At 34.3% G+C, this 60,948-nt stretch overlaps 1 pseudogene; it reads right to left on the reverse strand.

Moving 5' to 3' along the window:
• Positions 1–8,683: 8,683 nt before the first annotated feature.
• LOC128778386 (40S ribosomal protein S20-like) lies at positions 8,684–59,610 on the reverse strand (annotated as a pseudogene).
• Between the last annotated feature and the right edge of the window lie 1,338 nt (positions 59,611–60,948).

Below are 60,948 nucleotides of genomic sequence, written 5' to 3' on the forward strand. Positions count from 1 at the left end.
TTTGCCAGATTTATTATCCAGGATTGTCTTAAGGATCAGAGGCCATTCCCTTGAAATGTAATCTTTAAGGAAGACAGGCCCTCGGTCTCTGAGGGAGAGTAGGAGCCTGGCATCAGGGGGTGCCTTGCTCTAAATTTTAAAATGATCTCCTTTCATAAAGATATGAGAAAGTTTACTTTTCCTTTGTGTAGGCAAATTGGTAAATACAAATGGCCTATGTTCCCCCTCTTTCTCACCCTCTTTTCAGTTCTTAAAAACTCTCTCTTTGTTTCAGGAGAATTGAGTTTAAAAGGTAGCTGTCCTCTGTCCTCTCTCCTCTGTAGCAAGAGCCTCTACCTGTTTAACTTCATCAGTCTCTTGTTGCTTTGACACATGATAACGCTCTATTTGTGTTTACCATGCATACCACAGCATTCACCTTTGATGATTATCCTTTTTTGCTGAAAAATGACCCAAAAGCTGAGTAAAACATTAATATTGCTTGGTGAATCCTTTCTCAGCATATCTCCCTGAATACAATGTGATTCAGACAGCTCTCATTCTGCACACTGAAACTGAAAATCCTTCTCTTACTGCCACATTTTTCCTAGTAATATTTGTTCATTTTTTAATTATTAAATCCTCTCCTTGCCTAAAATGTTTCCAGAAGCAACAATAAAATATCATTAATTAAAAATGAAAAAAGTGATAAATTTGCACGATAAAATCTTGCAGTAATAGGAAATAGTATTAAAAAGGGAATAAAACCCTCTAGACTATATACCAGGGAAACTATTTCAAATAGGGTGATTTTTTCATAAAGATATTTTCATGCTTAATCACGAATATAAATTTCTTTTAAATAAATTGGAAATTTGGGAATATGTTGTGAATACTCTGTAACTTTTAGAACAATTTATGTTTCTATAATCAATGAAATGAAAATGTTCTAACATTTAATGTGAACACATATAGGTATTTTAAATAGACATATACACACACCCACACACTCAATTTCACTCTCTTAAAATTTATTTATCTATTTATAGTTATTTATTTTATTTTATTTTTATTTGCTTATATATATAATTTGTTGTCAAGTTAGCTAACATACAGTGCATATACAGTGTGCTCTTGATTTCGGGTCTAGAGTCCCATGATTCATCACTTACATACAACACCCACTGCTCATCCCAACAAATGCCCTTCTCAATGCCCATCACCCATTTCCCCCCCTCCCCAACCCTCCATCAACTCTCAGTTCTCTGTATTTAAGAGTCTCTTAGGGTTTATCTCCCTCTCTGTTTGAAACTATTTTTCCCCTTCCCTTCCCCCATGGTCTTCTGTTAAGTTTCTCAAGTTCCAAACACGTGAAAACATAAAATATCTGTCCTTCTCTGACTGACTTATTTCACTTAGCATAATACCCTCCAGTTCCATCCACGTTGTTGCAAATGGCAGGATTTCATTCTTTCTCATTGCCAAGTAGTATTCCATTGTGTATATAAACCACATCTTTGTCCGTTCATCAGTTGATGGACATTTCAGCTCTTTCCATAATTTGGCTATTGTTGAAAGTGCTGCTATAAACATTGGGGTACATGTGCCCCTATGAATCAGCACTCCTGTATTATTTCGGTAAATTCCTAGTAGTACTATTGCTGGGTCTTAGGGTAGTTTTATTTTTAATTTTTTGAGGAACCAACACACTTTTCCAGAGTGGCTGCACCAGTTTGCATTCCCACCAACAGTGCAAGAGTGTTCTCATTTCTCCACATTCTTACCAAAATCTATTGTTGCCTGAGTTGTTAATTTTAGCCACTTTGACTGGTGTGAAGTGGTATCTCTGTGGTTTTGATTTGTATTTCCATTTTGATGAGTGATGTTGACCATCTTTTCAAGTGTCTGTTTGCCATCTGGGTGTCTTCTTTAGAAAAGTGTCTATTTGTGTCTTCTGCCCATTTCTTCACTGGATTGTTTTTTGGTTGCTGAGTTTGGTAAGTTCTGTATAGATTTTGGGTACTAACCCTTTTTCTGATATGTCATTTGCAAGTATCTTCTTCCATTCCACTGGTTGCCTTTTAGTTTTGTTGATTGTTTCCTTCGCAGTCCAGAAGTTTTTTGTCTGGAGAGGTCCCAATATTTCAGTTTTGCTTTTATTTTCCTTGCCTCTGGAGATGTGTTAAGTAAGAAGTTGCTGCGGCTGAGGTCAAAGAGGTTGTTGCCTGCTTTATCCTGTAGGATTTTGATGGTTTCCTGTCTCACATTTAGTTCTTCCATCTATTTTGAGTTTATTTTTGTGCATGGTGTAAGAAAGTGATCTAGGTTCATTCTTCTGCATGTAGTCCAGTTCTCCCAGCACTATTTATTGAAGAGACTGTCTTTTTTCCATTGAATGCTCTTTCCTGGTTTGTCACAGACTAGTCGGCCATACATTTGTGGGTCCAACTCTGGGTTCTCTATTCTATTACATTGGTCTATGTATCTGTTCTTGTGCCAGTACCATACTGTTTTGATGATTACAGCCTTGTAGTAGAGGCTAAAGTCCGGGACTGTGATGCCTCCCACTTTGGTTTTCTTTTTCAACATAACTTTGGCTATTTTGGGTCTTTTTTGGTCATATATCACACATCTGATATTACTACTGAAATGAATGTCTCAGTTAAGAATTTAACAGCACTAATGGACATATTGTGTCTCTTCTATTTTCACCTATCCCCCAAACACACACCTCTTATGGACTCTCACTGCACAGATCAAAAGTGAGGGAATAGAGGAAGATTTGCCATGGGAATGGACATCAAAAGAAAGCCAGAATAGCAATATTTATATCAGACAAACTGGTTTTTAAACCAAAGACTGTAACAGGAAATGAATAAGGTCACTATATCATCATAAAGGAGACAATCTAACAAAAAGATCCAGCAATTATAAATATTTATGCATCCAACATGGAGGCACCCAAATATATAAAACAATAACAAATATTAAAATACTTAATGTTAATAATATAATAACAGTAGGGGACTGTAACAAAACAAATACATCAATGGACAAATAATCTAAATAGAAGATCAACAAGGAAACAATGGCTTTGAATGACACACTAGACCAGATGGACTGAACTGATATATTCAAAACATCAAAACTTTCCATCTGAAAGTAGCAGAATACACATTCTTTTCAAGTGCACATGGGACATTCTCCAAAATAGATCACATAGTAGAACACAAATCAGGCCTCAACAAGTACAAAAAGACTGAGATCATACATGCATATTTTCTGACCACAATTCTATGAACAACCACAAAAAAAATTTTGAAAGATCACAAATACATGGAGTTTAAATAACATGCTACTGAATGAGGAATGGGTCAACCAGGAAATAAAAGAAAAAAAATTTTAAAAAATACATGGAAACAAATGAAAATGAGACAATGATAATCCAAAACCTTTCAGATGCAGCAAAAGTGTGCCTAAGAGAGAAGTAAATAGCAATACAGATCTGCCACAAGAAGCAAGAAAAATTTCAAATAAATAACCTAATCTTACACCTAAATGAGCTAGGAAAAGAACAACAAACAAAGCCTAAAGACATAAGAAGGAAGGAAATAATAAAGATTAGAGCAGAAATAAATGATGTAGAAACAAGCAACAACAACAACAACAAAAACAGTAGAACAGATCAAAGAAACCACGAGGTGGTTCTTTGAAAATAATATTAAAATTGATAAACCTCTAGCCAGATCTATCAAAAAGAAATGAAAAAGGAAAAAAATAAATAAAATCACAAATAAGAGAGGATAAATATCAACAAACACCACAGTAGTACAAACAATTATAAGAGAAAACTATGAAAACTATGTGCCAACAAATTGGGCAACCTGGAAAAAAATGGATAAATTACCAGAAACTATATATATGTAAACTACTGAAAGTGAAATAGGTAGAAATAGAAAACTTAAACAGACCTAAAACCATCAAAGAAATTGAACCAATAATCAAAAATCACCCAACAAACAAAGGTCCAGGGTCAGATGACTTCACAGGAGAATTCTACCAAACATTTAACGAAAAGTTAATACCTATTCTTCTCAAACTATTCCAAAAAATGGAAATGGAAGAAAAGTGCCAAATTCATTCTATGAGGCCAGCATTACCCTGATACCAAAAAGCAGAAAAGGACTTCACTAAAAGGAACTATAGGCCAATATCCCTGATGAACTTGGATGCAGAAATTCTCAACAAAATACTACCAAATTGAATCTAAAACTACATTAAAAACATCATTCATCACAAGCAACTAGGATTTATTCTTGTGCTGCAAGGGTGGTTCAATATTCATAAATCAATCAACATGATCTAGCACATTAATAAAAGAAGAGAACAATATTATCCTCTCCATAAATGCAAAAAAAAAAAATTGACAAAATACAACATCCATTCATGATAAAAACTGTCAACGAAGTAGGGATAGAGAGAACATACCTCCAACATCATAAAAACCGTGTATGAAAAATCATATACGGTTAATATATCATTACCAATGATATCATTAATTGGTTAATATCATTACCAATAGGAACAAAACTGAGAAATTTTCCTCTATGGTCAGGAAAACAACAAGGCTGTACAGTCTCACCACTTTTATTCAACACACTACTCGAAGACCTAGATGCAGCAATCAGTCAAAACAAAGAAATAAAAGGCATACAGATTGGCAAGGAAGAAGTGAAACTTTCACTACTTGCAGGTGACATTACTCTATGTAGAAAACCTGGAAGACTCCACCAAAAAAAAAAAAATTGCTAGAACTGATACATGAATTCAGTAATGTCTCAGGATACAAAATCAGGATACAGAAATCTGTTGCATTTCTATACACCTATAATGAAGAAACAGAAAGATAAATCAAGGAATCAATCCCATTTGCAATTGCACAAGAAATCATAAGATATCTAGGAATAAACTAAGAGGTAGAAGATCTATACTCTGAAAACTATAGATTGCTGATAAAAGAAATTCAAGAGGACACAAATAAATGGAAAGACATTCCATGCTCATGCATTTGGAGAGCACATATTGTTAAAATGCCTATATTACCCTAAGTAATCTATGTATTTAATGCAATCTCTATAAAAATACCATCAGCATTTTTCAGACCTAGAAAAACAATCCTAAATTCGTATGAAACTACAGAAGACCCCTAGTAGACAAAGCCATCTTGTAAAAGAAAAGCAAACGGAGGGCACCGTAATTCCAGAATTCAAGTTCTATTACAAATATGTAGTGATCAAGGCAGTATGGTACTAGCACAAAAATAGACACACAGATGAATGGAACAGAATAGAAAACCCAGAAATAAACCCACAACTATATGATCAATTAATCTTCAACAAAACAGGAAATAATATCCAATGGAAAAAAAAGACAGTCTCTTCAACAAATGGTAGTGGGAAAACTGGAGTGACATGCAAAAGAAAGAAGCTGGACCACTTCCTTACACCATACATAAAAATAAACTCAAAATGGATGAAATCCCTAAATGTGAGATAGGAAACCATCAAAATCCTAGAAGAGAATACAGGCAGTAACCTCTTTGACATCAGTTATAGCAACTTCTAACAGGTATGTCTCCTGAGGCAAGGGAAACAAAAGCAAAATAAACTATTGGGACTTCATCAAAAGAAAAAATTTCTAGACATGAAGCAAACAATTAAGAAAACTAAAAGGCAACCTATGGAACAGGAGAAGATATTTCCATAGACATATCTGAGAAAGTGTTGGTATCCAAAGTTTATAGAGAACTTCTCAAATGCAATAACCAAAAAACAAATAATCGTAAATAAATGGGCAGAAGACATATTTATAGACATTTTTTCAAAGAAAACATACAGATGACCAATGGACACATGAAAAGATGCTCAGTGTCACTCATCATCAGGGAAATGCAAATCAAAACTACAGTGACATATTACCTCACACCAGTCAGAATGGCTAAAATTAACAACATAGTAAAAAACAGATGTTGAAGAGGATGTGAGAAAGGGAGCCCTCTTGCACTATTGGTGGGAAAACAAACTGATGCAGTAATCTGGAAAACAGTATGGAAGTTGCTCAAAAAGTTAAAAATAGAACTACCCTATGATTCAGCAATTGCATTACTAGGTATTTACCCAGAGAATCCAGAAATTCTAAATCGAAGGGATACATGCACCCTGATTTATAGCAGCATTATCAACAATAGCCAAGTTGTGGAAGGAGCTCAAATGTCCACTGACTGATGAATGGATAAAGAAGAGGTGGTGTGTGGGTGTGTGTATAAATATATACCACTTCTTTATCCATGTATCTATCTATATCCATCTGTCTATCTATAGATATAGGTATAGATAAATATAGATTAGATATAGATATAGATGATATAGACTAGATATAGAATGAAGTCTTGCCTGTGCATTGACATGGATAGAGCTAGAAAGTATTATGCTAAGCAAAATAAGTCAGAGAAAGAGAAATACCATATGATTTCACTCATGTGGAATTTAGGAAACAAAAGAGACGAACATGGGGGGAGAGAAGAGAGGAAAACCAAGAAACAGTCTTAACTGTAGAGAACAAACTGATGGTTACCGGAAGGGAGGTGGCAGGGGAATGGGTTAAATAGCTGATGGTCAAAAAGTAAGGACTTGTGATGAGCAGCGGTGATGATTGTATTTAAGTATGGAATCACTAAATTCTACATCTATAACAAAATTAAAACAAATAAACTCAGGAAAACTCCTAGTGGCAGAGAATATGATGATTGTGATATGTATAGTTATTTGTTTCTTTGTTTAAATCCAAAGAACAAAGAGAAGGCAGCAAAATTTTGTCAGATTTTTGTTTTGAAAAGATCTTTCGGCTACATATGAAGATCAGAATTATATGAGCTAAGATGTTAAAAGACCAGTTTTGGATGCTGTCACAGTAGTCCAAATGAGAAGTGATGTTTGTGAGTATGTTAGTAGTAAATACAGGGGAAAAAAAGGATGTGGGTTTGAGAAATATTTAGTAGATAACACTAACCGATGCAGCAGTGCATTGAATATAGGAGTGGCTTACAGGGAGAGGTGAAAGAATGACACCAAATTTGTGTATGTTTGTGGATTATGGTGCTATTTTCTGGAGTAGGAGACACTGCATAAGGGTCAGATTTGTTCACTTTCATGAGTTAGAAGATGTACTGAAACATATAAAAATTATCGAGAAGCATGTTACTATTGTACTGAGGAGTTCTAATTACTGCATTTTGTTCCATTGAATGTAAATGCTTCATTTTGTTTAGAATTTCTTCATTGCTGGACAGTTAAACTCTGTTCAACTTTTCATTAAAATAGATAATGCTACGATTGGACATCTTGGTGCCATTAGCTTGTTCCTTGTTTCAGATTATTTATTAGAATGAACATACTAGAAATAGAAGTCCTGGGTCAATGAGTACTAAAACTTATTTTGCACTTAGTGAATATTGCCAACTAATTTTCCAAAATACTGTAATTACTTATACTGCCCCTAGCAAAACATACATATACAAGCTTAATTTCAGCCGTGTACTCATGACAAGTTCAATAAACCACACATCCACTCCATCATGAAGTCTCTTTTAAAGAAGAAAATAAACCTCTCCACATCCCACATAAGGCTAGCCTTCTGAGATTTCTAAGTGTTTTATATTTCTTTTCTCAGATTGATTGAGAGTAATAGTGTCTCTGCTTTCAGAGAAAACTCTTTTGTCAGGATGGCCTCAACACTCTAGCACCTACTAAGCAATTAGACTAAAGCGAACAGACACAAAAATAATACTTTACTCAAAGTCTAGGTCATCATTTTACTTAATTATTAATCTTATTCAAAGCAATATTTCCCCTTTAAAAATGATGATTGATGAAACTAAACATTTAAATCAGGATAATTCATAAAGAATATTGTACATATAATATGTATGTATAAAATTGTATGTATCATATATGTGTGTGCATATAAGATTCTGTGTATTAGAATAACAGAAAATATGTGTGTGTGTGTAGGTGTATCTATATATGTATATATTTTCTCCTGATGTATCATACTGTACCACTCTCTAAAGGCAAATAGTGTTAATTAACATTTTTTTAACCTTTCAGATGTTATTTATTTATTTGTTTCTTTGTTTTTGGCTATACAATTTTATTAACACAAAGATATCATACTATGTCTACTATTTGGTGACCTGCCTTCTTTTCTTATTTCAAATAATGTTTGGTATATGATATTTACGTATCATTATATGTGCATATCATAAACTTCTTTTTTGTTTTCAAATGAATGCAAAATTTTCCCTTTGTCTAGATGTCCATAGTTTTTTTGTGTCAGTTTTTATCACTGGATATTTAGAGTGTTTCCATTTGTTTTTCTTTTTTTAAAAAAGTGACACCATGCCCATCTTTTTTTCATAGTCATTTACACACCTGTCTAAATACATTTAAGGATAGACTAATAAAAGTGAAATTGCTGAGTCTATATATATATATATATATATATATATATATATATATATATACATATATACACATTAAAATTTTGGTTATATATTTATATATAGCATTCTGGTAGGAAAGTTGTATCAACTAAATTCTCTATTTATTTATTTACAACTGATAATTGATTTATTAAAAAGGTTGATTTAAACATCTGTATTGGTGACTTCAGTGTTGACTCCTGGTTCAGTACTGATGGAAACAATCTGCTTAAGGTCTCAGAAGGACTGTGCGAATCAGTGCGTCGCATATGGATCCTCATTTGAGAAAGATCCCAGGTCTTAGAACCGTCACTACAGGGTTTTCTTGTAGTGATTCTCAGAGTCACCGTGGGCATCAGCCTGTCCTTTCACTTTGAGATGTTTTTCCTTTGTGCCTCTGATCAAGTCAGCACATACTCTTTCGAAAGGCTTTATGTTGCTGCTAGGTAGATTAATTCTCATTTGATGAATCGCCACCTATGGTTCCATGGGTGTCTTCCCGGAGTCTTGAAAAGCTGTTGCTGAGTGGTGGTTTCCTGATGAATTTGTTCTTCGCAGAAAGGGAACGGAGCTGAGTCAGGAACAGGAGCGGGTCATCTAGAACTCTGCTGTAGCTGCAACCGCAAGTTCCTCAGAGAGTTAAATTCTCATATTCAATAGTGAGTATACACAGTAGTATGCTGATGAATGCTTAACAAGTGGGTCTCTGGCTTAAAAAAACAAAAACAAAAACAAGCAAAAAAACCGAAACCACAAAACTATCTTTATTGATAGTGATTGACAAACTCCGCGACAAAAATTCTTCAGCCAACACCAGTTTCATACTAACTACCTGAACAATGTTACTGAAATTAGAGTTGTGCAGAAATGAACAAATCAGCTCTCCTGAGCTGGGAAACCTGTCTCTAGTACGCCACTCATTGTGCTTCCTCACAATCACTTAACTATGGTGCTATCCAACATTTAAGCGTTTTCCATTTTATAGATTAGCAGAGGTACTTGTTTTTAGTAAGTGAATAGTTTTTCATAAGTTAATTGGGCGTTTTCGTGTTAGCTGTATGTCCATGTTCTCTGCTTCATTTCCATAGGGTTGTTCATCTTTCTGTAATTAATTTGAACCACTTATTTCTGTAAAAGGAAAGCATTCCTTTTTTTTTGTTAAGTTGCTAATATTTGTCTTAGTTGTCATTTATCTTTTAACTTTCATTATGATTTTTCATTTATGTGCTGCAGAGCTTTTAATTTTTATGAAGTCAGATGTATTATCTTTTAGGCGTTCAGATTTGTAATAATTAGAAATTAATACATGGATAAATTAATGAATGTATTTGGAGGTCAGTTTTCTTACCTGTCAAGTATAAATTGATGGCTATATTTCTTCCCACTTCAAACAGTATATAATCCTTTAAAACACTTCTATTTTGGTATCTTTAACCTAACCTGGGTTATTTCTCTGAGAATCAAGTCTTACAGAGAAAATTTTCACTCAGCAAAATAATCCACCATTCACTAGTAATTTACTTGAGAACAAACCTTCATTTGTATCTTATTCCTATTTCTTGCCAAATGTGTGGAAATTTCCTAACCAAATGACTAGGTTCTTTCTTAAAGTGAGAGCAGGACCCATCTTGTAGTTTTTTGTGGGGAGTGGGGGGGAATGTCTTCTAGTGGGAGATGGGTTATTCCTTGTGGATATTGTTTCTCATGTTCAGTAAGAATTTCTACTTATGAAATCTGACTGCATAATCCTTATATAGTATATTCTGTAACTTTCCCCTTAACTTTCCTACACTTTTTTTTTAAAGGACAAGTGAAAGACAAGGAGAGATATAAACACAAGCAACTTTCAAATTGTGATTTCTTATCAGTTGTAGATGAGCTGTTTTAAGTAATATAGGTATAATACCAGTGATGTTTTTTTGTTTATCTTCAAATTCATCCTCCATTTTTCTACCATGATATCAGGTTCAAAGGACCTTAGATGCAAGATACTGGACTAGATTACACCACATAAATAAGATACAGCCATACCAGAAAAATAGTGTGAATGTGTGTGTGTGTGTGTGTGTGTGTGTGTGTATGATTTAGCTGCAATCTCTTCTTAACTCAGAAACTGGTTGTATTTAATATGCTGCTCATAATTATATATATACATATATATACACAAATATACATATATATACAAATATACATATATATGTATGTGTATATATGCATATACGTACATATAATATACGTATGTATATATGCATATATACACACATATACATATGTATATATATGCACATATATACATATGTATATATGTGCATATATATACATATATATAATTATAAATATATTTAGTTATTTAAAAATATGATTGTTAGGATATCTGAAAACTTTATAAGTTTCTATTTAACACATTAAGAATCTAAAAGAAAAAAAATATTAAAAGGAATGGTAAGGAACATAATGGGTATCCAGGGAAATTAAGGAGCAATGGTTGGAAGAGGTCTTCCCTCTTATCTCTTCTGTTACTATCCTCAGTGTTGCTGCTCGAGGTTATCAAGGACTGCAGTTAGAGAAAATGAATGAAGAGATTTATTAACAATAAGAGATGGAGAAATACAAGTCAAGTCCTTTGCATATTCATTTTATCTCAAAGCTCTGAACTGGTAGCAGGTAGCTGCAGTATACCAGAATAGTGATATATTTCTTTCTTTTTTCTTTTTTCCTCCTCCTGTCTCTCTTCTCTCTCTCTGCTCTTCTTTTAGCACATCAGATCCACATTCTAATTAACTGGCATTATAGCAGGGTGGGAAGGAAGAATGAGACTAGTGTATATGTGATGGGTGTAGAGTGAGAAACTGATTCTGACAGGGCGAGGAATTGTAGTAATTAGGAAAAAGCTGAGCGACAAATCGAGATTCTGCAAAACAGAAGGGGGACAAGAGAAATTGCTCTTCCTCTGACGTACATGAAAGCAAGTGTTTCCAACTGCTTTTTAAAGTTTTTTTTAACAACAGTTTTAGATGTATAGTACAACTGAAAGGAAGGTACAGAGGTTTCTCATATTCCTCCTGCCCCTACACATGCATATCTTTCCTCATTATCAGCGTCCCCTATGAGAGTGATACCTTTGTTACAATTGATGAACGGACACTGACCCATCATAATCCCAAGTCCAAAGTTTACATTAGAGTTCGCACCTGGTATTGTGCATGCTGTAGGTACACTCGAATGTACAATGACTTGTGTCCCTCACTAAAGTGTCATACAGTGTATTTTCACTGCCCTGAAAATCCTCCGTGCTCTACCGATTCATCCTCCCTACCTCAGTCCCTAGAAACCAGTGATCTTATTACTGCTTCCATAGTTTTGCCTTTTTGAGAATGTCATATAATTGGAATCATACAGTTTGTAGCCTTTTTAGGTTGGCTTTTCATTTAGTTATGTACATTTAAGTTTCCTCCACGTCTTTGCATGGCTTGATAGCTCGTTTCTTCTTAGTGCTAAGTAAAAATTCATTTTCTGATGCACCGCAGTTTATTTATCCTTTCACATATTGAAGGACATCTTGGTTGCTTCCAGGTTTTGGCAATCATGAATAAAGATGCTGTAAACATCCACATGCAGGCTTTTGTGTGGATATAAGTTTCCAACTACTTTGGGTAAATTCCAAGGGGTGTAATTGCTGGATCATTTGGTAAGAGCATGTTTCGTTTAGTAAGAAACCACCAAACTGTTCTCTAAAGTGTCATGCTATTTTGCATTCCCACCAGCAATGAATGAGAGCTCTTGTTGCTCCGCATCCTGGCCAGCTTTTGGTGTTGTCAGTTTGCTGGATTTGGGCCATTTAATAGCTATGTAGCCAAAGACTTTTACATGTTCCAAAAAATCTGACTAAGACTTCTTAATGGCATTGATAAAACAAGTGTGTACTTTGTACTTTTACTTTAAACCAAACACGTGGGGTTTTTGTTGTTATTGTTGTTTTGGTTTTTTTGGTCCACAATATCAGTATGTTACTGAATGGAGTAAATTTATAAAAGTTAGAATCTTAAAAGCTTTAAATCCAACTTTTATTGTTTCTTAACAAATTCAGGAATCTCCTCTAAAAAATTCTTTAAAAAATCTTGTTTAGTGTTTTTGTTATTTATCTTTGAGAGACAGAAAGAGACAGAGTGTGATTAGGGAAGGCAAGAGAGAGGAGACACAGAATCTGAAGCAGGCTTCAGGATCTGAGCTGTCAGCACAGAGCCCGAGACAGGGCTTGAACTCACGAACCACGACCTGAGCCAAAGTCAGACCCTTAACTCACCGGGCCACCCAGGCGCCCCTCCTCTAAAAAAAATCTTAAAAGTCAGTTGTGCAGACACTGATAGCCTAAGTTTATCCATGAGATACCCTCTCTGTAGGGGTCTTTCTCTCAGTAGCAACAAGGAAGACAATAAAGCAAGTGTTTGAGCATAAAGGCTCTAGATAGATTGTTTTGCTTCTGCTAGCAGGATCTTAGGCAAGCATTGGACATACTTCATATCTCAGACTCCCACTCCTGAAATGAACAAAATAATAGAGTATTTTAATAGGGTATTTTCTGAACCAGATAATCCATGTGAAGTGATTGGGATATGCTGATACCTACCTAAGTCTTAGTAAATTTCAGTTATCGTTGTTAACTATGTATAGAAAATGTAATTTATTGAACTTTCGCTTGAAGTGGAACATTTAAAATGTTTCCACTTGAGACACACCTGGGTAGCTCAGTGGTTAAGCAGCTGTCTCATGATTTGGTTTAGGTCACAATCTCATGGTTGGTGAGTTGAGACCCACATCAGCCTCTGTGCTGACAGTGTGAGGCTGCTTGGGATTCTGTCGCTCATTATCTCTCTGATGCTCCTGTTCTCTCTCTCTCTCTCAAAATAAATAAACTTAAAAATAAAAATAAAACATAAAATGTTTCCACTTGATGTCCAACTAATTCCCCTTAAGATTGTCCTGCTTTGTTAACAAAGAAAGGAAAGGAAATCTGTGTAGTAGATCATGATTATATCACTACCTTTTTCTTTTATCCCTGTCCCAAATTTAAATAACAAAGTGTCCTCCTTATTCATTACCAATAGCTACACCCTTGATTTATATGCATGTATATCAAAGTAGAAGTTGCTTCCAACCTGTTCCCCAGTACTGGAATATCTTGGGGCCATTTGTGAAATGTAATGAATACAGAAGTCAATGCAATAATATCATGCCCAAAGTTAAACCTACAGTGCAAAATCAAGTTCCTCCCACTTCTTGCCTCCTAGTCTGTTGTCTTCCCATCATTATAACAAATACCACTTAAAAAATAAGGAAGAACTGGGGCGCCTGAGTGGCTCAGTCAGTTAAGCGTCCAACTTCAGCTCAGGTCATGATCTCACAGTCCATGAGTTCGAGCCCCGTGTTGGGCTCTGTGCTGACAGCTCAGAGCCTGGAGCCCACTTCAGATTCTGTGTCTCCCTCTCTCTCTGCGCCCCTCCTCTTCCCACACGCTGTATCTCTGTCTCTCTCAAAAATAAAAACATATTTTTTTTTAAATAGGGGGAACTATTATGAAGAAAAATCATCAGGAATAAAATATCCATGATTTTCAAGATAGTACAATCTCATTTTGTTGATTTTTAGTCTTTCTTATGTTCCTCATAGTTTCTCATTCCATGGTCTCCAATAATAGTTCATACTAGTTGATAAAGCAGCATTTAAAATGTCACACCAGTGGCTCAGAGCACTGCACACAGCTGGTGCCAGGGACAATGCTAGGAGGTAGAGATCGCCATACAAACAGCCAATCAACATCAATACATAATATTTATGGTGATTGAGATATTGGTCAATCATAAACAGCAAATATGGGAAAAACAGCTTTAATGCTAACTGTGCCAAGTATCTATGGGTGTCTTCATTGTGATATGAAGAACCCAGAAGAGAGTGAGGCATTTCCAAGTGCCTTTCATCTCCTCTAGCAGGAACAACAGCTTATCTTAGTTACTGACATAACTGATGACTACATTTGGCAAAAATATAATCATATATCATTATGATCATTTTCTCATTGGCCACATATTACTAACTGTATAGTTCTTAGCTCTTCTTGGAAATTCTTCATGTAAACTACAGAGGAAATATGTAGAAAAATCCTTTCAATGTATTCACTTGTCATTAACCGCTAAGTTTTAGTTTAAAATTACAAATACAAAAATTGCAGCTTTCTGGTTTTTTTTTTAATTTTTTTTAATGTTTATTTATTTTTGAGACAGAGAGAGACAGAGCATGAACGGGGGAGGGGCAGAGAGAGAGGGAGACACAGAATCGGAAGCATGCTCCAGGCTCTGAGCCATCAGCCCAGAGCCCGACGCGGGGCTCAAACTCATGGACTGTGAGATCGTGACCTGAGCTGAAGTCGGACACTTAACCGACTGAGCCACCCCGGCGCCCCTGCAGCTTTCTGTTTTTAAAAGTAAGCAGATCCAAACTTTGTCTAGTGAATCAGAAGACCTCTAAGAGTGAACAACTGATGTTTTGTTAAAGTTGTAAAGAATCTGACATGGTAAATAATTGAAATACTTGAATTTTTTCTTAGGAATTATCAGAGCTACATATTTATTAGACTTTTGTACTATATGTATGTACATATATATAGATGAACATATAGTCAGTAAAACCTAAGATTGTGAGGAACTCGTTCTGTGAGTGTTCCAAATACAAGCAAACATTTCTAATAAATTTTAACTTGATAAATGAGTGATGTCTTGCCATATGAGTAGTATGTGATGCCAACAATCGCATGATCACAATTGAGCCAATGGTTCTTGAAATTCACTTTAATATACAAGCGCTTTGGATTACAAGCACATTTCTGCAAAGAATTACGCTCACAAACCAAGGTTTTACTATATATGTTCTTATCCTTCTTTCTTTGTAGCAGAATTTAAGGGCTCAACTTTGTGACTTTACTTCTCTAAAGGAGACACCTTTCAATCTATCCTTTGAATTTCTTCTTCTTCCAGAAGTTACTGTGGTTTGTAATGATGATTGCCCAAACCTTTCCTTGGTTGCCCTCAAAGATAGACATAAAGGATCCATTCATGTTAAGCACTTTGCTGTTTTTTTCAGTGTAAAAATTAATGGATGTTCTAATAAACAACAGTAAAAGTACAAACATCATAAATAACAATGTCAAAATAATGAAAGAATACTACCACATAACCTGATCACTTAAGAACAAGTTTATGTATACTTTCTTCTTTTTCTTCTGTAATAGAGGGTTTTAAATTTGAGTTCTGTGCCTACCATAACAATGTTCCCTCAGAACTTTGACATCAAAGAACATAACTGACTGAAGCCAACAGTGCTGGGCTTCATCTACCTAAGACTCCCCTGCCCGCCACAAACACATTTCCTTCCTTCCCTCTCTTTCACCAGGTCAGTGCTACTTGCAGTGGGATAGCTTTCCCGGCACCACCTCCCTCTTGCCCTTTTAATTTGATCACATAGGCATTTTCCCTAATACATCTTTTAGTGTTTTCTTTTGTTTCCATATTGAAGTCTGCTTGTCAGAAGACCTGAATTTACATAAGCCTCATGAGAATTTATTCTCATTCCATCATTCCATCGCGCGCGCGCACACACACACACACACACACACACACACACACACACTATGCTCATTTAGATAAATGTGTGGAAAGAGTAAAAATGAAAAACCTACTAATATGTTTTCATGGAAATAAGTAATATTTAACCCAAAATAGTCTCAGAAATAGAGATACTGGTTATACATTTATATTAAATATTCTAGTAAATGTTTGTTGAGTTTTTGAGATCATGAATATCTTGGCAAGTTGTATTTTGAAAAGGTTTATTAACATGTAGTTGATAATTTCATAGCAATCTTTATAAAACCTGAATGCACATAACAAGAGACATAAAACAACTTGTCCTTGTCTTTAGGAAATGTGCACAAAGTTCTTAAGTTAAGAGGAGAAGATTAAAAGTGCCCCTAGAAATTGCAGGTTCCACTATCGTGGGTTCTATCTTTGTTCTGTCACTCCTGCTACCTTAACTAATCCACACTATTTTTTCAAATAAACTTTGGTTTCTTATCTGAGCCATGAACTGTTTGGAAACAGGAAGAGAAGCGAAAGTTGAAAAACCACAGTAAAGTGATATCCTATCAGGAAGGTTTAAAACCACTCTACCTTCTGTTTCAATTACCAGTGACAAGCTAGGCATAAAACATGTCATAGAAAATGTCACTTGCTGGATTAATTTGTCTCACCTCTGTTGAAAAACAACAATCCATATCAGGATTCTTATATTTGTTGCTTAGACAAAATACAAATCCAGTTGTTCTAGTCCAAGCATATTTATAATCCTCAAATAAAAATGTTAATGGACAAGAAGTTATGGCAGTTTCTGTGAAGTTAAGAAAAAAAGAAAAGGAGCAATTTGTGTAATGATCCAATCACTTTAGACCATGATAAATAAATCATAATATTTTCTATGAAACTCTAGGCTTCTAAAATGTATAGAAATTCCCCTCAGATTATGGAAAATGCAGCAATGGTGGCTTAGCAAGTAATTGCAAACAGAAGAACTAGAATGAAGAGTTGGAAAAATCCAGAATTTGAGATGTATATCTGGAGGATTAATCCAAATTTCATTGGAGTGGAGTGAGAGTTCATGAAGAGTGTTTTTTTGAAATAATATTGAAAAACTACAGCTAAGTATGGCTGACAGGATATATTGAATGTCACAATAAAGAGTGTTTCCCATTCAGGAGGAGGTATATACTAATGATGCCCAAAGAAGGGGACATTCTCACGGAATTCACTATTGTTGAATGTTTCTGATAGGTCAAGGGGAAAAAGACTGATGAGAGAGATTAGATTCAGTGATTAACAATACCATTTATTATTTACCCACATCAATAATTTTAGCAAGTACTTCACCTTCATTCACCTCATTTAACGGTCATAATAACCATATGAGTTGAATACTCTCATATACGTTTTGGTGGTGAAAAAAAGCAACTTAGTGAGATCAAGCAACATTTTTAGTCCTTGGTTAAATAGGAGGATCTGGATTCAAATACACATCTTTAGGACTGCAAAGCCCATTTCTTAACCACTGCATTGTTCCACAGAATTTGTGACTCTTCACATAATTTTCATAAGTTAATTAAGTAGTTAAGAAGTGGGTAAGTAGTCAACAAATAAAGCAACCAGGTAAGAACTTTTGAGAGGGTTTGGGGTTAATACGGAAAAGCCTGAGAGCTTGAGAGAGTAACCGGATCAACGGTGTCAATTGTTGTTTACAGAGTGGTATGCATCTCTCAGGTCTCCAGCCTTAGTAGTTTTGGGCACTTTGCCCATTTAAGGTGTGATCCCAAACCCCCTGCCAGTGTGCCTTTACTTTATCTTTGTTCCTTAACCAGGGCATCCTCATCTTTTATCAGAAATGGAAGGATGGGGTTTTATATGTTCCTTATTATACAATTTCAGGTAATGCAATTTGGGGCAAGGTGCATTACTTTTCTTCCTTTTAAAGAGTATCACAGTGAAGTAGGGTTGGAGTTTTTTTTTGTTTTTTTTTTTGGGGGGGGGGGTACATGTTGCTTTTGAATAGAATCCTAAGATCTACTGTCAAACGCAGATTTTTAGCAACTAAGAAGCAATAAAACTGAAAGGAAACATCTTCTGAAGCAAACTCATGAGAAAGAGGCAGAATTTGAGGAAGAAACTGGAGATTACAGGGGAGAATGTCCAGTGGGGATGTTAAGACAAAGGCCAAAAATGTGGGAACTAAAACCCATAATCTGTCATTGTTTCCTGTGAGTAGTAAGTGCTTACACTAAGCCAGGTGTTGTAGGCACAGAATAGGTAAATTGGCAGCACTGATACACTTTGGGGCTGCCTCACTCATCGAGCTCTCCTAAAGCCCAGCAAAGAGAGAACCTCCAACAACCAGTAAAGGAAGATTCAGGAAGGACTGGAGCCATTATTGCTTTCATCGTTGCTCTTGCTTCTCTGCCAAAGAATCCAGAACATAAAGCTATAAAACATATTTTGAAAAACAACCATTTTTTTTTCAAACTTAATAGGGTAGAAGAGAGATGCATTAGGTAAGGAAATATGAGGTTATTTTAAAAAAACTTTACATCTTAAAACAAGAAAACTATTTTTACCGAATAGTCCAGTGCCCTTGCCCTGATAAGAGTTTTCCTTCAAGTGATGACTGACAGACCTGGATGTTGTCTGTGGCTTTGCCAATTCAATACATAATAAGAGAGAGCTGGCTGCTGTCTGTGGCTTTGCCACCTTCAATATGTAGCTTCCAAGGTTGTCATACTCCTCTGCCTGAAACTGCAAAAGGGAAGAGCATGAATGATGATGCACAAAAGATTTTTATGGGTATGGCCGAAAAGTGCTTTGTTTTACTCTTACAGTCTTTTGGCTAATATGGCACACATAAGTGCAAAGGAGGCCGGGAAGTATGGCCAAAATGAAGGGAATGAATTTGGTGATCACCTGTCAGTCTTTACCACAAAGGGGGGGGGGGGGTGGAATTGTTGTAAGGTTGTAAGTAGTAGTTTCTAATCTTTATTTTAAGCAAAAACTGTTTTTTTGAATTAATAGAAGATATTAATTCAGCTTTTTTTTTTTTGCAAAAGAAAAAAAAACAAATTACAAGTTGTTATGGAGTATATCAAGCCAAACTATTCTGCACATTGATTTGAAAGTTTTTCTTAGTTCTTGATTTTTTGCATTTCTAAAGTTTATTAAGATTTTGAATCGACGTAGGCAAGAGCAGGGAAATAGAAACTAACCTCTCCCTCTGTCACTGCAGCAATCTAGAGAAGGCTAAGGTAGAAGTCAGGTTCAGCACGTCACCATTGAGGGAGATAAACTGGCCCCTGCCATCTGACAGCAGGAGAATGGACAATAAGGCAAGAGAGAGCCAGAAAGACTTACCCTGTAAAGTCTCATCCTTTGTGGTATCCGGGAGAATTTATGGCCCTTGTCTGGTGCTAACATTTTCTTTTCTGAGTTGTAATTTCGTCCTGTTCTCTCCAAGCTTTCACTAAAGTTTAGTTGAGAGTTACAGCTTGGACTAAGCAGAGTTTTGTAGTATTAAGGGAGAAATCTGCTCCTGTGTTTGGAATGGAGAATTATGGGCAGACTGGTGGCAGGCTGAGAGGACAAGTAACTAGGTGATCTTCAGGAGCTGGATCACAAACCAGAGCCCTTTTGTTAGTGACCGGAAGCCTGTGGTCCAGATATACTTAGGACTAGAACCCAATAAAACCCTAGGTTTCTGTAGTCACACAACATAGACGTTCTTAAAAATGCCTTCTTTGTTTATGATAAAAAGGCTTATTCTTTTGTGGTAGAATATCTAGGGTACATCAGAATTAATAAATCATGGAATATAAAAACGTGACTCCAAGACTATAATCAGAGTTAATTTTTCCTGTGAGAATAGGCAGCATACTTCATGGCTCTGAATTTACTAATTCAAAATAATGTAATAACGTCTAACTCATACTTTTTTCTGGTAATATAAGGTATATGAATATTCTCTTGGAACTCTAAAGTACTATATAAGTTTTGGGGATAAGCACTCATGCTGAAAATTCACAAATAGTCCTGTATATTAATATTTTACTGTCTAATAAAAGGTTGATTGTCTTGTTGATATTCTTGTATGCATTCACTTAGACAGTTTCTCCATTCCTGCATCATGGAAATCAATAATAATGTTTCCATGTTGAATGAAAGGATGTGTGGCATGGAAATATTTTTTTTTTCTCAATTGGTTCCCATAAGAAAAAGTTTGTTTACCACTGCCATAGGGGAAAGAGTTCATCACTGCTAAATCACCAGGCTAAATAGTGGAGATGTTAATCAGAATTGTACCCGGGCTGTTTTAAAGGTTAAAGTTTGCTCAAAGCCATGAAAATAATTTAAATTAAAAAATGGAACTTACTCTTCCATGTTGTTCTGTATACTTTCAAGTCAAAAGCACACAATGTTCATTTAAAAATGTTGTTGAGTTATCAAAATGCAATGCAAAAATATGATATTTAGGTAGAAAAGGTCAGATTAAAAAACACAGGAGCCTCAAAAACTTAAAATGTCAAGATTCTGGGGAAAACTACAAAATAATTTTTAAGCTTACTATTTGAGTAAAACTATTTCTTGTGAAGTATAAAGGAAATGCAATATAGCACAGTGATACAGCTTTTCATAAAAGGTATGATTGATAAGTTCTCTCTAGGGAGTAATATTTGCAGGTCTGGGAGTTTGAGGGCGTGTTGAAAGGTATTAGTTTAAATAATAAATGCTACTGCTTTGGTAATGCTGGATTTTTTTTTTTTTTTGAGTAATCTGACATCTGTGGAATTTTTAATACAAGGATAACTCTAGGAACCTGTATGAAAATATAGCTAAAACTTCTTAATGTCTTTGTTCTTTTAAATGTTAAATGAATTGTAGAAGGGATTAATTCAGCAATATACAGATGTGTTTTAAGGTGGAACAGAATAAGCAAAATCCAAAACAATAACTTTGCAAAAATCAAATATCCATCTCAGTTGTAGATAACTGTGTTAGCGAATTGGGCCATTGATTGCCAGTGGTACTAACGGGTACACTTGATTTCTAAAACTTTATATTTTTTAGAAATTGTGAGGTCCTCTATTTCAATTTTGAATAGTGCTTCTCTGGATCTCTTAGAATTTGCAGCCTGCTTCTATGCAGATTATAGGGTATTCAGGATTCAATATTTTGATTTTAGGATATTTAGGGATTTAGAATAGCATCAAAATTCAATGCAAAAGGAAACAGTAATGAGAACAAAATTGTGACAAGAGGGTTTTTTTGGCTCTTTTATTGGAAGGAGGTACTTTCCCTGATAAGATTTCAGGGAAGGGGTAAAATTATTGTTGGGAAAAGGAACATAATTTACCCCATGAGAGGGCTTTATCCCTTCCCACTTCTCTGTTATGATATATATAGAACACCAGACCAACCGAAAATGCTGCCTGAAATTTTATAAAACGTCTTTCCTTGTGTTAAGACTCGAAAGGCTTTAGTATTAAGTTTGTCAATTTTGAGTTTAGTACATAATCTGTATCATTTCCCAAACAGCGACTCACATACTGTATGGGAGCTGAAGAAACACTTGACAATCTGAGGGAAAATTAGGGAAAGAAAAATAAAATAGGGAAAACATTCTACCTAAAGGAGATAAAGTTTTTATATTTTTCCTTGCTTCACAGTTTCTTCTAGAGCTATTAGTAAACAAAGTTGCCTTAAACTAACAACTGATATTTCTGGGCTTTAGGAAATTTACTTTCTTTCCTTTTTACTTTAAGGGATACTAAGCAAACCAAAATCCAAAAAGACTTGTTAAAGTGGAAAGATGTCTTCCTGAATGCCAGTTCTCCAGACAGAGTTCAAATACAAAGTATAATCTTTGTCTCACCTCTTTTGAGAACATCCCCATGTTTAAAATAGTCTGACTTGGGAGTTGCAGTTACAGAAACGTCATGCTAGGAAACCTTTTGTTAACAGGGATTCAGTTTGCAAGAGCGGTGGACTACAGAGGGGACTTTTTTTTAAGGGAAAGTAAAAGATGTTTTCCTTTACAGGAGTATTTTCTCTCCTCCTGAAACAGTGTCATTCCCCATCCTTGTTCCCCAAGCCCAGTGTTCTCATTCTCCTGATATAAAACCTTCTTTGTTTTTCAAAATCCTTATATTTCCTTCTTCTCCTTTAGGAAGCTCTCCTTGGCTTTCCCTCCTGCTGCCTGGACAGCAGGTCTGTCCTGAGTCTTCTCAGGTTTACCAGTGGACTATGAGCTCCATAGGGTAGCTGTTCTATTTTTATACTATTTATGCTCGGTACCAGAAATTGTAGCTGGCATGCTAAATGTATGAGCAAAATTGGATATATCAAGAAAAACATTAATATGCTTTTGACATTTTCTCCTCACAAATTCTTTTTATTCTTCAAGGCCTAGTTTTAATTTCCTTCATAAGCAATTTCTCTCCTATGGCACTTTTACACATGTCCTTATCATCATACTTTTTCTGTTTCATAATGATGTGAGTTGATTGAACTCCCAAAGAATTAGACATCCGCATGCCCCCCCCCATGGGTGCAGTACTAGTACATAGTGGGTATTCCAGATGTGCTCACAGAGAATGAGGATGAGTAGCACAAACGAAAATTGTGCACCCAAGAGTTGTTTTTCATTTGATGCCTTATATACAGTTTGCCTAGAAGTAGGAATTCATAGCTAATAAGTTTAGGAGAATGGTGTAGATGAGGAGAAATTTTGCTTGGGGTGTGTTAAATCTCCTAGTGTCGGGGCACCTGGGTGGCTCAGTCGGTTAGCATCCGGCTTCGGCTCAGGTCATGATCTCATAGTTTGTGAGTTCGAGCCCTACACCTGACTCTGGGCTGACAGCTTGAAACCTGGAGCCTGCTTCACATTCTGTGTCTCCCACTCTCTCTGTCGCTCCTCTGCTTGCACTCTGTCTCTCTGTCTCTCTCAAAAATAAATGAACATTAAGAAAAAAATCTCCTGGTGTGATGGTTGTTACCTAATTCTATTTGTAATTCTGTCATTTTTTGTCTGTGTTGTATCTCTTGAAGTTGTGGTACCAAATTGAAATCATTACACATTTCTGATGAAAAAAGATCGCATCATCATATGGTGATCTCTACTATGAAGTCAAAGTCCAGTCAGGAAAACAGAAACCACACAAAGTGGTTCAAAGAGAGCGAATTGAAAACCAAGAATGAACTTTCACGGGAGAGTTGAGAGGCCAACAGGAAGTGTTAAGACAGCTTAGGAATTAACAACAAGAAGGAAGCCTCTACCATACTTAGACTGGAGGCAAGAAGGCAGGAGCTGGAGTTACCTGAGCCCCAGGAGCCGGGTTGGATCTGTCCATACAGTGCTTCAACTACAGGGAAAATGGGCCCCTGGGGTAGACACAGCCTAATGCACAGAGAGACAGTTCAACGCTCTACTCTTCCCTTCCTGCCCACGTCAGTCTCCTGCCACTGCCACTCCTGATCAGGTGACACAGAGCCTTCAGGGGCCAGAACCCTGTATCAATGGATACGGCCAGGGAGACTGACGAGTGGATCCAAGGGAAAACAAGCTAGGTTCAAGCACATCCTCCTTATTTCTAGTGAAATATGTAAAGAACATTTTATCATTATTTCTTTTGGTAAGCTTTTGTTTGACATAACTTTTTCTATTTTATTTCATTTCTTTATTATTATTATTATTATTATTATTATTTTAATTTGAGAAGGAGAGAGAGCCAGTGGAAGAGAGGGGCAGAGGGAGAGAGGGAGAGAGAGAGAGAGAGAGAGAGAGAGAGAGAGAGAGAGAGAGAATCTCAAGCAGGCTTCACCCTCAGTGTGGAACCCAACACAGGGTTCAATCCCAGGACCCTGGGATCATGATTTGAACTAAAATCAAGATTCTGCCACTCAACTGACTGAGCCATGCAGGTATCCACTCTATCATTTTACTTTTAATTTTTTATTCTCATTTTAATATGATTTTGGTAAATAATACAACACTGGATTTTTATTTTTTATTCTTTCTCTCAATTTTTTTTGTGAGAAAAGCATTTTTATTTTTATAATGTTTGGATTTATGCCATCACTTTTATGTGCTTCCCATATATTCTGCCTTTCTATGCATTTATTTTCTCTACTCCTGCCTCATAGTACATTGAGGAATTTTAATATTCTATAGTTTTCTTCAGTTACGTTGGGAGCTTCATTTATTGATTACCATAGAAAATTTTAAATGTTCAAACTTCAAATGTCAGTTTATCATTTAGTCCTGTCCCCTCTTATTATGTTTAAAATCTAAAGTCACTTATCCTTTAACCCTCCATCTTGAAATGCAAGGGACTGAATTTCAATTGCGATCCCATTTGATTTATATACTAGGCATTACATATGTGAGTTTTACATTGTATTTAATCCTACATGACATTATTTCTTTTGTTTTATTTAGTCAGTATTTGTTTAGGTATACTCACATACTCACCAATGCCTTTCTACTCTTCATTGCTTTATAAATCTCAGACCAAGTTTCCTTCTTTCTGAAGAACATCCAATACAATATTTTTGATGAAATCTGTGGGTGACAAGCCTGGGGAGTTAAATGTCTACATTTAATTCAGATTTCAACACTTACTCATAAATGTTCTTTTTCAGGCACCCCCCCCCCATTTCCTACACAATCCTTTATAGTTGAGCTTAACCTAAAGTAATGATTACTGTCATATTTTGCAAATTGATGCTTATAAATCATCTTTTTTTTTTCAACTTATAGGCTATCGATGATTGGTTTGTATTAGGCTTTATTTTGTCCCCATACTGGAGATAAATAATACCATTTAAAAAATAATAATAATTTAGTAGCTCCTACAATTTCAAATCATCAGGGAGGAAAAAGTGGTCCATCTCTATCATTATAGTGAATAGAACATTTCACTTAGACACAGAATCTGCTGGGATTTTTACATGACAACCCACAGGACAGAACTGGGAGTCCACTCAAATGAGCAGGAAAATATAGTTAATCTTTCTCAGTAATTGCAGTCATTGCTGTGGCTGTGTCTCAGAATAGGTAATAAGGGATAATTCAGGGACTATGTGTATTTTTATTTTATATACAGTAAAACCTTGGTTTCCATTCTGAAAACATGATTGTAGTCCAAAGCACTTGTGTATCAAAGCAAATTTCAAGAACCATTAGCTCAGTTGTGATCATGTGACATACTACTCATATTGCAAGACATCACTCATTCATCAAGTTATAATTTACTAGAAATGTTTGCTCCTCTTGTGGAACACTCACAGAACAAGTTAACTCGCAATCCCAGGTTTTACTGTACTTGTAATGAAGACAGTCTACCACTAGCTGAATTATCCTTCATGGTTGTGCCTTTTCTCTCTCCATAGGACACACAACAACAAAGTCTGGTGAGGCAAGGCTACAAGATAATTAGATGTATTAGATCACCTCTAATCTGGCAGATTTTACCTTGGAGATGCTATCCATCTCTTAAAAACAGTAAATCAAAATTCACCCATTACCCTTTATTCTCTATCACGCCTTGAGTGTTTACAAAATGGAAGGGATATTTTGGTCAAAAGTGTACTTTTCATCTTCAGGTAGTTTGGCTTGTGGTGCACAAAAAAATCCTTACAAAAATATTTTAAAAAATAACATTATACTTTGACTTTGGGAGTTTAAAAACAAAAAGAGTTTACAAGGCAATATATTTGGTTCTTAAAAGACTGGTGTAGATAATTTCCTTAGGTATAAATTACTCATTATTCACATATATTTTAAATGATATTAAATTAGTATAGACTTATATGCTATAAATATTATAATAATTTATGGGTCAAAATGTGCGAGGGTAAAATGTATAATAGCTATATATTTTAAATTTTATGCTATTTTTATATGGCAAATATATATTTTAATAGATATATTTGTTTTTAATGTATATTTTGTGATTTATCCTGTGCTTCAATAAATTATATGATCAAAAAGATACATCTGGAAGAAAAGAATAAATTAGGGACTACATAGACGACAGCTATGATCTTCCTTTATTGTGTTCTGACATGTGGCAGAAAGGGTTAGACATCTGGTATGTTTAATAAAGAAATGCATGCATTTTCATAACAACAATATGACACTTCTGTCATTCTTTAAACTTCATTTTCCATCAGTGTCAAAGTTAGCTCTAAGGGTATCTGATAATAGAATGGCTTATAATTTACAGCCTCTTCAATTTTTTATCTGTACTTTTCTCTTTTTTAGTACCTAACTACGGTCAGTTTATCAGGCCCTATATCCTGTGCAGTGACTTGAAATGCTGTTAAAAGTTTAAAGATGTGGCTGGTGATACCACATTCAACAACAATAGGAGCCTCAACATCTGTTGGGTCACATTTTTAGTTAGATTGAAAAGTGGAGATTTACCATGTGGAAATATCCTAAATCAGCTCTGTCAAAACCCATTTGTTATGCTTTTAAATTTAGTTTAGAGGCCACTTCCCACCTAGTACCTTTGAGTCACAGCTTCAAGTTCATTGGTATTACAGCTTCAAAAAAATTTAAGTGAAATCTTGCTGTCTGATCTATGGTATATCCTAACATTATCTGCAAACCCCTAAATAGCTTTATATTTTGCAAAAATACGTTTATAGACTTTTAAATATCAGCACAAATATTAAGGTTAGGAAAACATAAAAATGTCAAAATGTATATAATTTAGCTTTTTTCTCAATTTATATAACAATAAGAATAATATGTCTTTTCCTGTCCTTATTAGTTTCAAAGTTGAGCAATAAAAAACAGCAGCTTTGCACCTTGTATATCCATTGCATCAAGTAAAAGCAAGTGCCTCACTCATAATTTATACAGAGTAGATTTTTTTTTAATCCAGTGGGTATGCACTTTTGATGAAATGTGCAGAAAGGCTTGTAAGAATTTTTAAAATACTACTTTATACTTAAAAAATTCCTTTTTACTTCTCCAGATTATTTTTTAGTAATTCTTTTTCATTGATATATGAATAAGTATCTTTTCTTTAATACTTATCATTTTACATTTATGATAACTGTTCATAATAGCTCCTGGTATACTGTTCTCTCAGAAGTTATCTGAGTTTAGCAAAGCAAGATTATCAGAATATTGGGGTTCTGCAAAATGTATATCCTCTATATAGTGTTTCTATCATCATTCATAAGCTGTGGTAGATTCCAAACTAAGTTCCCACCTCTCTGAAAAGTTTATTGCTTTTGGAACATTCAAAATAATTCCAATTCATTTAAATGTTATTTTTCAGGATATGATGTGATCTATTTGTCTCTCAGGCAAAATCTCATGCACTGTTTTTTCTACATAATGAATGTTCAGACATATGGTAGTCCTGTTAAGTGACTACTGTGTTAAATTTCAGCTTTTTATCTGTCATTTACATATATATTTGTTGGGTTTTTCAACCATATTTGTAAGTTTGTCAGAAAAAAATTAATGTAAATGAAGTTTACATAAGACTCTAGGAACAAGGGATGCATAAAAATTTATCTAAATTTTTTGTCAGAGTAAGCTATCAGCATGTGAGAAGTGTTTGATATATTTTCTTATTGGTTCTTTTTTACATTTTCCTATTCCACTTTGTTTTCCTCCTTCAATGATTTTTCACTCTGTTCAGATTTACTTCTCAAGATGAAAAGAACATCTTGTAATATTTGTAATGGCTATCAAGTTTGGACTGTTTGAGATGACCAACAATGTCAAAGCAATTTCGTGGAGAATAAGTGTTGTGGCATTCGTTTTTCAAACAGTCAGAAAGTACGTTTAGATCAGGATCACGAAAGCTTCTCAGAGAATAGTTGTCTATCACCTGGAATAGTCATACTTTTATATTCTAAAATGAAGTTTAGGGTACCTGCATGGCTCAGTGGGTTAAGCATCAATTCTTGGTTTTGGCAGAGGTCATGTCCTTACAGTTCGTGGTTTTGATCCCCGCGTAGGGCTCTGTGTTATTAGCATGGAGCTTGCTTGGGATTCTCTCTCCTTCTCTCTCTGCCCCTTTCCTGCTTGCACTTTCTTTCTCTCTCTCTCAAAATAAATAAATAAATAAACATTTAAAACTGTTTTAAATGTATATTTCTGAGAGAGAGAGAGAGACAGAGAGAGAGCATGAATGGAGGAGGGGCAGAGAGAGGGAGACACAGAATCTGAAGCAGGCTCCAGGCTCTGAGCTGTCAGCACAGAGCCCATTGTGGGGCACGAACCCATTAACTATGAGATCATGACCTGAGCTGAAGTTGAATGCTTAACCAACTAAGCCACCCAGGTACCCCAATAAATAAACATTTAAAATGAAGTTCAACTTTTTAACATTTTGAAGAACTAGTACGTTAATTTTGGCTAAATTATATAGCACCACAACCAAACTTCTCCCATATCTCAATGGTTGACAACAACCAAGGTTTATTTCTCCCTCGAGTTATATCCTCATTATATGTCATCTATGGCCCTGCCACATGACTCCATGTCTTTACTTTGACACTTAGATTGGAGGAGGAGTCCTGTTTGGGACATCACCAGTCTTGTGGCAAGGGAAAACACCTTGTGAAGCTCATGTTGGTTCCTTGACCTCCTCCCCAGAAGTGGCACCCATCATTCCCTCTCAAATTTTCTCACCAAAGCAAACCACAGTTATACCACTGCCACAGAGAATATTCTTTTCCATATGTTTTTCACCATTGTGAAATAATTTTACTTTGGTTCTATATATGAAGTGATCAACAACTTTCTAATAAAGTTTAATTACCAGTTTCAGCAGAAAAAAAACAGTAACGTGAGTTCAAACCCAAACAGGGGTTCTAAGCAGGGAAATTTTTGAATATTCAAAAATGAATCAATAAATATCTGATGAATGAATAAATGCATAACTAACAAGCCAGTTACATTTCTTCAGAAAATCACATGTAAAAGTGCAGAAATTCCGGTCGTTGTGCTCTCTGCTCCCTGCCTCCCTCTCTCTTGTTCTCACTCACTCTCATGTTCTTGTCCTATCATGGATATATTCTAAATAGACTTGGATTCCTAATAAGTATAGGAAAATGAGTGAATATACAAAAATCAGTATTCCCCATAAACCAAGAATATGAATTATATACCTATTATAACAAAGCCAAAACCTCTGAGATTTATAATCCATTTCCAAGTTATAGTAGTTTTCAGGTATTTAATATTTTGGTGGCTTCTACAAGTTAAATGAAATCTCTGATTACTCATAAGTTTTTCCTGCCCTCTCATGCTCAGTGAATGTTACTCTTGAGTTTACAGTCTGCAGTCATAAATATCCAATGCTATCTCTTTTCTTTATTTGACTATCAAAGTATTCCATGGCAATCTTGTTTTATAAAGATAAGTATTATATTATGAATTGAATACATACACTAATGACAGTTCATTGAACCTAAGTATTTAGACACAATTACAGCATATCCTACTTGTTTATCCCAGGCTCTTTTCCAGGTGTTTACTCCTCAGGTTTCAAACCCTTCAAGGTATCTCCTTGTCTCTCTAGACCTTCCTTTTGTAATATCTCGCCAAGATGAGGTGGCTCTTCATTAGCTAATAATTTTTAGTTTGCCCCACCACTTCTAATTCCACCTTGTTTTCTTCTTTCAAATTGCTGTGAAAATATTTATGAAATAATTCATACTCATATATTAAAGACTGATAAATTAATAAGCTATTATAAGATCTGGTATGTAGATTATGGAGTAGAAAACTTGTACCAGTATCTGGACTTCAAGATTTCATATGGACAAGAGCCTCTGGGTTTAAGACTCAGCGACAGTGCCAGTGATTTGTTACAGAATATTTTAAATTTAATGGCAAAAGTGGAAGTGATGAAGAGTCATTCATAAATGTTAATCATAGGTAATCATTAATGAGCATTAAACATATGATGTTCTGAAACATATAAGTAATCCCAAATCTATTATGTTACATAGGAATTTCTTTTCAGAAACTGAAAGTACATCAGAATAATGACATAATCTCACTTTCCATCTTAAATATGTAAATTTCATTATAAAAATATAATTTTATGAAAGAAGTACTTTCTTATTTAATATTATCTTATTATTTAAAGATAAATTTAGGAATAACTAAATATACTAGTAGTATATTATGTTGAGCATGAATTGGCCATAAATTTCATCTGTTTACATTCACATGATTAGAAAATACACAGAGAGCCAGGGGACCTAAGAAGTCAGCTTTCATTGCCTTTATTGAACACAATAAAAGCTACTCATGTTTCAAAGTTTGGCCTATAAGGATGGGACACCTGTGTCTCACTCACTTACTCCAAGTCCTAGGCATGAGAACACCAATACAAAACAAAACAAACACCCTACATAACGAATATAAATGTGTTAATGCATTTTGAAAAATCAAATTTAATGCAAAAACACCCATCCTTGACAAGGTATCAAAATTTTAAACAAAGACAGGATTGGTAGAGTAGGTTTGGGGAAGAATTTTTAAACTGGGCTTTATAAGGTGAGCTACAAGCAGCCTATAGAGTAAATTTTGTGAATATGTACATAAATGTGTACATTTATACTACATTTTCACATATTTGTCTTGCCAAATAGTGTGTGGGTCCCCTCACATTGACAGGAGACCCCTTCTCCTGAGAAGTTTAAAAATTACCTATATTCATGCTATTATTTATGGGAGTATTAAATATGAAAGTGAATCCAGGGAAAAAGTATAAAAACAGGATTACAATTGCCCAGCATCTAAAATTTACTAGCAATGTAACTAAGTGTTCGGGAGAGAAAGTATAAATATGAAACATGAGCTCTAAAGCGAGGTGGTATGGATTTTCATCTTGAACTCACAACTAACTAGCTCTGCGACCTTGGAAACGTTATTTAATCTTTCTGTGCCTCACCTTCTTCAGTTGTAAAATGAATATAATTTTAGTGCCTATCTTGTAAGGTTGCTGTGAGAATTAAATAAGGGAATACATGTAAAGCTCTTAAAGTGCTTGAAATACAATATACATTATTTGAGTGTTTTAGTTGCGACTGCTGTCATTCCTGTTTGAAGAAGGAAGTACTCTATGCAATTTAATGCTTTTCATGAAATTCTATGAAAAATTACTAAGTTCACTTTTTTGAAGAACAAAATATTTTAAAACCTCATAGTGGCTTAGCAACATTACATACAGTTCAAACGTATTTTCATTTACTCTGGTGTCAGTGGATCTAATGATTAACATCGTTTGAAGTACAGAACAGTAATGAAACTACATCCCTTTATAAATATTTTAATTTAGATATCATTAATCAGTCTGGACTTCACCCTGATTATTTCAAATTATAAGTCTGTGTTATTTAAGAAATTCATGGTGTATGAATACAATGCACATCTATATTGTTTTTGTTTTTGTTTTAATTTTTATGTTTATTTTTGAGAGAGAGAGACAGAGTGTGAATGGGGGAGAGGGAGAGAGAGACACACACAGAATCCGAAGCAGGCCCCAGGCTCTGAGCTGTCAGCACAGAACCAGATGCGGGGCTTAAACTCACAAACCACGAGATCATGACCTGAGCCGAAGCCGGCCGCTCAACAGACTGAGCCACCCAGGTGCCCCTATATTGTTTTTAACTAAGGAGAACAAAATAATATAATTGAAAAAGTTCAAGTTCTTCCAATAGTTTAGATAGGTACAGACACAAATATATAATTGTCTCCATTGTGAAATCGCTGGTCTAGCAATTGAAATAAAGTATATATTGAGAACATTTTCTTTTCACATGGTTAAGAGTGGAAGAGTTGCCTAACAAGGGATGACTACTTACTATTACTGACTAATTTTAATATATTAACTGAAGTGCATTAATGCTAACCTTTGAACTGTGAAATCACTGTCTATTCTCTGTGACCTGAAGTTATCCTGTTTTAAATCCATTAAATAAAATTATGTGACACTAAGCTTAATTAATCACACCTACCCAGCAGCAGAAATCAGGCATACAAACGGAATATTGATCTGTAAGAGGCCTGTTGCCTTATAACTATAATGGAATTAGCCACAGGTATATTTTGCAAGCAATGGTAGGATAATTATCAGTAATAAACCCAGGGCTTGTAGTTAATTAAATTTGTTACAGAAGAGTGTGTCAGTTAAATGTTACCAAGCACTTAAAACCTATTCTGAAAGGACAAATCATAATCTCCTTTATTTGCCTGTGTGTGACAGAATAAGTGGATAAAGACATTTGCAACTAATAAGAGTTTTATTTTAATGACTATCTTAGATTTCTTTCCCATCTCACTATAGCCACGCTGACATCAATAACTGATTAAAAGCTTCAGTGATCTTTGCTGAAGATATTTTTGTTATTTCATATAATGTGTTTTCTAAACCAAACATAAAGGGTAGATTACTTTTTCTTTTTCCTGATCTTTCATTTCCTACATAAAGATTTGCACTAACTAAATATCATTTCTCTTATTCAAATTTTATTTTTCTTGGAACTGATATCTATTTGAAAGTGACAAGGATGTTAGAAAAACATTTAATTGCTTAATTTATTTACTCTGTAGAATCTGTACATATGTTGCTTACTTTTTAGTTTCTAAGGCTAAGCCACAGTTGCTGCAGTACATTAATATCTACTCTGCCAGTACTAATCATGTTTTAATAACTTTTAAAAAATTAAACGCTGGAAAGGCTATTTAGCAAAATATTTTTAAAATTAAAATTAAATTTAAAATTAAAATTAAAAGCTATTTTCCCATTAGCACCGCACCACATAAATTGACTAGGATTTCCTTTGAATGTTTCTTCAGTTTAACTTTGTGTTTCCTGACCACATTCCAAAATAATATATCTGAATTTTTTAATGATATGCAATGACTTGTTGCTTCACCTTTGTTGCTCTGCAGTTCCCACAGTAGGATGTCTGTCTCTAATGCTTTCGATTTAACAGTTACATATATGGTCAAACTATGTGCCGTGTACCTCCTGGAATATGTAATGCCCATGGTTGCTGTGTATAATTGTGCTGAATTATGTATTGCACAATTCCAGAAGAGGCCACTAGCTATTTTGTGTATTAAATGGTACTAAGATGTTCATGCACAGCAACCTCCATTCACTTATTTTTAATTTCTAACTTTTTAGCTCTATAATTTGAGATAGTCATTCCTCTTTGTGAATTCTGTACTTGTAAATTCACCTGCTCCTGGATTTTTATTGTGTGTATTTCAGGTGTACAACCTGATGATTTGATAAATGTATACACTGTGAAGTAATCACCACAATCAATGTTATTAACATTTTCATCCCCTCACATCATTACTTTTTGTGTATGTCTGAGTTGTGAGATCACTGAAAATTTACCATCTTAGGGAATTTGTGTATATCTTACAATTGTGTTACCTACAGTCACTATGCTATACATTAGATCTATAGAGCTTATTCTTGCCTACCTGAAACCTGGTACCCCTTAACCAGCATCTCCCCATTTCCCCTCACCCTCAGCTCTGGTAATCACCTTTTTTTTCTCTTTTTAACATTATTTATAGCCCCAAAATCAATACTCACAGTTCTTTCTTGATCATTTGTGGACATACCCAGAGTAACAAAGCCTTTTGAGTCCTCAAATGCACGTGTTCCCAGCTGAGGTTGAACAAGTCAATACTCTGCCTTCTTGTTTGAGCTTTCAAACTCAAGTGTCATATTCATGGTCTAGTTAGTGCCATGTTCTGTTTTGTTTTATTTTTGCATTTTTGTATTTTTTGCTAGTGTTTTTGTTGTTTAAGCTGCCCCCTTCCTGCCAACTGTAATGTGGTGAAGTACTGTCTAGTGTTCCCAAGCACATGAATGTCATAATGTACCTTAGAAAGAAAATACGTTGTGTTAGATTAGCTTGGTTCAGTCATGAGTTACAGTGCTGGTGGCCATGAGTTCAGTGGTAATCACCAATATGGTACATTCAGAAAAAACAGAGAGAGAAAGAGATAAAGTGAGAATTTTGCTAATCTGTATGTCACACTGCTTGGAGAAGTAACATCTGTAGTTACATGTAACATCTATAGTGCATGATGAAGGTGTGAATTTATAAAATGATAACTGATTATAAAGTGGAACAGACAGCATTGCTCTGAAGCTGAAAGTCAAAGAAATTTATGGCCACTTACCCTGGGTCAGGAAATCATTAAACCCTTCTCAGCTAGTATTTTATTATGAAGAACTACTTGATACAATTAATTATTTCTATAACAGAATACAAATTAAACAAATTATTTAAGTTATTTAATAAAGAAATACGTATTAAATAAGATGTATTAAAACAGGAACACACATAAAACAAGGTTATGTGTTGATCACTTCTGAAATATTGTGACCAGAAGCTCACAGGAGCGTAACGCTGTATTTTCCCCCAAAGACAGTGGTTCAGTATTTGCTAATTTAGAGCTCAGGGTGACTTTATAGAACATAACTGTTAGGAATAATGACAATTGAAAGTAATCATAGATTCACAGGAAGTTGCAAAGATAGTACAGAGAAGTCTTTCACTCAGTTTCCTCCCAGTGGTTACATCTTAACATAGCTAGAATACAATATCAAAACCAAGAGGTTGACATTGGTACAATATGAGTGTATATATAGTTCTCTGTCATTTTTTATCACATATACAGAGAGGGATGTTGAAAACTTCTGCTTTGTGGATTTATCTAATTCTCATTTAAATTTTATCATTTTTCAATGGTTGTTGTATGTAAGTGATGAATCACTAGATTCTACACCTGAAACTACTATTACACTCTATTTGAAACTAACAGAAATTTAAATAAAAAACTTGAAAAAACCCAAATTTTATTATTTTTGCTTCACATATTTTATAATTCTTTTTTAAATTTTATTATTATTATTATTATTATTATTATTATTATTATTATTATTATTTGTATATATACATTTAAGATTGCCAGGGGCGCCTGGGTGGCTCAGTTGGTTAAACGTCCAACTTCGGCTCAGGTCACGATGTTGTGGTTCGTGAGTTCAAGCCCCCTGTCGGGCTCTGTGCTGACATCTCTTAGCCTGGAGCCTGCCTCATATTCTGTGTCTCCCTCTCTGTCTGCCCTTCCCAACTCACACTCTGTCTCTGTCTCTGTCTCTGTCTCTCTCTCTCTCAAAAATAAATAATCATAAAAATAAAAAAAAAAAGATTGCCATAACTTCTTGGTGGATTAACCCTTTAATAATTATGTAATAGTCCTCCCTCCATGATATTTGTCTTTTGTATGAAGTTTATTTTACATGATGTTAATGTAGCCACTCTTGCTTCTTTTGATTGATGTTTGCATATTGTATCTTTTTCATCATTTTCTTTCAGCTTACAAATCTCATTATATTTCAACTGAGCTTCTGTAGACAGCATATAGTTTAGTCATGATTTTTTTTTTATCCACTCTGACAACCACTGACTTGTAATTTATATATTTAGATTCTTTATATGTTATGTAACTGTTACATATAAGGCTTACATTTGCCTTTTTTTATTATCTTTCTTTTTAAAAATTCTACTGCTTTCTTTTTTCTTCATTAATGTAGGTTACTTAAACTTTTTTATTTTATTTTTTTAGAATTCCATTTTCATTTATATGTGATATTTTGAATATATTTTTGTATATCTTTTCAAGGTGCCAGTCAGGATTAACATTATATATGTAAATTATGAAAGTATGCTGATATCAGCATTCTACCAGATAAATTGAAGTGTTGAAGCATTACCTCTCTTTACATCTATTTACCTTCTCCCACTATTAATATAATTGTCTGAAATACTGTATGTACATACATTGAGAAACAAGATAGGATTATAATTTTTGCTTCAATTTTCAAAAATAATTTTTAAAACTACAGACAAGGAAAAGTCTGTTATATTTAGTAATAATTTTATATTTTAGTAATAATAACAATTTTGTAATAATAAATAATAATATTATTTAGTAATAATAATTTAGTTATTTTCTTCTGATGTTCGTATTTCCCTTCTGCTATCTGTTTAGAGAACTTTGTTGAGCCATTATTTCAGGATAGAGGCATTTGTGAGAAATTCTCGTAGTTTTCCTACATCTTTGAATGTTTTGATTTCTTCTTCTTCATCTTTGTAGGATATAGAATTCCAGGTTCATAGTTCTTTACTTTTATCACTTGAAAAATATTGTGTCACTTCTTAGGACACATTCCTTCTGCTGAGAAATCCGCCATTATTTCAAGTTTTTTCTCCTATAAAGAATGTATATCTCTGGCTATTTTCAAGATTTTTTTCCTTTGTCTTTAGTTTTCATAAATTTGACTATCTCGGTGTGAATTTCCTTGGGTGTGATTATTATGTTTGGGATGTACTCATCTGCTTAAATTTGTAATTGTAGTTTATCTGCAAGATTTGATACTTTTTGTCATTATTTCCACAAATGGTTTTTCAACCATGTTCTCTTTCTCTCTCTTATAAAAGGAGGAACTCCAATGGCATGATTGCCAGACTTTTGTTATATGCCCACATGTCCTGGAGACTCTATTCATTTTTTTTTTCCATTTCATTTTCTTGTCATTGTTCACACTGGGTAATGCCCATTGTTCAATTTTAAAGTTCACTGATTCTTTTTATGTTCTTGCTATTCTACTGTTGAACCCACTCATTGGTTTTTCTATTGTATTATACATTTCTTAGTTTCTGTTGGGCTCTACTTTGTAACATTTTTTTCTTTGCTGAGACTGCTGAGAATTTATGTTTTTTATTTTTTTTCCACTGCGTTCATGAATGTTTTTTGAAGCATTTTTATGATTTACACCTTAAAATTATTGTCGGTAATTCCAATATCTCTGCCATTTGGATGCTGACATCTATTGATTATCCTTTCTCATCTAGGTTGAAATTTTCTTGGTTCTAAGTATGATGAGTTTTGGTTTTTTTAAATTGAAATGTGGACATAAGATTCAGGATCTTATTTAAATTGTGTATCTTAGCAGGCACCTAATAAAGGAAAGGAAAATCTATCTATCTATCAATGTTTCTCTCTGTGGAGCTAGTTAGCTGGGGTAAAACATTTCTTTATGTAGTAATAAACTATGAACATTTTAGCATGTGATTAAATGTTCTTCTGTTACTTTTTTAAAAATACATTGTATTACTCTATCAAATGAATGTACCAAAAATCATTTATCTAAATGCTGCTATTTAAGAATTTGAGTATGTACATTTCTGTTATAAAAGTAGTGCTTCAGTATACATGTTTGGTTCTGATTCTGGCTAAGATGATAATAATTACAGTTTGCTCTGCCTCTCTCATAGATTCTACACACAAAATACAGAGCATCTAGTTAAGTTTTAATTTCAGACAACATTTTTTTAGTAAAAGGGTGCCCCATACAGTATTTTGGATAAACTTGTAATAGCAAAATAGCTATTTCTTTGAAATTAAAATGTAACTTGGCACCCTGTATTTTGATTTTTTTTAGTTATAGCAACCCTGACCATGAAAACCAATATAGAAAATATGAAGCAACTGTGTGAGGGTACTGATAAATTAAAGGCAGAAGATAAATTGGGAAAGGAAACCAGTACACAAAGTACAGACAAAACAGTGGTGCATTGTCTATGTTTTTTTCTCCCTCTTATCATCCATTCCAGACTCAAAAGACCCTAAAAACTTTCTCACATAACTAAGCTCCCTGGTATGATTCTTCCAAATTATTACAAGCATCTTAAATTTAAATGACTTCTAGATATGCTATTCTCTGCCTGATGACTCTGAGCACTATTTAATCAACATTCCTTTAATATTTCTAAGAATTCTATCAGAAGCAACAGGGGATACCTCACATCCTCTACCTCTCACTCAAAATGCCTTCCTCTCTTCCAGATGTTACCCTCACCCCCATTCTCGTAGTGGTCACTCTGTCATTCCTTGGAGTGAGCAAATGCCACATAGCTCCTGGGGTACCTAAACAAGATGGATTGGACTGACTTCTTTTCAAGTAAACCCTCAAAAGAAAAAGAAAAAAAAAAAAAAAGAAAGACTAGACTCAATTATTTGCACTTAATTAAGACCCATTACCAGAGCTACCACTAGAATCTGCATGAACCTGAAAATAAAGAACTCCTTAAGGTTTGCACCCTAGTTACCCTACTTGCCTCAGCATAGTACCAGCCCTGCTGGCATGCTAAGGCTTATTCACCAGTCAGAAGGGCCAATAAGGATAACTTTAAACCTATGGCCCCTAATGATATAGGTCCCGACACTTGTAAAACAAACCAATAGCTATCACAATTTCTTCCTTGGGTGTGATATCATTATGTGTTCCTTCAAGATTACACTCTGGGAGCCAAGCATAAATTTGTCTCCCTCTCTAAAACAAGATGACATACACATTAGGGGTTTTCATAGAAGATCTTCTGATTCTTAAGGAAAGACTAAGAGAGGACTCTGAAGTGATGCTTAAGAAAGTTCCCAGGTGGATAGCTGAATCATATACATCCATCCTGTGGGAAGCTTTCCCTACAAGAGGAATATTCAAGCTGATAAGATGGCATGTCCTTTGACTTTAGCTGTATTTAACAATGGCATTACCTCAGCACTGAAAGCCATTCATGTCACCCTCAACTCTCTGGTCAGTTTTGTTATGAATGTTACAATGTACCTTATTTTCCTTTTTATGGGCCCAAACAGCCTGTGCAATAGCTAATACATTCTACTGTACCTAGATTGATGCATCAGGCCAAGTACAGAGGTCAATACAGAAACCTAAGGAAATTGTAATGGTGTATGGAATTTGTTTACCTGGTTGGTTCTAAGACTCTGAGAACCATGACTGAGGTCAGTCCTGAAGACTGGTCTTAAACTGCTTCTTAGAATCCTCTTGATAGTAGTCTTAATTAAATACTGTATAAGGCCAATTAAATTAACCTCTGTAGTTCACATTAATCAGAGTGACCAACAGAGGGATGTATAATGAGAAAACCTGATAGAAGCTGAGACAAAAGTGAAATGAGGGATGATTATCGTTGGAAACAATTATCTGTGAGTCTTTTGTGTTGTTCTGTTTTATGAGCAGAGATATTGTTTCAGAATACCTCTTCAAGACTGCTTGTATACCGAATAAACTTTGAAGACAGACATAGTGTATCTATCCAGAACAGAAGACAGGTTTAATTATTCTGGTATGATAAAATAATATCTCCATCCAGGGAAGTATACTTGTAGCTATTATAAAAATGTGAATTTCCAGCCACTCAGTTCTTCAGCAATAGTGCAAAGCCAAAGTGCATGCTCTGGACTCTTCATGTAGCCTTTACGGGATTTGAGAGGAAAGGGGAACAGATGTGAATATGAAGTTCATGCTGCTTGCTTTGTAATGAGGTAAAATCTGGGACTTCTTCATCCTTGACATTGTGAAGAATTTAGAATGTGTATTGTAATTTATAAAGCAAACAATGAAAAAAAACCAAAAACTGTTCATAGATATGGTTACAAACTCAATGGATAAAATAAAATACTAAAAAATATTTAAATAATCAAAATGAAAGCTGTAATGGGGAAACAGAGCAATAAAGAAAGAGGACAAACAGAAAACAAGTAATGAATGCATGGGCAGATCTAAATCCAGACATATTAATACTTATATGTAAATGATTTATACAAAACAAAAGATGGGGATTGTTGATTCAACAAATAAAAGAAAGCCAACTCTAAGCCTTATATAAGAATCCCATTTTAAATATAATGGAATATAATAGTTTAAATGGAAAGGATAGAAAAATATACCATGCAAACATTAAGGAAAAGAAAGCAGTAGAGGCTATATTTATATCAAGCAATGTAGACTTCATAATATTAGACTTTCCTGAGCATTCATAATAATACGAAGGTTATTTCACTAAGAAGACATAATAAATTTATTATATATAAAGCTAACTATGCAACCATAAGATACATGCAGTACAAAACTAATAACTCTAAAGAAGAAAAGAGCAAATCCACAGTTCTAACAGTAAACTTCAACACTGTATTCAAAGCAATAGATTAGAAAAGTAGGTAGACAATCAGTAAAGGTATAGATGATGTGAAAAATATGATCTACTGATTTGAACTCATTGATATTTATATAACTCTATCATATCAAATAGAATACATAGTATTTTTAAATGCATGATACTCATGAAACAAACCTTAACAAGTTATGTTCCCTGACCATAATGATATTAAGCCAGGAATGAATGCCAGAAAAATATATGGAAAGTATCAGAAAAATGTATGGAAAATCTCACAATTAGTTGAAAAATCAACAAGATATATAAATAATACATTGATAAAAGGAAAATCTTAAGGAAAATTAGAAATAGTTCAAAGAGAACAAAATAAGAATACATATATCAAAATGTATGAGATACAGCTAAAAAGATCTTGATGGGAGTTTCATAGTGTTACATGCTTATATGAGAATATAAAGTCTCCTATCAATAATACAAGCTCTACCTTCAGACACTAGAATGAGAAAAGCAAAACAAACTCAAAGCAAACAGGAAAAAAAGAAATAATAAATAGCAGAAATCAGCGAAATGGAAAATTACAAACAATGGAAAAAATCAATAAACCTCTAAACTGGTTCATTGAAAAGATTAATGAAATTGATAAACTCTAGCCAAGTTGAAAAACAATTGTAACAACAAGAAACAAAAGACATAAACTAATAATTACAGGAGTGAAAGAAAAGCATCTATAGAGATCCCACAGATATGAAAAGGGATATTACATGGAGGGATATAAAGTAGTAGAATACTATGAGGAACCCATGTGCATAAACTCAACAACTTCAATGTAATGGACCATGAATTTCTTGAAAGCCAGTAACTATGAAAACTCACTCAAGAAGAACCAGATAACCTGAATGGCACCATATCTATAAATAAATTTATTTCATAATAAAATACCTTCAGAAAAAACAATCTGATGCCCAGCTGGTGTGTGTGTGTGTGTGTGTGTGTGTGTGTGTGTGTGCGTGTGTGTGTATTTAAAGAAACAGAGCATGTGTGAGTGAGCAGGTGAGGGGCAGAGGGGAGAAAGAATCCTAAGCAGGCTCTACACTCAGTGCAGAGCCCAGCATAGGGCTCAATCTCATGACCCTGAGATCATGACCTGCTCCCAAATCAGGAGTCAGACACTCAACTGACTGAGCCACCCAGGTGCCCCTCAAATATGTATTTTTTTAATCAATAGCAATTCCATGTAATCACTTTCAGAAAATAAATAAGAAATTATTCCCTAAATTTTTAATAAGGGCAGCATTACCCTGATATCAAAGTCATCTAAAGTCATTAAAGGAAAGAAAACTAATATTATTTATGAACATATGAACTAAATCCTTAACAACATATTAACAAATTCAATCCAGCAATACATGAAATAAATTGCCACCAAATAGGGATTATCTCATAAATTAAGGCAGTTTCCAATTTCAAAAATCAATAAATGTAACAATCCACTTTTAATAGACCAAATAATAATTTTTAAAAACATTCTGATGCGGAAGTATTTATCAAAATTCAATATCTAAGATAAGACATTTGGCAAACCGAGAAGAGAAATAAATTTCTGAACCTGATGAAGGGCATTAACAAAAACCTACAGATAGCATCATAGGGTAAAGGTCTAAATGTTTTTCCGCTTGGACCACAAACAAGGCAAGGATTTATTTACACTCTCATTATTATTCAGAATCCAGAGTGCTAACCATTACACGATGGGACCCGCCTTTGATCATTATTATTCAATACAGTTCTTAAAGTCCTGGTCAGTGCAATAAGGAAAAAAAAATACAGTTTGAAAAGGAAGAAATAAAAATGTTTCTCTTTGCAGATACAGTTGTTTAAATTGAAATTTCAAGAAATCTACTAAAGAACTCCTAATGCATGTTTTTAGTCCTTAAAACTAATGAGTGAATTTAGTAAGGAGTAACTACCAATTACAATCATATTTCTATACGCTACTAATCAATGATTAGTAATACTTCTCTAAAGTATTTTCACTTGCTCCAACAAAATGAAGTTTATAGATATGAATCTAACAAATATATGCATGATTCATATACCGATAAGTACAAAATCCTGAAAAAGAAAGAAAGAAAGACCTAAATAATTGGAAAGTAATAATTCGAAATTCATATATCATGAATTAGAAGTCTCAACATTCTTAAGATGTTAATTTCCCCCAAATTGATATATGCACTAAATGCAAAACATCATCAAAAACATCCCAGCAAGGTTTTTAGAGACATTCTAAAATGTATATAAAAAGGGAAAAGTCATAAAGTAGCTATTTGTTTTGGAAAAGAAAAAAATGTAGGAGTCACACTCCTGATTCTAAGATTAACAATAAAACTATTGTAGTAACGAAAATGTGGTATTGGCATAAGGACAGACATAGATCTAAAACAGATTCTGGAAAGAGACTTAAACAAATATGATTTTTTAACAAATGTGTAAAGGCAATCAATGAAAACATGAAAGTGTTTTTAACCAAATGGACACACTTAGAGGTTTATATTTTTCTTTTAAAGTGAATCTTGACCTATACCTCACATCCTACTCAAAAATGACCATATATTGAATTATAAAATGTAAAACTATAAATGTTTAGTGAGAAAAATATGAAAATACTTGCCTAACCCTGGGTTAGGCAGAGAGATTTTAGATATGATATGAAATGCATGATCTATAAATGAATAAAATGGTAATTAGGACTTCATCAAAATTAAAAATGTTTGCTATGCCAAAGACCTCCTTAAGAGAATGTCAAGGCAGACCACAAACTAAGAGGAAATATTTGCAAGTCAGATATCAAACAAGATAATTCTGTCTAGAATATGTAAACAATTCTCAAAACTCACCAATAATAAACATCAACATTTGAAACTCAGACATAATCAATTGAAACTCTATTTCAATGAGCAAAATATGTGTAAAGGTACTGCAACAAAGAAAATATACAAGATGGCAAATAAGCACACAACAGTATGTTCAACACAAGTAGTGAGTGGGGAAATGACAAATGATGACATCAGTGAGATACCACAGCGCACCACTTAGATTGGCAACACATACACACACACACACACACACACACACACACACACACACACACAGGATTAGCATTACTAACGGGATGCAGAGATCAGCAACATGCATTACTGTTGGTAATACAAATGAAACAAACTTAGTACTTAGGCAATTTCTTATAAAACTGGGCGTATAGTTGCCATACAACTTAATAATTCTAGTTTTCAAGAAATTTCTAGTTTCTTTTTTTTTACCTTAAGGAAATAAAAACATATGCACATGTAAAACCTTGTCTACTTATGCATAAGGAAGTGGATCCTGAGAAACTTAACAGAAGACCGTGGGGGAGGGGAAGGGGGAAAAAGTTAACAGAGAGGGAGGGAGGCAAACCATAAGAGACTCTTAAATACTGAGAACAACCTGAGGGTGGATGGGGGTGGGGGCGAGGGGAAAGTGAGGCCTTGAGGAGGGCACCTGTTGGGATGAGCCCTGAGTGTTGTATTTAACAACAATTTGACAATAAATTATATTTAATATAAAAAAAAACTGTCTACCAATGTTCATGTAGCTGTATTCATAATAACCAAAGACTGATATCAGTCAATATGTCCTTAAATGGGACATATACTCTTACATACTCATATATTAAAATGGTACACATTAATAAAAGGGAACAAACTGTATGTAAACACTACATGGATTAACCTCAAAAGTATAGTGAGTGTTGGGGTATCTTGGTGGCTCAGTTCAGCATCTAACTCTTGATTTTGCCTCAGGCCTTGATATTGGAACCAGCTTGCATTGGGCTCTGCCCTGAGCATGGAGCCTCCTTGGGAGTCCCTCTCCCTCTCTGTACTTCCCCCACTCACACTCTCATTGTCAAACTTTAAAAAAATAAAAATAAAAAATAAAAAACTTTTTTTTAGAAAGTATGCTAAGTGATAGAATCAAGTCTCAAATCATGCCATGCTATATTAATCTATTGGCATTACCTCCTGGAAAAAGCAAAATTGTAAGGAAAGAGAACAGATCAGTGGTTTCCAGGGATTAGTGGTGGTAGGGGGCAGGTTTTGTTTTTTGGCTTGTTTTGTTTTGTTTAGGGGTGACAGAACCACTCTGAAACCTGTAAGCATCTGGGGTGCTTACACAACTTTACAGACGAGCTAAAGCGCAGACCTGTGCATCAAAAGAAAAAAGTTAATTTTATTGTACGTTAATTTAAATTTTTAAAAAAATAGAGAAGAAACTTAAAGAGCAGAAAGTTAAAAAAAAATACCTCTCAAATAAGTGGGTTATTTGTCACGTTTTCTTGAAAGAAATCTTTGTAATGTGTCGACCATATGAAAAGTTATTGTTCAACACATGCCTCATTCCTTCCATTCTTCCTTCTATTCTCCCTTCCTTTCTTCAATGCTTTCTTTATTCTTTTTGTTTTCTTTCAGTTTCAACTAACACGGTTAACACTGTCTTTATACTAACAGCTCTAGTGGTCCTGGGAAAGATTTAAAAAGTAGAAGACAGGGGCACCTGGTGGGCTCAGTCCATTAAGTGTCCGACTTCGCTCAGGTCAGGATCTTGCAGTTCGTGGGTTTGAGCCCTGTGTCGGGCTCTGTGCTGACAGCTAAGAGCCTGGAACCTGCTTCAGATTTTGTCTCCTTCTTTCTGCCCCTCCCTTGCTTGTACTCTGTGTCTCTCAGTCTCTCAAAAATAGATAAATGTTTAAAATTAATTAAAAAATAGAAGACAAATACATGGATTAAAATGTTGTTGGAGAAGCAAGACAAACATTAACATCAATATTAGTAAAGTTAATAAAATAATATGTACATATAAGCTTTAAAGTTAATATAAAAATCTTTTATTATTCTTAAAGTAAGAGAATGTAGTTGGAAAGTATATATAAAATAAAGATATATTGCCTCCACTATTCTTTTTCTTTACCAAAAAAAAAAAAATGCTGCAATTAAATAAATATGTATGAAGTGCCTATGTGTGAAAGTATCCAAATCACTAGATGGTAGTAAATCAGTCAGACAAGTTCTTGCTCTTTGGGCCAATAGATTTTCATGAGAGAGAATATAGAAAATAAAATAACAAATATAAATAGCAAAATTAATTTTAAATGAGTATTTCTTTTAAACAAAACAACCTAAGATAATATAATAAGGAGTTATGGGGAAGGTATAAATGAAGTGTAATGTAAATAAGGTGGCCAGGAAGTCCTATCTGTCAAGAAAGAGACAGCATGTAGGGACAGGGAAAGAACATTTCAGTCAGAGAGAACAGAAGAACAAGGGGTAAGCATGAAGAATTCAAAATATTTGCTAATAGAAAATACTATAAAAAAACTAATGGGAAAGTTGTATCAAGGAATTTGCTTCAGGAAAAATAAGCCAGCAGTTTATTAGAAAACAAAAATAATATATGAAATGTATTTAACTACATGGGTGAGATCTGGCAGTGTTTTTATTTCTAATTATAAAATCAGTAATCCTGCAAGAAAGAAAAGAAAGATTTGTTTGGATGTTGATGGTATGTTTTGTTAACTAGGCAGCAACATTCTCCTCATCTATTTTTTCTATAATACTTATCCCTGGCTACGGAAGAGTTGGAAAATTGTCTAGGATTTCTCTGTCTTCTTTGGCCCTTTCTAAGAAAACCTTGATCACCTTTAATGTGACAGTAGTTGTAATCATTTATTTTCTTATCTTCAGGAAGTATTTCTTGTTGATCTTTCCCACTATTTAAAAGTGTACATTTAACATCTTAGGAAAAACAAATATCCATGGCTCAGATTGCACAGACCTATAAAATTATTTTTTAATGACTTGGCACTGGTGAAATTGAATGATTGAGCATTTAAAAAGCTACACTGTTTGATATTTTCTTTAATAGAATTTCATTTTAGGACTAATGATGTGAGTTTTATCATTTATATTGATCCTAACAGGTGTTGGTAAGAAAATTGAGGCAAGACTGTACACACTACATTGAGCCCAACCTGGTTCATTTTTCTGGCTTTCATTTTTTTTTAAGCCTTTTCCATTTTTATGTTTCATCTGTCGTTTTTTCACTTAGACTTGGAGACATCTGGAAAACTGCTTTGCAGACAGAGCAACTGGATTTTAATTTGCAGGAACACAGGAGGAGAGGAGGGGAAGACAATAGTAGGGCTGTTAGCTAAGTCCTGGAACTTTCATCATGGTATTTATCAAGGCTGATATTCCTGATACATTGGAAAGAGTAAAGAATCTTTTAACTTTTTTTCAGATACTCTTTTAGTGAAACTGAACCGGCTATAAATAAATTCTATAAAGAAAGAAGTAAATTATATACAGGAAATTACAAAGAATTACATAGTCACAATCATATAATCATGGGTGTATTGTTCATTCTCCAAACCACATTTTCATATTATTACAAAAAAATTCAGATTGCAAAGAGTTTTATATGTCATTAATAAGAAAAGAAAAATATAAAGGTTAAGCTGATGAGAAAATGTTGCTCCGAATTCCGTATTTTCTCATTTTTTCTCATCTATCAAGTTTTGCATATATAAATGTATAACTCTAAACTTGCATACAAGTATCCATTTCAGTCACTTAAGAACAAAATAAATAAAACAACCAACAAGCAAACCGTTCCCTAAAACAAGATAATATATACCCTCCTAAATGCCATTAGTTGTTGTTGTTGTTGTTATTAGAATCTTTATTAGCTGGTAATAACAAATCAGTGATAATTATTTAATATGATAAAAATCCTAAAATATTGTGGAATATGGTTAAATAATGTAGATTTAAATACAAAAGTATACTTTTGGGAAAAATTAGAATTACTGAAAATAATATTTCAGTATATGGTCTCAATATTTCTTGCTTATTCCTTTTATTGTCATTTTCTTTTACTTTAAAATGTTTTATTTAAGTAACCTATTGAATAGTTTATTTAATAATTGCCTAACATTAGCCCAACCTGCTACAATGCTAGCTTTCAAAAGTTTAATAATTTCTGCGCTGTTAAATTTTTTTCAGTGAATTCTGAATTCCAGTGACTTCTAAGCAAACTAATAAACTATACCGCAAAAAATGGCATAACACTAGTGAATAATTATTTGCTCAATGGCATACCAGTGGGAAAAATCCACATATTTGCATGGAATATTTTGAAAAGAATAAGAAGTGAGAAAATGCATTGGCTGCAGATCCTCTTATTCATTTTTTAATAACTCCCCTGCCATGTGAAATCTTTAAAAAAATGACTAAAATTTCAAAAGCTACATTAATTGCATGTATTATAATACTATATTGCTGTACTTTGTAACAGTCTGTTCATGTTTTGAAACTGCTTTAATTTTTACTTCTCTTTATTAAGTGAAAAGATCGTTAATTTTGAAATGTAATTTATCTCATATTGTTTATTAAAAATTATTCTTTTTTTACAAAAATTTTTTAATGTTTATTTATGAGAGGGAGAGAGAGAGCACAAGTTGGGGAGGGGCAGAGAGAGAGAGGGAGACACAGAATCCGAAGCAGGCTCTAGGCTCTGAGCTGTCAGCACAGAGTCCAACGCGGGGCTCGAACTCACAAACTGTGAGATCACGACCTGAGCCAAAGTCGGTCACTCAACCGACTGAGCCACTCAGGCGCCCCTAAAAATTATTCTTTAAAATAAGATTTTCTCCATACTGCAAACAAAACAAGAGAAGAATTCTTGTTGCACTTACATGGGAAGTCCAAATCCTTAGCAACTTTAGGGCTTAGCAACTTTAGTAGTTAGCAAAATGTACAAGATTCATACTGCCATGGAGCATATGATTTAGTGTCTCAGGTTATGTTAAAAAAGGTATAATTACAGAAGTGTCATGACAAACTATGATAAAGTAAATATAGAAAAAATGGGGAAGACTTTGGGAAAATGTAGATGAATGTAATGTAGACTGGGAAGATGTTGCATAAGACCTTTTTGAGAAAGTGATATTTATAGTTCAATATGGACATTGAGCAGGTTGTAACCTTTATCAGAGTTGAAGCAAGAAGGCAGAGGGGGTGAACACCCCAAGCAGAGACTACAGCATTTAGAAGAACCCTGCGTCATGAAAGTGCTTGAAGCATTGGAGGTCAGAAAGCAGACCAGACAGCTGGAAATATTCGAGTGAGGGAGACAGGTGGACAAGATGAAACCACAGAGGCGGGCAGGGGCCAGGACCACATTTACAGACCACATTAAGGTTAGTAAATTGACAAAGATTAGTTATGATTTCTTTATATTTGAGTAGTAAAGAGGGAAGTCCTCAGATTTCAATTAATATATCAGAATAGAATAGAAACATAGATGGTTGGAAGTATCATTAATGAGAGAAGAAATCACTACACTGTGGGGAAAAGCAAGAATTTATTTTGAATATACTATATAATATAATATTATATTATTAGATGTTTCTAAGAAGGGGGTGTTTAGAAACAGGATAAACTGATTTGGAACTCAGATGACTCCGAATTAGATATATTACACTTACCATTTATAAATATTTGAAGCCTTGGAAATGAGTGAAAAGGCCTAGGGCAAGAGTGTTGGGTAACTGGAATCTTAATATTTGGAGGTATAATGGAGATGAAAACCCTTCAAAGGAAATTGAAAAAGAGCAGTTAGAGGGATGGGAGAAAATCTACAAAGGGTATGATACAATGAACCTTAAAGGAAATAAATATTTCCTGAACTTGTTCTCTCTTTTTTTCTTTTTATTCAGAAGCCATAGCAATCATTTAATTTTACTGTCTATTAGGAATTGTACTCATTAGAAGACTCTAGAGTCCTGGCAGGAGTATCTAGGCCTCAGAGGCAGACAGCAGGAGCATTGGCAAAAAACAGGGCTCTCTGCCAAACAGGGCAAGCCCCCCACCTCCTCACCTGCTTCTCAGACTATTGCACCTAGTTTCAACAGCTACCAGGCAAATGCGCTCACTTAATCTAAGCAGTTGAACAGAATACAAAGCCAGCATATGTTATGGGGAGCTGAGGCAGGCAAAATTTCCCTTGATCTTCACTAGAGCACAGGTTTTTTTTGTTGTTGTTGTTGTTTTGCTTTGTTTTTTTTTTCTTTTGTTTTGTTTTGTTTTCATCATTGGATCAAAAGCTTGCACCAGAAAGCTAGGCAAATTCTTCCTGCAATGCATCCACTTTTTCATAATTCCCTTACCTCCACCATTGTCCAAATATCATTTTGTGAAACAAATTATGAAAATAGACTGTGAACTGGTCACCATCCCCTCCCCACTTCTACCCCATTCCTCTCCGATCCATTCTCACATAGGACCCAGAGTTCTATCAGATATAAATCAGAATATATAACTCCCCGACTAACTGTTAATGTCTTATGTTCACGCTATTTATCTGTGGCCTGTAAGTCTTATCATGACAGGGTCCTGTCTTTCTCTCCAGCACATCTCATGCCACGTTTCCTCTTTCTTCGCGTACAGCATCATACTAGTCCTCTGTGAGTTGTAGAACATACCGAGCTCTTCCATCTGGGAGCCCTGAAATAGATTTCCCACCACTCTTTGTGGGTAGATTCTTTCTTACCTTTACTTCCCTTCAAAATGTCACTTTCTCTGAAAGGCCTTTACAGATTACCCATTGATTTCTAAAGCAGTATCATATTTATTTCTTTCACTTAATGCTTTACCTATTTATTGCCAGTCTCACTTACTAAAATGTAAGTTCTGTAAAGGATAAGGAACCAGTCTATCTTTTTCATAATATATCCTCAGAAGATAGAAGAATCATAGGAAGGAGTAGATGCTTAAAGTTATTTGTCCTATGAATGAATGAATAAATGAATGAATGAAATAAACTAAGGATTAAATATTTTATTTGATTCACTGGTATATATAATACACAATTATGAATCTGGCACACGTAATGATTAAAATAATGCCATGAAAAGTGTCATGATTTGTCATTAAACCTACAGAAAAATCATAGGCAACTTTTTAAAACTCAGTGATTTATGTCCTCCAATGTTAGGTAGTTTTTACATGAATAAAACATGTTTTGACTAATGAATACTTGCTCATCAAAAACGATCAACATATTTAGAATAGTTTGTCTTTTTATGATCTGTTTTTTTCTTCCTGGCTAATCAATTCTACCAAAATATTCAAACAAGTTTCTATTAGTAAAAACAAATGCAATTTGAGTTTTGAGTTATTTAATAAGCATTTTTAAATGTGCTACAGCCAATTTGGATTCTGATTCAAGTAATGTTAACTATCAACATAACATTTTCCCAGATATGTAGACTCTGTATAAAATGAATGACTTTGCACATTGTAGGTATTCAGTGATTGGTCTGGAATTATTTTTACATGCTTATATAAAGATAGGTAAATTCAATATTTTAAAGAAAATGGTTGATATAACCCAATAGCTGGAGTTCATTTCCTGACTTCATTTATTATGTATGAAACATTGGAAAGTCATTTAACATAATCATAGCTTAGTTTCCACTTGTGTAATAATATCCACTTAACAAGGTAGTCATGATGATTAAATAAAATATTACATATTAATACTTAAACTGGGGGCAAAGGGATTTGTACGTTAGTGTGTATTGTTATTGTTATCATCATTCAAAAGCAAATCAAGTGAAATTGCAATGGAAATCTTCCAGAAGCAATATTTGATGGCAAATAAATGCTTTTTTGTGTGTGCTTAGTGTTGGTTCAATATAACTGCGTTTAAAACAAAAGCACAAAGAGAAATTAAAGCTGACACTCTTTAATATTTATGTATTAAAAATGCAAGAGAGTACGAAAACTTTGTAACAGAAAAAACATTTTTACATGTTAAAAAAGTTATGTATATTGATGTGATAATAGCATTATCTCTAATAATTCCATTAAGGTTATCACATCTGGAAAGTTTACTTTTATTCTCTCATAACCACAGATTAATACTTCCTTGATTAGTGTGTTCATTCCAATTAGATTTAAAATCTCTACATTTTCCTTATAGCTTCACGAGGGTATAGATTTATTTGAAGCAAAACTGTGTTTAGAGGTGCTTGGCTGGCTCAAGTTGGTGGAGCATGCGACTCTTGATCTCAGAGTTGTAAGTTCAGGCCCCATGTTGGGTGTACAGATTACTTAGACTCTTAAATATGGAGAACAGAGGGTTACTTGGAGGGGTTGTGGGAGGGGGGGATTAAGAGGCATTATGGGTAAGAGGCATTGAGGAATCTACTCCTGAAATCATTGTTGGACTATATGCTAACTAATTTGGATGTAAATTTAAAAAAAAAATTAAAAATAATAATAAAAATAAATAAAATCTTAAAAATATATTTTAGATACTGTCTTTCAAAAGTTTTAACCCAAATTACCTACAAAATAATCTATTTTTGTTTACCTGAAATGTATCATTTATGATTTTTTATAAAATGTTTTTTATATTTCAGAGAACACTCTATATAAATAACACAAAGCCATTATCTAAAAATTATGTGCTGGTGCACCTGGGTGGCTCAGTCGGTTAAGCGTTGAACTCAGTTTTGACTCAGGTCATGATGTCACCATTAGTGAGTTTGAGCCCCATATTGGGCTCTGCACTGTCAGAGCATAGCCTAACATAGCCTGAGTGCTCACGCTATCTCTCAAAATACAGAAATAAACTTAAAAATATATACATATATGTGTGCATATGCATATGCATATGTATATATATGTTTAAAGAAAGCATCTGACTCTTGGTTTCAGCTCCAGTCATGATCTCAGGGTTCATGAGTTTGGCTCTATGCTGACAGTGCATAGCCTACTTGGGATTCTCTCTCTCTCTGTGCTCCTCCCCCCTTTCTGTCTCTCTATCTCCCTCTCAAAAATAAATAAATAAATAAATATTTTTTAAAAATAATAATAATAAAATAAAAATTGGGTGCAGTCGTGAATTCTATTAATAATTTGCAGACATATCTGTATATAATTATCATATCAGTGAGTTAGTTAATTCTGCCTTATAAAAATGAATTTTAGCAACATATCTTGAGCTTTGAAATACTCTCTGCACTTACATAGAACAAAATATCTTAGAACAGAAATTAACTAATTTTAGAATGCTTAAATAATATATGGAACATAGCTATATGATTTGAATGCCAAACACTACAAAAGAAATGTCTTCATGTAGTCATTAAGGCATATAAAATATGCATTTACAACTTTTTAAATATTTATTTTGAATGTAATATATGTCTTCTAGAATTCTGCTGCCATTTTATAAAGCATTGAATTGAAAGAAAAAAATAAGTTGTTATGGAGAATTCACTTGATATTCTTGAATAAAAAAGGTAATCTTGGGCTGATTTTCAAAGTAAAATTTAAATCTTGTTTTAATTATGTTAATTTTGCTCAGGTATAGTATACAACTATTGTAAAAGATAAATTGTGATTCTAGTTATTGACTTTGTTTCCTCAGGAGTTTTGAATATGTCTTTATGATGCAACAGTAATCAAAGTAGGAACACTTATTGTTCACTACAGGAAGGAAACAAAATCAATTGCTGTGCAATTCTGAGCACTTTCCATTAAAGAAATTGCCAGTTACATCAAATGGAGGTCATATCACATATAGCTACACTCAGCAATCTCTTTTTATAAAGCTACCCTATCATATTACATATTGTGAGGAACAAACTGGCAAAGAAAGTTATTGGTTAACAGATGCTTTGGGGTTGGGGGAGGCGGGTTTGTTGTTATTAACAAACGCTTTAAACAGACTGATTGTATTAGTGTAAGTTTGTTTGAATCTATTTTATGTATGTGTATGAATATTCAATGATATATGACTTCCCCTAGGGGTGCTGCTGTGGACGTAGTAAGGTGTAGTTTCACTCAGTATATTGAACAAAATTGATAAAAGTAACTTTCCTTTATTGATAAATAGGTGAAATTATTCTCTACTTTGTATGTTTTCATTTCCTAAAAACATTGTTTGGAATGATTTTTTGTTGTTAGAAAGAAGTATCTGAAGCTACTTGAGTTGTATCAAATATGAAGTGACTAACATTTAACTCATTCAAATAAGATATTAATATGCCTTCATTACAAAAATATTTAATTAATTCATTAATTGAATTTAATCTAAGTCAAAAACTACAAAATCCATACTTTATTATTCATTGCATATGTGTATATATGTGTACATATATAAAATATACATATATGTATATGTAATATATACATTATATATATAGTTTTTTTTTTTTCATTTCAGCTAAGCCATAAGTTACTCTTTAAAAAGTATGCTTAGAGGGGCATCTGGGTGGCTCAGTTGGTAGAGCATATGACTCTTGATTTCAGCTCAGGTCATGATCCCAGGGTCTTGGGATTGAGCCTCATGTCACTCAGTGTGGAGCCTGCTTGAGATTTCTTTCTCTCTCTCTCTTTGTCCCTCTGCCCCCTTCCCTTTTTCACTCTCTCTCTCTCTCTAAAATAAAAAAAACAACAACAACTAAAGTTTAAAAAAAAAGTTTACTTAGAAACCAGATTCAATTCTGTGATTTTTTGATGGGTTCACTTTATAATAGAAATGTGTATTATAAAATTGAGATTTAATTAAATTTGTTCTAATCAATGTTGGTCATAGATTCATTACATGTATCACATATCATGTAATGGATACTCACTAAATAATCATCATAAACATAAATGGTTAGCATATATGTTTTGTTGTAATTTCTTTATATTTCTTTATAAAATTATTAATGCAACTTCTTATATAAACTACTCTAGTTTTTTGCCATAAATTTATTACATTATGAGGTACTATATCATTTACTTAGTCATTATTTTTATTGCTTATTATCCATCCCTTCTCCACTAGAAGGAAATTTCATGAAGGCAGAGATTTTTATGTGCATTGTTCACTGCCATATCCTAAGCATCTAAAACAGAACATAGAATTAATAGATACACAATAAATATTGGTTAAATGAATACTTGAATGAAATAAGATAAGAGCTTTATAGATAAGACACTCCAAGACACTAGGCAAAGCTGAGTACAGAGAAATCAAGAGGAGAAATTCTGTGTACTAACTGGGGAGACTCTAGTACTTACCTCTTAACGCTTGGTTCCTATAAGGATGACAGCAGTCTGACACCCGTCAGAAAGAAATTGGAAAACTTTTTTATGAGTAGATTAAGGATTCAAGAGAAAAAAAAAATTATAGATAATGACAGTTGTGAACCATCCCTTGAAGTGAATGGATCAACCTATGGTTAATACTTACAATTCCCTCAGGAGTTAAAATGTATGAAGCAGGTATACATACTGGTTGGATAAGATGGATACAATTTTATGAGTATTATGCTGAGATAAAATAATATTTCATAAGGATACATATAATTTCTATACATTTTCCTCACATAAAGCGGTAATACATATTTGAAGAGACTATGTATTGTATGATTCTCACTGTATGACATTCTGGAGAAGGCAAGACTATGGAAATAGTATAAAGATTTAGATAACAATGTGCCTATGTAGGCTTATTGATTGTAACCCATGTTCTACTGTGGTGTGGATGTCCACCGCAGAGGAGGTTGTGCATGTGTGGGGAGGAGATATATGGAAACTCTTTGCTTTCTGAACAAGTTTGCTTGGCAACCTAAAATTTATCCCTAAAATAGACTCCTAAAAAACATACCATGTAGGTAATTTTTTGTTATTTCAAAACTTTATTAAAAATATATTGAAAGTTACCTGTGTAATAAAAATAAATCAGTACCCCCAAAGTTATAACTTTACGTCTTCAATTCCTTTGATATTTCCTCCCAAACCCCCAATACCTCAGCCTTCGAACTCATTCCCTCCCTCCCTCCCTCCATCCTTTGCCCTCTTTTTGTTTTTCCTTCTTCCGTTTTAACCTCTCACCTCTTACTTTTCCTGCCTTTAGCTTCTTTGTGTTGTAAATAGAGGCAGATTCAGAATACATGAAGCGCTGAAGGCATATGATATCAATTTCTGGGGGAAATCAGTCAGTAGAGAGCACAGTGTCTCAGCAATCACAAAGCCAAGCTTCAAGCAGGATTGGATTTTAATTTAGGACACAATAAAAAAACAAAGATCTGGCTCTGGTGATCACCAATCTGGTGATTCATGTTCTTTCTTTTTCCAGCCACTCCTATAGCCACTATAGCCTGCTACTTCTCTCCATTTGATTTGTATTTAAACTAGCTGCAGTAGGGGCCCTGGGTGGCTCAGTGGGTTCAGCTCAGGTCATGATCTCACGGCTCTGAGTTCAAGCCCCAAGCCCTGCATTGGGCTCTGTGCTGACAGCTCAGAGCCTGGAGCCTGCTTCAGATTCTCTGTCTCCCTCTCTCTCTGCCCCTCCCCCATTCGCACTTTGTCTCTCTCTCAAAAATATATGAACGTTTAAAAAAAATTTAAACCAGCTGTTAAAGCCCATTTGTATTTATTAATTACTGAAAATAAAGCATACCTTTGGGCAGATTCATCAGTCATGAGTTCTTGTACCAGCGTACTTAATATGTAAAACCTCCACCAAATGGCATGTTTTCTTGGCCTGCTAATTATACAAATACTCTTCCTCTAATAACTCTGATTCTACTTAGATCTAGATTCTATGAAACTCATGTAGACTAGTTTACTTCCCCCTTTCAACTGTCTTCTAAATGACTTTGATCTGTACACCTGAGACATTTTCTAGTTTTAAGCTAGGAGAGGACACTATTTAATACCTGGGGCACTTTGAGAATATGTGGTAATGGTGCGAAAGGGAATATATAGAAAGCGCCATGAAATTATTTAAGTATTCGGAATTCTATCTGAAAAATAGAAATAGAAAAAATTGCTCTGATTTAAAATTGTGAACTGACATATATATTCCCTTTTAAATTGTCCTTATCAAGTAGCTATTAATCATTTTGTATTTGCACATTGGTTTTCAGTCACTTCGTTTACTGACGTGTGTGTGTGTGCAGTGTTTGTATTCGTATACGTGTGTGTATAAAATAACACTGAAGTCTAGGTATTGAACTTGATTACTTTCATTGGAAAACCCTGAAAAGGAGTGATGACTTCTTTGTGTCATGTACCACACACCATAGTGCACACGTAGTACTCACAAATTAAAAAATAATAGTAATAAAAAATTTATGTAATAAAAATGGTCACAGAGGGGAGACTGGGTAGCAGGATAATAGAGCCCAGTAATAATAATTGATGTAATCTAGTCTCTGGATGAACATGTAATTTTCCATCTCTTTTGCCCTCAGGAGCCTCTTAAAGTTATTCAGGTGAAGTGTGACTCACAGAACTCCAAGGATATGTAAATGCAAAGATTTATAGTCTGAGTTTGATGTAAGTAATGGGTCAGTGCACATCTGGGAGAAAAGCATAAACGACATGAGGCTGAGGTGCGTTATTTTTCATTCAATATCATTATTTGCACATTTATTAAATCTGTGTTGGGTGGCTCCATCACACTGAAGAGAAGAGTCTCTAGGGTCTCAGGGAAGCATCTGTCCCAGAGAGGGGACGTCCTGAGGGTCTACTTTGGGGAGAGTGATAAGGAGATGGAAACGTTCAAAAACTGACAAGGTTGTCTAGACCTTGCTCTGTACATTTGCATAACATCCCTGGATGAGAATTCTTCCACTACTCAGTGCTCTTTTCTCCCAAGCTGAGTTTAATTTTAGATATCTACACACACACTATATATGTGCACATATTCAGGATCCCATCTGAATTCAAATCAGGGTGTGCAATGCAAGATAGTTAAATACCAGCCTAAATACTTTTTAGCCAAACTGGGAAAGGAAGGAGGGAAGGAAGGAAGGGAGGGAGACAGGCCATTGTTATAATAGAGATTTAAAAATAGATGTGGATGAAATAACAAGACGGATTTATTTTACTTAAGTTGGTTTGGGAGCTGGTAAGCGAAGCTGAGGAGAATCACAGCTTTCCTGGGTAATTATAAGAATCTAAGAAGCAGAAGAGAGGAAGGGCATACTTAATAGAAGCCTTGAATAAAGACATGTAAGTAAGGATGTGTGCTGTGTAAACTGCAAATGAATCGGGGGATTAGAATACTGGCTATATCTAGAGGAACAATTGCAAACAAATCTGAAAAAATAGTTCCAAGTAAAATTATGAAAAGCCCCAAATGCCAGGCTCGAGTTTATAATGAATGGAATGTCCTTGAGAAAACTTATGTAGAAGATCATTGCAATCATATATGAATTTGAAAATGTATTTCTGACAATATGTAAAAGACAAATGGGAAGCAGAAGAGACAGAGATTAAAGTTGCACAAGCCAACGAGGCCTGAGTATGCTCTGGAAGTGAAGACGGAGGTGAAAGGGTGGAAATGACAGGACTGAACAGGGTTGGGTTGGAAGGGGATGGAGGATAAAGAGCAGAGATGAGTTCCATTTGTTAGCAATGGTGTGTGAGACCACTCACTAAAATGGATAACATAGATTTAGAAGTGGACGGAGGAAAATAAGGAGTTCATTTATTAGACTTTATCAAATTACACCACTGTAGTACTCAGAAGAACTCAGATAATAAGGAATCTTGGAAAAATAAAGAACAGAAGTCATGTCATTGAACCCTTAGAGAAAAGGGGACTGATGATTAGGTCATAAAGAAGATAGATGGCGTACTTGATTCACTACGCTAATGCTCCTTCCTGGTGGTGATTCACCTTATCTGGGTTACTCCTTTCTTTCCTCCTGTGGCTCTTATTTTCATTATATCTTCTTAAATAACATCTGTGCCCATTATACTTTAAGAATAAAGAACAAAGAAAACATAATTTGGAAATGGTGGCAATCAAAGGAGAGTCCAAGTCAAAAGGATTCTGAACAGAAAACATAAGTGTCTGTGTCTCTCCACTCATACTCAGCCTAGGAGACTTAGCTCCTTTGTGTAGAGCAAAGTCAGAACAACTCAAGCTGATGGATATGTATTGACTTATTCATTTAACAAATAAATAAATATAGATCTGCTCTGAAGTTGCTAAAAGAATTGTACCATGTATTGTGTACATTAAAGATGTATAAATGTAGTCCAAGCTTACATCAAGTAAATCTTACATTTCAAATTGTCATACATAGAACAATGGCCCCCAAAGGTGTTTATATCCGAATCCCAGAACCAATGAATATGTCATGTTAGATGACAAGAGGGGATTAAATTTGAAGATGGGATTAAATTTGCTAAACATCAGACCTTGAGATGAGAGGATCATCCTGGGTTATGTGGGTAGGCCTAATAACATCTCAAGGTCCTTATAAGTGAAAGTGGGAGGCAGAAGAGTCAGTGTCCCTTTGACACAGTGTTAGAAAGACTCAACTAGTCATTGTTGGCTTGTAAGATGGTATGGACCCACACAAGTCAAACAATGTAGGCAACTTCTAGAAGCTGATAAGATTCCAGTCTAGTGTCTCCAAAAAGGAATATAGCCTTAAAAATCCCCTGATGTTAGCCCATTTTGAACTCTGGACATCCAGAACTAAGATAATAAATCCATGTTTTTTTAAGCCACTAACTTTGTGGTTATTTGTTAAAGAAGAAATGGGAAACTATTTTGTAAGAAATTGTATTTCATTGGTAGATTTTTGTTTTTGTTTTGTTTAATTATTTGATTGGATAACTGAAAAATAGTAGATTAGCAAAGCTTTTAATCTTTTTGAGGGTATCAAATGTTTAAATAAAATTTCTGCATCACAAATGGTAAGCTGTTTCTGTAAATTAAATTTTTGAGTGGGGAAGCTTTTCACTTTCCCTTCCATCATCTCACATACCCTCAACTTCATGGACATGGAGGAATCATTTAATATCTGAATTCTAGATAGAATTTTAAGGCAGGTACTATGCAACATGGTATCCCCTAGAACTAAAGCAGTTTTCAGTGCTCCAAAAAAAATGGTCAATGGTGTATTAAATATATGTCTACTGTTAGAAGGTTGATGAACAATAAATGATTAACCCTATTAGCATCTAAAATGGCCCCAAATCAGCTTCATCTTCTAGATTTCATAAGCTGGGCAGTCCTCTTCCCTTGTTTGAAAGCTAGACCTAGTAGCTCACTTCTAATGCAAAGAGTATGACAGAAGTGATAGATATCCATTCTCTTGCTATATACCTTTTTAGTCTTATTGGCTGTCCTCTGGAGAGGTTCATGGGGCAAGTGAACCTGTCCAACAGCCAGTGAGAACCTAAGGCCTCGAGTTTGCCTGGAAGTAGATGCTGTCCCAGTCAGCCTTGAGATGACTGCAGTCCCAGCCAGAACCTTGGACTGTAGCCTCATGGGATATCCTGCACCAAAAGATCAAGTTCACCTATGTCTGAATCCCTGATCCACGGAAATTGGAAGGTCATATTCACCTTTTTTTTAATGTGGTATTTACAGACAATTTGTGATGCAGTAATAAATTAATAATGTATTAACTGAAATACATGAATAGTAAATGCTATATCACTTAGAAATTCAGGTGGGATTTGGAACCCCAATATTTTGATTCTCTTATATTAAAAAGTTTTGGCTCTGTAGGGTAGAACTGGAGCCAAACTATCATTGTCTAATATTTTATATTAAAGAGTCTAAATATATTATTTGCTTTATTTTATTTCCAAGTTCTATTTTCCAGTCTTTATGGATTCTGAGTAAGATTTGAGCCCAGTAGGAAATGGCAGAGAAGGGAAGAAATGAAGGATGTGGAGGTACCAAATATTAGACTAAATTGTGTGGGGAATGTCCCAAGAATAGTTTTAATCCTATCATACCTTGATAAATTCAGAGCCAAACTGAATATATTTGGGTGTAGTTATTTGAATAAGCAATTTAGAGATAATTTTGTACTGGTCAGCATGACCCAGCCACTGAAATGTTTTGATCCCCAGCATTACTTAATTTCATCTTCTTAAGAAAAAAAAAGTAATAGGTTTGTAATAATAATGATACTCTGCTTTTTCTGAGTTCTTTGAAGCCAAAAGTGCCAATGAGCAATAGCCCCTCTTCAAATATAGAAACTTTGGGAGAGTGGTGCCACTTTGAGGAGTAAGGATATGCAGCACAAGGTGTGAGATCTGGTCAGAAAGGGGATCTGCAGAATAGTGGAAGTGGGATAAAGATACGTGAATTCTCCCATGGGTCACATGTGGACCCCAGCAGAAAGTCCAAGTATGTCATTTTGAGAAGAACCATAAGACAAGATGATTTCTCTTCCCAGGTTATTTAATTTCAGCATAAGGATCTAGAGATGTACCGTTAGATTCAAAAAGTACCAAAAAAATAAATTAATAAATGAAGTGAGCCAATCTAAAGGAAGCATTATCTGTCAAAGAAGAAGATTCTTTAACAATTGAAATGAAACTTTGTTGGGGAGTCTGTATTATCTGTAACTGACCAAAACAACCCTTTGAAATATCAATATAATCAAGAATTTGGTACAAATATATTACCATTGAATTTGTTAGTATGATTTGAGAGTACTTTCTTGTTAAATCTTAACGTTTTAGTCATTCCCAATTTTATTTTGTCAATTTTGATACCTTAACTCTTTTAGCTGATATAGATATGGTTGAGGTCAAAGAGATTATTTTTAATAGCATAATGTAAAGCTTATTGAACCTCAGGCTTATTTTG

The sequence above is a fragment of the Panthera pardus genome, unplaced genomic scaffold (assembly GCF_024362965.1).
Source record: "Panthera pardus isolate Hobbes unplaced genomic scaffold, ASM2436296v1 HiC_scaffold_2, whole genome shotgun sequence".
In the NCBI taxonomy this organism is placed as follows: domain Eukaryota; kingdom Metazoa; phylum Chordata; class Mammalia; order Carnivora; family Felidae; genus Panthera; species Panthera pardus.